Raw genomic sequence first — 72,089 nt, 5'->3', positions numbered from 1 at the left:
CAGAATCTCGCCTTGTCACATCATACTGTTGTATAGATAATAAAAAAATCTATTTAAATGTCCGGTTACACAGCAGGCCTTTGGGACCCAAGCATGACTGTTTCTCAACACCTCGCAGGCATGAGTCATGTTTTTGTCTACGGTCCAGTTGGTAAATATATCGAGTGTTATCCAATCCGGCACCTTTCTATTCTGAATCTACTCTATGTCATGTTGCAGTCCATTGAGCAACCATGCTCCATATTCTGTACATACTAGTTTTGTCGGTATGGTTTTACTTAAGTTCCACTCTGCTCTATTCATTTATAGTTCTGGCGTGGTCTCGCAATGTGTGGGCCATGTAATAATTCCCTTTCGGCGCCACAACCCAGTTGCGCCTATAACTTTTCATTATCCTCATCCCTTTCCAGCAATCCCTGTAAGATTTGTGTTCGGGCATTAACTCACTCATCTATTGGGTGCAGGTCTATATTGTCGCAACACCCGCCAAGTATCCCGCCGCGTATCCCGCCGCGTATCCTGCAGTGTATCCCGCCGCGTATCCTGTGTACCATGTACCTTTTCTAGTATCCCTCTTTTTCCCCAGTCCCGTTTTTTACCTGACCCTCTTTCCACAATAAACTTCATGGCTTTTGATTCAAGGCCTTTAAGTGCTCGCAGGGTCAGGTTTCTATACAGGATTTTACTGTTTAACCCCCAGATGTTGGGGTAGCTTTATTGTTTAAATTTAGGAATACAGTAATTATTCGCTGAAGTACCCTGAAGTGTATCTTATCCTTGGTCTGCCTTATCAATTTCTCTTTTGCCCCAGTGTTCACAGTTGGACACGTTTATGTCGCTGGGGGTGTGATGGTCGAGGCCCTGGTAGTGCTCACTGTTGCTAAACTAGTGGATGGGACCGTGTTGGTGGGTCTATCTCTGGAGATATCCCCCCACCACCATTCATAGATGTTGAGTGAAATCTGCACCCCCTTCCCCTGGTGCAGTATGTTTGTCCCTCCTGATTAAAAACACACCGCGGTCTTATTCCAAGTAATTATGGTTCTATATTATTGGCTCATCCCCAATGTTGTTTCGTTTCCTTGTAACGTTGTTTTATGCCCGTTATTTAACTCTACTGTTGCTCCGTCCGTCAACCATCAGTGTTTTTGATGTTTTATTAAACTAATGTCGCCCAAGTCCCTGTAATACAGGCCTTGCCATCACTCAGTCTGTTGTCACTGATATGAAGCTGCGTTACTCCACGTTATTTCCACGAGCACTCGAGTCCTGCAAAAAGCAATATTTTCCGGTCATCACTGGTTAGTTAGTGACCATGCTTTTTTAACTGGGTCCAGTGTTTCCACTTGCTGATATTCCTTATAAGTACCATAACTTACCATGATTACTTGATAGAGACCGATCCATTTGGATGTGATGCCGAACCTCTCTGGGGTAATCTCTTGACTGCCTATTTGGGGTGTTTGGAACTTCTGTTTCTTAGTGTCGTTCTCTAAATCCTTGATTTGCTGATCTCTAACCTTTGACTCTAAATCATGTAACTGCTTACAGAGTTCCATTACAGATTTCCATTTTTTTTTAGTTCAAAGAGTATCATTCCTGTCGTTCGACTAGGGGTTGCCTTGAGCTTTATTTATACTCGGGGTATCCTGTATACCCATCCCTTTCCAGTCTCTTTTATGTGAGATATTTTTGCCTAATCCCTAAGCGCAGGCATGTTTCATTATCTTCCCTGTGAAGTGTGAACCTTGATCTGAGTTCAGCTGCAGTGCAATTATTTCCTTTGCTAGGATCCTGGCCATGGTTTCTACTGAACAATTCCTAGTGGCGAAAGCTTCTACCCACTTCATAAACGTGTCTATTATAACTAAGCAGTATGTCTTCCCCTTGTAGCTGGATAATGGTCCAGTAAACTCTACCTGCAAATTTTCCCAGAGTCCCTTCGGTCTGGGCTGATGTCCCATTCTGACCTTTACTTTCCCCCCTGGGTTGTATTTTGCGCATACACGCACCTTCTGCAGAGGTCCTCTATATCTCTAGATATTCCCTTCCATCACCAGCATCTGGACATCGAGCTTATCATGTTGGTTCTACCTGTATGGACATACCCGTGGTATAAATTTAATAGGCTCCGCTGGATGCATTCTGGGGCCACCACATTCCCATCTTTTCTCCATATCCCGTTGGTCCCTTGTTTGGCCCTCTCTGCTTCCACCCCTTCTGTTCCTGCGGAGTGGCCTCTACCTGTACCTCAAGCATGTTTACTTACTCTCGTCCAATTGTACATGCTCCGCCTTGGGCTTCCTGTCTCTGCCACTCGGTTGGTTGCTTCATCTGTCCATGCATTCCCTTGTTCATACTGATCATTATTTTTTACGTGTGCTTTCATCTTTATTATCACACACTCCTGGGGTAGGAGGGAGGTTTCCACGAGATGTTTCCCATTCTCCTCATGTTTAATCGGCCCTCCTTCTGCGCTCATGTATCCCCGTCTGCTGCAGGCTATCATATAATCATGCACTACTCCGAAAGCGTATCGACTGTCTGTATAGATGTTTACTCATTGTCCCCCAGCAAGCCTCAGAGCCTCAGTGAGAACCACTAATTCAACCACTTGAGCTGATAGATTCTCTTCTAACCGTCCTTCCCCTTTGACCTGTCCGCTGCGATCTACCACGGCCCATCCCGTCTGTGGTGTCCCATTGATAAAGCACCAAAACCCATCTACACATAGATCCATGTCTGCCTCCTCAAGCGGGGTTTCACTTGCCTGACTACTTCCCTCACCTTCCTCTGTTGGGCTGCACTGATGCTCCTCTCCCTCTGCAATGATCCACCCTGCAGGCGTATTTTATTATTGTTACCGTTGGGTGGGGTGTGGGGGGCCGCAGGGGAGGAGGGGGGAGAGCGTTATTTACCACCTTGCCCTTTGTTCATTGAAAACCGTTCTTAACCTTCCAGTGTTAAGTAATTCTACTAAGGTATGCTGGGTGTGTAGAATAATGCACCCTGACATTATTATTTGTTCGTTAACTCTGATGGGCCAAGCTGCACAGTCGAGGGCAGCAACGCACCTGGACAGTCCTGCAGCTACAGGTTGCGGTTTATCTGAGTAATGTGCCACGGTCTATGCCTGTCTCCATGTAATTGAATCACCACCGCGTTATAATGATGGTTAATATGGTAGGTATAGACGTGAAAGGGCCTATTCTGGTCTGGTAGTCCCAGGGCTGGAGCACTTGTGAGAGTTTGCTTTTACCGCACACATGCAGTTTCTTGATCCAGGCCCCAGTTTACTTTGACCTGTTTCTGTATAGGTTAGGCCACCTTGGCATATTCAGGAATAACATTTCTTCAGTAGTTGAATAACCCAAGTACCTGCCTGACCCCTTTCACGGTTCCTGGTCTGGGGATTGATTGAATTGCTTACTTACTGTCCTCGGGCATCTGTCTCTTCCCTTATGATATTATGTATCCCAGATATGTTACTTCGCTCCTTCCTTCTCCTAAGTCTACTGGTTCCAAAATCCCTGACAATATTCGATGAAATATGCTCCGGCTGTTATTGAATCCCAGTGGTACTTTGGCCCATGTGTATTGTTTTCCCTTTACCATGAAGGCAAATTTTCCTTGGGACTCTTTGTCTACCGGAATGGTCCAAGTTCCATTCGCTATACCAGCACGGTGAATATCTTATGTTCTGGATCCAAGCCATTAAAAACTGTGGCCGCACTTGCCACTATTGGCTGTTTTCCGGAAGTCACCTTATTCAGGGCGGTATATTCGATAGTCAGTCGGTAAGACCTGTTGGGTATCTTTACAAGCCACACAGGTGAATTAATGGAGGCTATTACATGTTTCAATACACTTTGCTCCTCTAATTCTTGCCCTATCTGAAGACCGCTACCTCAGCTTCTGGTGTTAATTGGAACTGTCAGTGAGCTTTGTGTTCGGGTCCAGGAATTTTGATGGGTGATATCTCTGCGAATCCACAATTTTGTTTGCATTGTGCCCACAGAGTCGGGTATAATTGGCACAAGCTACCCCATACAGCCTTTGTTTCCCACTCGGGTTGGATTATGATTGTTCCGACCACTCGTTGCTGCTGGTGTCCCGGGTGTTCGAACTTAATTCAGTTTTCGTGCTTGTCCCCTAAATTATCCGGTTATGCTGAGGATCTATCAGTACCCCTATCTCCCTTAATGTATCGATGCCCAATATGTTGTCTTCTGTATTCTGACAGCACCAAAACTGGACAGGTAGCATTACCTCTGTACTTCTAACAACGCCATCTCACTTAGGGTTGCTTTCTGATATCCCGCCCCCTCTATTTGTAAATTGACGGTCCTATGGGTCAGGGGCAAATCTAAGTTGGTTATTGGGTGTTCTCGGGTTGGGGCAGTGGTGGCAGTGGTACCAGTGGTGCTGGTACCTGTCAGAGCTTGTCTATCAGATCTTCCCTGGTTAATGGTGTTCCCTTCTTTGCCTGTTGGTGGCCTCGCCTTCCTGCACCTCCCGCATTACTCCAACAATCTTTGGCCAAATGTCCAAGTTTACCACAATTTTGACATCTCCCTTTAGAATTTCTGTAACCTCTGCTTTTCAGCGGGCAATCCCTACTGAAGTTGCCTTCCTGATTGCAGTTTAAACATATCAGGTGAGCTGCGCGGGAGTGCGTCTCTTCCTCCTTTGTCTCGGCTGCTAGTGCTGTAGCTGCTATTTTTGTTTTTTTATCCCTTTGTTCTAACTTTAACTCCTCTGCATGTTCTGCCCATTCCAAAGTTTCATCATAATCATCTACAATGTTAAATACTCACTTAATTATCTTTTGATGTGCCTTTCATAGTCTATCCTTAAACATTTTCAAGAATGCTGCATCATTTCTGTTGCGGTCATCAGCCCCGGAGTGGTTTTTATATTCAATCCACGTTCGTTCCTCATACTCCCCAACCCTTTTCCCTACCTTTTGAGTCAAAATATTCTACTGCAAACTTTTGTCAGAATTCTGGGTATTTCTACTATTTTGCTTTAGCGGTTGGTAACTTATTCAATAGAATTTGTCTCCTCTGGGCTGAGGGGCACCTCCTGTTTGGTAATGTGGGCTGCTCTACATCCGCTGGAGCGAATGGTGGTGGTGCGTATTGGTGTCACTGATAAATAGCCATTATCATGTGCCGGGGCCCCTCGACTCTGCAATCATTATCCCTGTCTGATTGACTGTTAGGTTGGGGTTGTGGACTACACTTACCCACCGTGGGGTACACCATAGGGATAGTGCACTGCACTATCCGTCTGGTCCTGTCTTTATCTCTTCCAGCTTATTTATCTTAGCTTCTAACTCTTGAATTTATTTTGTTTGAGTATCTATCTGTCCTCTGTAGCAGGCAAGAATTATTGCATAGGCTTTCTTCGTTTTATTTTTATTCTAACTATCCCACCATGTCCTCTGAGTGTCGGGTGAGTCTTCTTTCTTTTATTAAGAAATCCAAACTAATAATGTCCACTATAAATACAACAGCTGTCAATGGAATGGGTTAACTCCACTACAGGTTTGTAAAAGGTCTGACGTCATTATGTGATTTTGGTTATTCATCTGAAAATATTTCCCCAAGTCTTTGTGCTTTCAAAACTTGATAAGAAATTAGGAATCCGTTAAAATAGCAGAGATTATTCGTAAAGTTGTCATAATAAAACCTTCTCAGCGGGAAAGGCAGCATTTTAGATTAAACTCCAATTTCTCTACACATCCAATTCAAATACTTGCCAACGAGATTTTCATTGATTTAAAGCGAGACCACACATATTTAATAGCTATTCTGTTTACAGAAATCCAATTTCCACGCAATCTATATACATTCCAGCAGTTTGTTTTTTTTACAATCCCGTTCACTGAGCAAATCTTATGTTTTATTTCTCTCGGCACAAAATCTAAACTTCAGTGCCGGTCCATCGTTTTTAAGAATTCTGTAACTCCCAGTTTTTTCTTTCTGTGTTGAGTTCGCCTAGCTTACTACTGTTTCCCCCTTTTGAATCCGAACTTAATCATTTTTTGATGACCTTACTCCAGTCCATAGTTAGACATCGTTGTTTCTCTTTCTCAGCACAAAGCTTTGTCGGGTTTAACTCGTAAGTTTTTAGATTTAAATCAATATCTTTTTCACAGCCAATTTAAATCTCATTTCTTCAAATTAGGTTTTGTAATTTGATGATCTTCCTCCAGTCCATTTTCCTCAACATCTTTGTTTCTCTTTCAAGCTGCCGAAGCTTTCAAGTTCGCATTTGTATCTTTTGGTAAAAACAAACTGTACTTTGTAAATTCAAGTTGCTTTTCCAACATTTTTCTTTTCTTTTATTAATTTTCCATTTATTTCAGCTAGCATTTTATCCCACTGCCCAGTTTTCCTAGGATCCTGGGGTCCCACCCCACTTTTTAGCTTGAATTCCTTCTTGCTTGAACTGTGCACGATCAATACCAGCTTCACTGTGTTATTACCATGTCACGCTTCATGTCATACGCCGTATATTTCCTCTAACGATCGCTGGGGTACACTCTCCCTTTAGTTGTATTCCTTCTTTTTCAGGCAATACACCTATCCCACCCTTGGTTTTCAGCCTTCTGTGGTTCGTTATAACTTGTCCTGCAGCTTACCCCTTCTAATTCTTTATACAGATTACCTCCTTCCCGTCAATGCTACAGCCATGTTGCTCCTTTCAGAATACAACACTGCATATCTGGCGCAATACAAGTTCCTCCCTTCTGAATCAGATATCTTGGATATTCCTCATACTGTTTATGGATCAGACCTAACTCAGTCTTCCACCCTTGCAAACAGTTCTACCCTATACACCGTCAAAGGTTTTGTTTAATTTCCATTTTTCCTCAGCAAAGGCAAGACCAATCCCAGTGGTCTAATATCTTCACTTCTTTCTCCTTCCCGAGGGGACAAAATCCCCATTCCTATTGGCTGCATCACATCAAAGCCTATGACTTGGTTCCCCAAAACCATTTTCTCAGTTGTCCTTCATGAATAAACAAAGGGATTTGATTACTCTCTCTCTTGTCTAGTCCCTTCTGTACCACATTCATCATAAATGTCACAGAGGCTACACACAATACCACCAGTAAGCCACATCGTGTTCCCATTCACTTTCTATATCTATTCTGTTTACTCCTTCTAACCTTGCTGTGGCTCCTATTCTGAGCTATCCTGTCAGCTCTCACTTTCCTTGCGATTTAAACTGATTCTCCTTGTGTTCCCCATCTTCCTCATCCCTTGGTTCCTGTTTTCTATTCTTTACTAACACATCCTTTACTCATTCTCTTCCAATTTTGTCTATTGACTTTGAATATCTCCCTTCACATAATCTAGTTGATAGATTGAAGCTCATGTTTAAATCTTTTGATTTCAATTCATAATTTAAAAACACACATTGTTATATAATACATTTCCTGATTCAGTTACTTCTAGTCCATTAAATGTGGCTTCTTTTACTGGATCTGTCAGGTCGAGTTCTTTTTGTGAGGTGGGATGTCATTTTATTTAATTCCACATATGATGATCACTATCAGCATTTGCACTTGGCAAACCTATAGTTAACATTACTGATCAACATTCGACATTTCTTACTTTAAAATAACCTACCGTCATTATCTTTTAAATTTATATTGAAGTATTTTATAATGTTCTTGAATTACTTATTGTCCTGGAGTGATACTAAATCTTTAAGTGAACACTATTAATTTAGTGTTTGGGGTCAGGATGTGTCCCAACCCACTTGGTTCAGGGGAGTCTTCCTGGTCTTCCAAACTTGCCAAGGAGCACGCTTTAGGGTTCTTTCTCTTTTACCACTAAAAGTATGCTTTTGAGGGTCTCTGCCTCGGTTTATCACGGATTCCAAAACTAAACCTTTTGAGGGCCTCTGCTTCCTCCTGGAAATGGCCTCTCACTTGGATCCATGTTTTGTTATGGAGCCTGTGAGTTCTGTCCTCCTTATCTCCCACCTTCAGCTTGTAGCTGATCTGTACACAGCCATGGCCACCTTGTCCAGACAGAGACAGGCTGACTTTTTTGTTTTTAGCCTCTCTACAAGCTTTCTTTGTTCAGTACTTAGTGGAGGCCTTGAAACTGATGACCATTCTAGCTGTAAGGAAATCCTAATTTGATCAGCATTCTCGCCACTGTTAATTCTAATGCCTCTGACAGGTAGCAGTGTGTTTAACTCTATCCTGCTTATTTCAAAGTCGGTTTCTCGATGGAGAATGTGTCACGACCTTGATGGTTTAAAAAGTTCTCTCACTCTCCTGTGCCACATTAGCCATTTCATGTTGTGCTGTTGTCGATAACTGAGCATGCCTGAGACTCGATCACACACACACACAGCGGTATCCCAATATCATGCCACATGTGACATCTGATCCAAGCCATTTGAGGTGATCTTATAAAAAGATCGTGGGGTGTAGAAGATCTTTGCTCATCTCCCTCTGCACGGTCCCGATGTCTCGGGTAGTGGCCAGGCGATCAAATTCAGTTTTCTTATTGTTCAGTGTCGGCAATGACACAAACATCTCAGAGAAATCTTAGCAATTTCCTACACTTCCCTGACTTTAACAAGAATTTACATTAACACCAGATTGTACCCATTAATTTATGACAATTCTCCCAGGAACAATGAGTTAAGAAAAATTTCCATTTGGAGGTGTAACTTTTCTGTTTTCCTCTTATATCCACACTAATTTCCTCTCATTACATTTTATACAGTGTTCACCATTTCTATCATGAGCCCGGAGGAACTTTCCTGTCGAATATAATATTATCATACTGTCTTTAAACATCAATCAAACATTCCCACTTGGCCCAAGTTTTGACCCAGTTTCTTTGTTTAATTTTATTTAACCGAACCTCTTCTTGGACCTATTATTCTCCAAAATATGCCAGAGAGCAATTCAATCTCCAAGTGGAAGGATGTTAGTTACCTTTAGCATAACAGTCACCCCCAAAAACTTATTTCTGAATACATAGTTTGGACAGAACCACAGAGACGGGACTTTTTCAAAAATAAAACTTAATGATCTCAATTTTCAGCTAAATTTTCCTTCCCATGTGTTTGACCAGCGACGCTTAGCAATATATATATATATATAAAATCAGTTTTAATTTCACAAACAAATTATGCCCAGACTTTGTCATTTTACAAAGAAGACAAAAGTAACAATTGCGTTTGGATGCAAGTCATTTATCTTCCCCTTCGAGCAGTGTGACTTGGACAACAGGATTATATCGGATATACGACCCAGAAACAGGCCATTCGGCCCAACCAGTCCATGCCGTCGTTTATGCTCCACTCGAGCCTCCTCCCTTCATTCCTCATCTAACTATATCCACTTAACCCTCGATTCCCTTCTCCCTCAGATACTTGTCTACCCTCCCCTTAAATGCATCGATACTATTCGCTTTAACCACTCCCTGTGGCAGTGAGTTCCACATTCTCACCACTCTCTGGGTAGAGGTTTCTTCTGAATTCCCTATTTGATTTCTTGGTGACTATCTTATGTTGATGGACTCTAATTTTGCTAGTCCCCACAAGTGGAAACACTGTGTCCACTCTATCAAAACCTTTCATCATTTTAAAAATACTAGGTCACCCCTCAGCCTTTTTTTTCCAAGAGAAAAGAGACCTGGCCTGTCCATCCTTTCCCGATAGGTATACGCTCGCCTTTCTGGTATCATCCTTGTAAATTTTCTCTGCACCCTCTCAAGTGCCTCCATATCCTTTTTGTAATATGGTGACCAGAATTGCACACACAAAGTCTAACCAAGGTTCGATACAAGTTTAGAATAACTTCACCACTTCTCCATTCTATAACAATTCAATTCTATAACAATCGATCCCAATAATTTAACTCAATACTTTAAATTCTTAAGTCCAACTTTGTCAGCATGCTGCGACATTCGATGTCTGCAGATAACTGGAGAAAATTTTGTTTTAACTGCTGGATCTTTTCCTATGCCATCAACCTCTTATCCAACTGGAACTGGCATTGCCTAATATGGTCGTCTTTGGCTACGGCATAGTCCAGAGACACAAGTCTGCATTTTCGTCAACAGACATCAACAATGTTGGAAGCACTGGTCTTCCTGTGACAAGCACAAACCACTAGTATTTGAACTCTTCTTATTCTAACATAATATTTCTAATCTAAATATTCTATGATGAAAATATCCTTGGCCAGTTGGTTGCAAACACCAACTGCTGCTCAGTGAAATCTCTCTCTAATGATAACAACCACATTTTCCCCAATATGGAATGAACTAAACATGAACACCTTTCAGAAGCTGAATTAGCCGAGTTCCCTATGTCAACACCCCTCTCATCTTCCATTCACTTCAACTGAAAGGAAAACGCCAGATTGTATCAGTCGGGATTTGAAAGATATTTACAACAGATGCTAGATATTCTTAGAGTTAGCATTGTTCTCTATTCTGTCTACTCGAGGAGTTTGATAACAGAATTTCTCCTGTGAATGTAGAGCTGGAATATTGGGCCGGGATGTATTTACTTGTTCATCTTTTTGACTCGAAACCGTTGGCAATTACTTGATGTGATCTTTATTTTCTTAAATACATTTCCTGAGTGGATTCAAATTTAAATTAAACCCAGGTTTGCAGGCGTGATGCTCCATTCACACATCGAAGGTGAGAGAGATGCTGTGGGACACACGCTAAGTCCAGTATCTGAAAGTGATTCACAGACTGGGTTTTGTGTTCAGTGATCCCAGGCATGTTACCGGCACCTTCCCACAATACCAAGGCTAGGCGAGGCACTCTGGAAGGTAAGGGGAACTGGCATTTGTCCACGAGAGTAACCAAAGGTATGAGAACTGAAATAATCCAGAGTTAGAAAGGAGAAAAGGCCCCACAATGGTGCAGTCAGTAACAGGACATCAATTAGTCTCCTCTTATCTTGGAACATTAAATGTCGACACACTCTGTTGTTGAAATATCAAAATATTATATTCCAGCCCAGTTATAGGGTTATTATCATCAGAAACAAACTTCAACTGTCAGAATGGACACGATTCAGTCGGGATGTGATTAACAGCTGCAATTATAGCAGAATCCAACCCCTGAAGTCACTTGTGAACTCGCTGGTGTCTCAGCAGGTGGGATGAAAGAGTGAATCGCTTCCCACACTCAGAGCAGGAGAACGCCGTCTCCCCAGTGTGAACTCGCTGGTGTGTCAGCAGGCGGAATGACTGAGTGAATCGCTTCCCACACTCCGAGCAGATGAACGGCCTCTCCCCAGTGTGAACTCGCTGGTGTATCACCAGGCTGGATGAATAAGTGAATCGCTTCCCACACTCTGAGCAGGTGAATGGCCTCGCCCCAGTGTGAACTCGCTGGTGTATCAGCAGGCGGGATGACACACTGAATCCCTTCCCACACTGAGAGCAGATAAATGGCCTCTCCCCAGTCTGAACTCGCTGGTGTGTCAGTGGGTCGGATGACCGAGTGAATCGCTTCCCACACACGGGGCAGGTGAACGGCCTCTCCCCAGTGTGACTGTGTTGATGAATTTGCAGTGCAGACGGGTAGCTGAATCCCTTCCCACAGTCCCCACATTTCCACGGTTTCTCCGTGGTGCGGGTGTGCTTCCGTCTCTCCAGGTCGGATGATCAGTTGAAGCCTCCTCCACACACAACACGTTTACAGTTTCTCCCCGCTGTGAATGGTACGATGGTTTTTCAGGCTGTGTAACTGGTTAAAGCTCTTTCCACAATCAGTGCACTGATACACTCTCACTCGGGTGTGTGTCTCAGTGCTTTTTCAGTCACATTGATGTTTGTAATCTTTCCCCACAGACAAAACAAAAAAACATTTCTCCTTCCACATTCAAAGGCCGATGATATTCAAGTCCTGATGAATCGAGTGACTCTATCTGATCACGACGTGACGTTAAGTTTGAGTTTCCCTTCTTCAAATCCTCCCCTTCTAACACCCTGCAAAAGGAGTTTACCAAAGTCATCACTGTAAGTACAGGATCGAATTTCAGAAGAGACAATTCTAGTTTCTATGGAACATTCTTTCCTTCTGCTGTGTGGTTTTAAGTATTGACTTAATAAAAATAATAAAGAGAGAGAAGTTAGATTGAGAGTAAACTGGAAAAAATATAAATACAGTCAGAGCTTCTACAGATATATAAAAAGGAAGAGATAGCTAAAGCAAACGTTGGTCCCTTCGAGGATGAGACGGGGAATTAAAAATGAGAAACAGGGAAATGGCAGAGACTTTAAACAAATATTTTGTGTGGTCTTCACGGTGGAAGACACGAAAAGCATCCCAATAATAATAATAGATAATCAAGGGGTCACAGGGAGCGAGGAACTTAAAACAATCACTATCACTGGAGAAAAAGTACTCGACAAACTATTGGGACTAAAGGTGGACGTCCCCTGGACCTGATGGCCTGCATCCTGGGGTCTTAAAAGAAGTGGCTGCAGAGAAAGTGGATGGATTGGTTGTAATCTCCCAAAATTCCCTGGATTCTGGCAAGGTCCCAGTGGATTGGAAAAACTCAAATGCAATACCCCTATTCAATAAAGGAGGGAGGGAGAGAGAAAGCAGGAAACTATAGAGCAGTTAGCCTAACATCTATCGTTGGGAAAATGCTGGAGTCCATTATTAAGGAAATGGTAGCAGGACATTTAGAAAATCATAATAGTCAAGCAGAGAAGACATGGTTTTATGAAAGGGAAATCACGTTTGACAAATTTGACGAGTTCTTTGAGGAAGTAACGAGCAGAGTGGATGAAGAGGATCCAGTAGCAGATGTGTATTTGCATTTCCAGAAGTCATTCGATAAGGTGCCAGATAAAAGGTTACTGCACAATATAAGAGCTCACAGGGTTGGCGGTAATATATTAGCATAAATGTAGGATTGGCGAACGAACAGAAAACACAGATAACTGGGTCATTTTCAGGTTGGCAAACTGTAACTAGTGGGGTGCCACAGGGATCAGTGCTGGGGCCTCAACTACTTACAATCTATATTAATGACTTGGATGAAGGGACGGAGTGCACTGCAGCCAAATATGCTGCTGATACAAAGATAGGTGGGAAAGCAAGTTGTGAGGAGGACAAAAAGAATCTGTAAAGGATTATAGGCAAAAATTTGGCAGATAATGTGGGAAAATGTGACGTTATGCAATTTGGTAGGAAGAATAAAAAAGCAAATTAATATTTAAATGGAGACTACAAAATGCTGCGGTAAAGAGGGATCTGGGGGTCCTTGTGCATGAAACACAAAAAGTTAGCATGCAGGTACAGCAAGTAATCAGGAAGGCAAATGCAATGTTGGCCTTTATTGCAAGGGGAATGGAGTATAAAAGTAAAGAAGTCTGGCTACAATTGTACAGGGTGTTCGTGAGACCACTTCTGGAGTACTGTGTACAGTTTTAGTCTCCTTATTTAAGGAGGGATATACTTGCATTGGAAGCAGTTCAGAGAAGGTTCACGAGCTTGATTCCTGAGATGAAGCGGTTGTCTTATGAAGTAAGCTTGAGCAGGTTGGGCCTGTACTCATTGCAGTTTTGAAGAATGAGAGGTGAACTTATTGAAACGTGTAAGATTCTGAGGGGGCTTGACAGGGTAGATGCAGAGAGGATGTTTCCCCTCGTGGGGGAATCTAGAACTAGGGTGCATAGTTTCAGAATAAGGGGTCACCCATTTAAAACAGAGATGCGGAGGAATTTCTTCTCTGAGGGTCGTGAATCTTTGGAATTCTCTACCCCAGAGAGCTGTGGAGGCTGAGTCAGTCAATATTTTTAAAGGGGAGATAGACAGATTTTTGAATTAAAGGGGAGTCAAGAGTTATGGGGAGCAGGCAGGAAAGTGGAGTTGAGGTCAAGATCAGATCAGCCATGATTTTATTGAATGGCAGAGCAGGCTCGAGAGATCCAATGGCCTACTCCTGCTCCTATTTCTTATTGTTATTCTGTGAACCTTGACCTGAACGTTCCAAAATATTACTGATTTTGTGCAATAGAAAAAATATCTAAGCATTGATAAATGCATCGTCTAATATCTCCAACTGAGCTAACCTGCTGTAACTATGTCAGTATTTGTGTCAGCTGTGACTCAGTGGGTAATACACTTGCCTCTGGGTCACAAGGTTGTGGGTTGATGTCGCACTCCAGAGACATGAACACAAAAATCTCGGCTGATGCTCCAGTGCAGTGCTGAGGGACTGCTGTACTGTCGGAGGTGTTGTCTATTGGATAAGATGTTAAACCGAGGCCCTGTCTGCTCCCTCAGGTGGATGTAAAAGGTCCCATTGCACGATTTCAAGCAGAACAGGGGAGTTATCCCCGATGTCCTGGCCAATATTTTCCCTTAACATCAGTAAAGCAGATTATCTGGTCATTATCACATTGTAAATTGGTTGCTGCGTTTCCTACATTACGATAGTGACTACACATCAAAAAGAACTTAATTGACTGTAAAGCACTTTGGGGCATCTGCTGGTGGTGAAAGGTGCGAAATAAATGCAAGTATTTTTATTTTCTATCTCTTTTATCACTCTCCCTTCTCCCATTGTGCCTACTTTTGTCTGCTGTCACTTCCCCACCTCCTCTTCCCCACCCAACTTTACAGTTCATTTCTTGTGTACATGGTCTCTCTCTCTCTCCTTTCCCTCACTCTATCGCTCCCTATAAGCTGTCCATCTGCCATATCTCCGAGTCCTGATCAAATGCTCTCCCTGACCCATCACCATTTCTCCTTCCTTTACAGACAACAACTTTCATTTATATAGCGCCTTTAAGAACATAAGAGTTATGAGCAGGAGTAGGCCATACGGCCATCGAGCCTGCTCCATCATTCAATAACATCATGGCTGATCATCAACCTCAACTCCACTTTCCCGCCCGATCCCATATCCCTTGATGCCACAAAACGCCAAAAATGTATCTATCTCAGCCGTGAAATAACTCTGTAAAATGGCCCCTGGTGCTTCACAGGAGCATTATCAGATAGAATTTGACAACGAGGGTCAAAGAGGCACATTTTAAAGAGGGTTAAAAAGGAAAAGAGTGGCTCAAGTAAATGTTGGTCACCTGGAAGATGAGATTGGGGAATTAATAATGGAGAACAGGGAAATGGCAGAGACGTTGAACAAATATTTCGTATCGGTCTTCATGGTAGAAAACACTAAAAACATCCCAATAGTGGATAATCAAGGGCGATAGGTAGGGAGGAACTTAATACAATCACTATCAGTAATGAAGTGGTACTCGGTAAAATAATGGGACTAAAGGCGAACAAGTCCCCTGGACCTGATGCCTTACACCCCAGGGTGTTAAGAGAAATGGCTGCAGAGATAGTGGATGCATTGGTTGTAATCTACCAAAATTCCCTGGATTCTGGGGCGGTCCCAACAGATTGAAAAACCACAAATGTAACGCCCCTATTTAAAAAAGGAGGCAGTCAAAAAGCAGTAAACTACAGACCAGTTTGCCGAACATCTGTCGTTGGGAAAATGTTGGAGTCCATAATTAAGGAAGCAGTAATGGGACATTTGGAAAAGCATGATTCAATCAAGCAGAGTCAGCATGGTTTTATGAAAGGGAAATCAGGTTTGACAAATTCACTGGAGTACTTTGAGGATGTAACGAGCAGGGTGGATAAGGGGGAACCAGTGGATGTGGTGTATTTGGATTTCCAGAAGGCATTCGATAAGGTGCCACATAAGAGGTTACTGCACAAGATAAAAGCTCACTGGGTTGGGGGCAATATATTAGCATGGATAGAGGATTGGTGAGCTGACAAAAAACAGAGAGTCGGGATAAATGGTTCATTTTCCAGTTGGCAAACTCTGACTAGTGGGGTGCCTCAGGGATCGGTGCTGGGTCCTCAACTATTTACAATTTATATTATTGACTTGGATGAAGGGACAGAGTATAATGTTGCCAAGTTTACTGATGATACAAAGATGGGTGGGAAAGCAAATTGTGAGGAGGACACAAAAAATCTGCACAGGCTCAATGAGTGGGTAAAATTTGGCAGATGGGGTATAATGTGGGAAACTGTGAGATTATCCACTTTGGCAAAAATAATAGAAAAACAAATTATAATTTAAATGGAGAAAAATTGCAAAGTGCTGCAGTAGAGAGAGACCTGGGGGTCCTTGTGCATGAAACACAAAAATTTAGTATGTAGGTTCAGCAAGTAATCAGGAAGGCAAATGGAATGTTGGCCTTTATTGCAAGGGGGATAGAGTATAAAAGCAGAGAAGTCCTGCTACAACTGTACAGGGTATTGGTGAGGCCACACCTGGAGTACTGCGTACAGTTTTAGTCTCCTTATTTAAGGAGGGATATACTTGCATTGGAGGCTGTCAGAGAAGGTTCACTCGGTTGATTCCGGATATGAGGAGGTTGTCTTCTGAAGATAGGTTGAATAGGTTGGGCCGATACTCTTTGGAGTTCAGAACAATAAGAGGTGATCTTATTGAAACATACAAGATAATGAGAGGGCTCTATAAGGTGGATGCAGAGAGGATATTTGCACTCATAGGGGAAACTAAAACTAAAGGACATCGTCTTAGAATAAGGGACCGCCCATTTAGAACTGAGATGAGGAGAACTTTCTTCTCTCAGAGGGTTGTAAATCTGTGAAATACTCTGTCCCAGCGAGCTGTAGAGGCTGGGTCATTGAATATATTTAAGGTGGAGGTCGACAGATTTTTGAACGATAAGGGAGTAAAGGGTTATGGGGAGCGGGCAGGGAATTGGAGCTGAGTCCATGATCAGATCAGCCATAATCTTATGGAATGGCAGAGCAGGCTCGAGTGCCCAAATGGCCTATTCCTGCTCCTATTTCTTACGTTCTGAGGGTGTTAAAGGAGGAGGGAGGGAATTCTGGAGCTTAGGGCCTAGGCAGCTGAAGGTATGGCCAGCAATGGTGGTGTGATTAAAACCAGGAATGTGCAGGAGGCCAGAAATCATGGAGGGTTGTAGGGCTGGAGGAGGTTACAGAGATAGGGAGGGGCGAGGCCATGGAGGGATTTGAAAACAATTATGAGAATATTAAAATTGAAGCTTCGTGCCCAGTCACCATATCTCCTTCATTTACAGACGCTCCCTCACCACTCTCCATTTCTACTTCCTTTACAGATGCTCCCTGACCACTCTCCATTTCTCCTTCCTTTACAGACGCTCCCTGACCACTCCACATTTCTGCTACATTTTTTTAAATATTTAAAAATTTTAATAAATCTTTGAAGGTCGCAGGACAGGTTAACAAAGCTGTTAATAAAGCTTAAAGGATCCTGGGCTTTAAAAATCGAGGCACAGAGTAATAAAGCCGGGAGGTTATGCTAAAGCTATATAAAACACTAGCTCGACCCCAGCTGGAGGATTGGGTACAATTCTGGGCACACTTCAGGAAGGACACAAAGGCTTTGGAGAGGGGACAGAAGAGATTTACTGGAATGGTGCCAGGGATGAGGAACTTCATTTATGTGGAGACTGGAGAAGCTGGGATTGTACTCCTTGGGGCAGAGAAGGCTAAGACGAGATTTGATAGAGGTGTTAAAAATCATGAAGATGAGATAGAATGAATAGAGAAACTGTTTCTAACGCTGATAACCAGAGGGCACAGATTTGAGGCGATTGGCAAAAACAGAGGTCATATGAGGAAAACCATTTTCACACAAGGAGTGGTTAGGGTTTGGAATGCACTGCCTGACGGAGCGGTGGAGACAGAGTCAATAGTGGCCTTCAAAAGTGAATTGGACAAAGACTTGAAGCAGAATGATATTGCAGGGATTTGGGGAAAGAGCGGGGGAAGCGGGATAACCGGATTGCACCCCAAAAGTATCGACGCAGACTCGATGGGCCGAATGGCCCCGTTCTGTGCTGTAATATTCTGTGATTCTAGAATTCTTTACAGACGCTCCCTGCTCAGTCAGCATTGCTCCTTCATTAAGAGACGCTCCCTGGTCCATTACTATTTCTCGTTGATTTACAGACGCTCCCTGAGAGTTTGACGCAGACACAGCGCATGCACTGACCATTCCTTCGGGCTGGAGCGGACCCAGGACCCGGCAGGCAGGGAGAGAATGTTCCCCGGTTTTTATCCCACCCCGCCCCGGTGTGGGGAGAATGTTCCCTGGTTTATATCCCACTCCCCCCCCGGTGTGGGGAGAATGTTCCCCGGTTTATATCCCCCCCTCCCCCCGGTGTGGGGAGAATGTTCCCCAGTTTATATCCCCCTCCAGTGTGGGGAGAATGTTCCCCGATTTATATCCGGCCCGGTGTGGGGAGAATGTTCCCCGGTTTATATCGCCCCCCCCCCCCGGTGTGGGGAGAATGTTCCCCGGTTTATATCCCCCGGTGTGGGGAGAGTGTTCCCCGGTTTATATCCCTCCCCCCGGTGTGGGGAGAATGTTCCCCGGTTTATATCCTGACCCGGGGCTGCACTCGGTGTTGTTGCCCCCAGCGTTTCTTTAACCCGCTCCCAGGATCTCGCTCACCTCCTGCGTCAGCGTCTGCCACCGCCGCCTGCACATGCTCAGCTCACACTGTCCGGGTGATTGACGGCAGCTCCCCACCAATAGGAAGAGCGGGGCGGTGCTGGAGGACCGAATGGGCGGTTGGTCCTCCAACCAATTGGAGTGTGTGAGGGGCGGGGCTTCCGGCAGGCTGTAACTAGTGGGGTGCAGCAAGGATCAGTGCTGGGGCCTCAGCTATTTACAATCTATATTAATGACCTAGATAATGGGACCGAGTGTAATATTTGCTGACGATACAAAGCTCGGTGAGACAGTAAGCTGTGAGCAGAACACAAGTGTGCAAAGATATATAGATAGACGATGTGACTGGGCAGTAAGGTGGCAGATTGAGTATAATGTCGGGAAATGTGAGTTTATTCACTTTGACAGGAAGAATAGAAAAACAGAATATCTTTCAAATGGTGAGAAACTTTAAATGTTGGTGTTGAGAGAGATTTGGGTGTCCTTGTGCAAGAAACACAAAAAGCGAGATGCAGGTACAGCAAGCAGTAAGGGGGTGGAGTATAAGAGTAAGGATCTATTGCTACAATTGTACAGGGCCTTGGTGAGACCACACCTGGAATATTGGGCAGTTTCGGTCTCCTTATCTAAGGAAAGATATACTTGCCTTGGAGATGGTGCAACGGAGGTTCACAAGATTGATTCCTGGGATGAGCGAGCTGTCTTACGATGAGAAATTGTGTAGAATGGACCGATACTCTCTGGAGTTTAGAAGAATGAGAGGGGATCTCATTGAAACATACAAGATTCTGAAGGGTATTGACAGGGTAGATGCAGAGAGCTCGATTCCCCCGGGCTGGAGTGACTAGAACTCGGTCGCTCAAGATAAGGGGTAGGCCATTTAAGTCAGATGAGAAATTTCTTCACTCAGAGGGTTGTGAATCTTTGCAATTCTCTGCCCCAGAGGGCTGTGGATGCTCAATCTATTCAAGGCTGAGATTGAGAGAGTTTTGGACTCTCGGGGAATCAAGGGATATGGAGATCAGGTGGGAAAGTGGAGTTGAGGGTGATGATCTTACTGAATGGCGGAGCAGTCTCGAGAGGCCGTGTGACCTACTCCTGCTCCTATCTCTGATATTCTAATATTGACATCTCAGGGCTCTAGATTTATTAGTCCCACCCTTTATCTTAAGGGAACACACTTGCTCTGAACCCTCGCTATCTCCTCCTTGAATGCCTCCCACTGCTCTGACACTAATTTTCCTTCAAGTAGCTGTTTCCAGTCCACTTTGGTTAAATCACATCTCCGCTTAGTAAAATTAGCTTTACCCCAATTGAGAACTTTTATTCCTGGTCCATCTTTGTCCTTTTCCATAACTACCCTAAATCTAACTGAATTATGATCACCAGCACCAAAATGCTCTCCCACTGATATCCCTTCCACCTGCCCAAGCTTCATTCATTAAACCTACGTCCAGAACCACCCTCTCTTGTTGGGCTTGCTACGTCATGGCTAAAAAAGTTCTCCTGAATGCATTTTAAGAATTCTGCTCCTTCTATATCTTTCATACTAATTCTATCCCAGTTAATATTTGGGTAGTTGAAATCCACGACTATTACTGCCCTATTATTTTGGCACGTATCAGAAATGTGCCGACATATTTGCTCTTCTGTCTCCCTCTGACTGTTTGGGGGTCTATAGTACATCCCCAGCAGTGTGATTGCCCCTTTTTTGTTCCTCACTTCTCCCATGTGGCCTCATTTGATGATCCTTCGAACATATCATCCCTCCCCACAGCTGGAATTATTTCTTGAATCAACACTGCGATACGTCCTCCTTTTTTTTTATCCTTGTCTCTGTCTTGTCTTAAAACCCTGTAACCAGGAATGTTGAGCTGCCTTTCCTGCAGTTATTTTAGCCGTGTTTCACTAATAGTTACAATATCATACCCCCACATGTCTGTCTGTGCCCTCAGCTTATCTGCCTCAATCCCTAGACTCCTTGTATTGGCATTGAAGTATTTCTAGATTGATTCCTGTGATGAGAGGACTTGTCTTATGATGAGAGTTTGTGTAGAATGGGCCTATACACTCGGGAGTTTAGACGAATGAGAGGTGATCTCATTGAAACACACTGGCACTGGCATTTAGCGCTGCCAAACTCCCTTATTGTCTATTTTCTAGCCCTTGTTTCGTCTGCCTTCCAAACACTATCAAAACCCCCAGTGAGGATATTGTCCGGTCCTGTTGAGGTGCAATCCGTCCGGCTTGTACTGGTCCCCACTCCGCCAGAAACGCTCCCAATGCCTCAGGAATCTAAAGCTTTCCCTCCTGCACCAAACTCCAGCCATGCATTCATCTGCTCTATCCTCTTATTTCTGTACTCACCAGCACGGAGCAGCGGGAGTAATCCCGACATTACTACCTTTGAGGTCCTGTTTTTTAATCTCTTTCCTAGATCCCTAAAATCTGCGTGCAGGATCTCATCCCTCTTACTACCTATGTCATTGGTCCCGATATGGTCCACAACCTCTGGATGTTCATCCTCCCCCCTCAAAAATGTCCTGCAGCCACTCAGTGACATCCTTGACCCGTGCACCAGGGAGGCAAAACACCATCCTGGAATCATGTCTGTGCCTGCAGAAGCAATTGTTTGTTCCCCTATCAAATCCACTCCCACTATTGCTCTTCCACTCTTCTTCCTCCCCGCCCTGTGCAGCTGAGCCACCCACGGTGTCGTGGACATGGCTCTGGCTGCTTCTCCAGAGAAATCATCGCCCTCATCAGTATCCAGATCTGAAAACCGGTTAGCGAGCGAGATGCACTCAGAGGACTCCTGTCCTACTATTGTCCCATAACGCTGAAAATTTGTTTAGCTCTTTCGAAAGTTACAAGTGAATTTGCTTCCACCACCCTAACAGGCAGTGCGTTCGAGGCCAGAACATCTCGCTGCTTCATTAGTCCCCTCATGTAGCATCTGCTTCATTTGCCAATCACATTCAATCTGTGCCTCTGGTCACTGAACTTTCTGACACTGAAAATTGTTTCTCCTTATTCAGAGGATTGGAGGGCTGGAAGAGGTTACAGAGATAGGGAGAGGTGAGGCCTTGGAGGGATTTGAACAAGAGGATGAGAATTTTAAAGCCTGAAGCCACCAGCCGTCTCCCCCAGTGCAGAATGTGACTCACTGCTAACAGAAAGGATTTTTGTTTACTTACAAAAGATGCATAATGAACGGAAATCAATCTCTGTATTTTAACTAACAGCGACATGAGGGAAATTAATGAACTTTAAACACCTGGTTCACTTGGCACTGAAGTGTCTGAAACTCAGAATAGGAACTCCAGGGAAACAAAATACTGACAAATGTTAAACTGTTTTGCTGACAAAGGAAATCTCGATTTAACTTTAAAAGATGAATAGTTTAACAGGGGTTCACACAGATTCACCTGACAGGCCGACTCAGGATCCACCCCTCAAGCACCGCGAATGATTGCAGAACACGCTGCTCCCTGGGCCCTCCGGCCTCTGACCTCTCTTTCTGTTGGTTCCCAGGGCAATCAATCACCACTCGCCAACATTACAGTGACAGATTAAGTTGAGGGGCTCAGTGGGAGAAATATAATGGGGTCGTGAATCTGAGTTCAGAAATAAAATTACAGAAGCAAAATTAAATTTATAAACAAAACTATTTAAAGTCAAATCGAATGAATTGTTGCATTTAATCCATCCTTCTGGGTCAAGTGGGAAACAAGTCATGTGTGGGCTGTGCAGAATATCTGTGCCCAGTTACAGAGCGTGTCCCTGGCTCCCTGCTCCAAGTGCACATGTTTCAGCTCACATCCAACTGACTGGATAAACCTCGCCCGTCTAAACCCCATCACACAAATAGCAGCATTTGATGTTTAGTTATGCTCAACCTTTATAAAACACTGGTTAGGCCTCAGCTGACACATTGTGCTCAATTCTGGGCACCACACTTTCAGAAGGGTATCTACACCTTCGAGAGGGACCAGAAGAGATTTACTAGACTGGTACGAATGCGGAGGGACTTCAGTTATGTGGAGATACTGGAGAAGCTGCGGTAATTCTCCTTGGATCAGAAAAGGTTAAGAGGAGATTTGATCGAGTGTTCAAAATCATGAACGGTTTTCATAGAAAAATAAGAAGAAACACATTCCAGTGGCAGAAGGGTCGGTAACCAGAGGACACAGAGTTCAGGTGATTGGCAAAATAAACAGAGGCGACATGAGGAACCATTGAATAAACAGCGAGTTGTTGCAATCTGGAATACACTGCCTGATAGGGTGGTCTAAGCAGATTCAATAGTGGCTTTCAAAAGTCAATTGGATATATACTAAAGGGGCAATATTTGCAGAGCCATGGGGAAGGAGCAGGGGAGTGGAACTAACTGGATAGCTCGACCATAGAGCCAGCACAGGCGATGGGCCGAATCGCCTCCTGCGCATTCATTCTATGAAAATGGCGGATGATCTTATCCAGAATGCTGCGACCACATATCCTCAGAAAACCAAGACCACCTATTTTCACCTCCGTAATATCGGCCATCTCCATCCCTGCCTCAGCTCACCCTCTGCTGAAACCCTCGTCCATTCCTCGGTTACCTCTAAACTTGACTATTCCAACACACTCCTGGCTGGCTTCCCACATTCTACCCCACGTAATCTTCACCTCATCCAAAACTCGGCTCCCCTTGTCCTAACTCGCACCAAGTTACTCGTTCACCCATCACCCCCTGTGCTTACTGACCTACATTGGCTCCCGGTTAAGCAACGCTTCGATTTCAAAATTCTCATCCTTGTTCACAAATACATCCATGGTCTCGCCCCTCCCTATCTCTGTAATCTCCTTCAGCCCCACAACCCCCAGAGATGTCTGCGCTCCTCTAATACAGCCCTCCTGAGCATCCCTGATTAAAATCACTCAACCATTGGTGGCCTTGTCTTCTGTTGCCGAGGCCCCAAGCTCCGGAACTCCCTCCCTAAACCTCCGTGCCTCCTCCCTGAAAGCACTGACTCTGCCTTTGTTCAGTTCTACACTCACTGGTTCCTCTCCCCTGAAGGTGCGGACTCTGGCTGAGTTCAGTTCTACACTCACTGGTTCCTCTCCCCTGAAGGTACTGACTCTGGCTGGGTTCAGTTCTACACTCACTGGTTCCTCTCCCTTGAAGGTACTGACTCTGGCTGGGTTCAGTTCTACACTCACTGGTTCCTCTCCCCTGAGGGTGCTGACTCTGGCTGGGTGCAGTTCCACACACACTGGTTCCCCTCCCCTGAAGTTACTGTCTCTGGGTGTCTGTGCTCTCGTCACCTCTTTGTACACTCTGACCCTCCCTGTATATCTGTAATATCTCCCTGTTTTGGTGATGGGCTCTCCCTGATCACTCTCTCCCTGACTCTCACCATTTCAGGGAATCATACGGCACAGAATGAGGCCATTCGGCCCATCGAGCCTGTCCGACTCACTGAAAGACTCACTCCTGGCACCTGCCCCAAAACACCAGAAAATGTTCCCTTTGAACATTGCTGGTTTTGAAAGTTATTATTGATGTCCCAGAATTGAGGCCAACGCTCAATATCTGAGTCTAACTAGTGAGTGATAAAGGTTGACCATAACTTGCTTGTTGTACTCTGTACTGCTATTAATGCTGGAACAGATTGATCAGCGGACCCTGCCTCTTCACAGCTTTGTGTTCACCTGCAAATTGCACCATTTGCTTCAGAATGCCTCCCATTTTTCCTCCTTCCCAAATCCCAGCTAGTGGCCGGTGACCCCGCTGACCCCGGGCCTGTCACCGCGGGTCAAGCCCGCGGTCAGCCTCTGGTCTGTGATTGGCCCTGGGCCCTACACCAGGTGTTTATGACGCTCACCAGCTCCACGCGCGGCTCCAATTCCTGACCCGTGCCGACAACAGACATCATCCGGGCTCCACCAACTGTCGCCGCCGCCGCTCGCACATGCTCAGTGCGGGAGATCCGGGCTCAGCCCCGCTCCTAGCACGCTCCGAGTGGTTGGAGGACCCACCGCCCGCTCGGTCCACCAGCCCTGCCCCTGCTCTTCCCGAGAGACAACACTCTGCATTATCCGCTTCACACACACCCGCTGTGGGCCTCAGGCCCTGAACAACAACCTGCGGCTCCGGCCTTTCCCCGAGCGTGGCCCCCGGGGAGGTGGGCTCTGGGCCCGTGCGGGTCCCCCGGGGAGGTGGGCTCTGAGCCCGTGCGGGGCCCCCGGGGAGGTGGGCTCTGGGCCCCCGGGGAGGTGGGCTCTGGGGGAGATTAGATTGTTAAACACACCCTGTCCACACAATGGAAAAGTGTTTGAGGAACAAGTATTTCTGGAGAGACTTTTAATCCATTGAACATATACAGTTTTTTCAATTTGTTCCGGGCTGTGGCCGTCGCTGCCAAGGCCGGCATTTATTGGCCATCGCTAATTACACTGGAGAAGGTGGTGGGGAGTCACCTACTTGAACCGCTGCAGTCCGTGTGGTGAAGGTACTCCCACAGTGCTGTTAGGGAGCCAGTTCCAGGATTTTGACCCAGTGACGATGAAGGAACGGCGATATATGACCAAGTCCGGATGGTGTGTGTCTTGGAGGGGAACTTGCAGATGATGCTGTTCCCATTCACCTGCTGCGCCTTTCCTTCTGGGTGGTAAAAGCCGTGCTACAGGTTTGTTGGCAGGTTCCCTTCCATCAGAACATAAGAATTAGGAGCAGGAGTCAGCCATATGGTCCTTCGAGCCTTCTCCGCCGGTCAATACGACCATGGCTGATCTTCGACCTCAACTTGACTCTCCCGCTCGATCCCCAGATCGCTGAAGGACATTAGTGCACCAGTTGGGATTTTAGTGACAATCCGACAGCTTTCATGGTGACTGTTTTTCTAGAGCCTGCCCCACAAATTGCCCGATTTATTAAACTCAATTTTACAATCAGCCTTTGTGTTTTTCTGGGTTCTCTCTCACTCCCTTTTATTTGTTTTATATTCATTGTACAGGTTATTAGAAGGGGAGGACTTGTAGACGGGAAATTTAACTCCAACATCATATCAAGTTCGATCAGTCTGTTCATCGGGACCTGAATATCATCAAACATAACATGGAAGCAAAAAGCAGAGTTGACAGCGGGGAGAAACCGTACACGTGTTGTGTGTGTGGACGAGGATTCAGCCGATCCTGTGGCCTGGCGAAACACAAACGCAGTCACACTGGGGAGAAACCGTGAAAATGCGGGGACTGTGGGAAAGGATTCAATTACCCGTCTGAGCTGGAAACTCATCAACACAATCACACTGGGGCGGAGGCTGTTCAGCTGCTCCGTGTGTGGGAAGAGATTCACTCGGTCATGTGAGCTGCTAACACACCAGCGAGTTCACACTGGGGAGAGACCTTCACCTGCTCTGTGTGTGGGTCAGGATTCATTTCTTCAACCCATCGACTGACACACCAACTTGTTCACACCAATGTGAGACCTTTTAAATGTTCTGCCTGTGAGAAGAGCTTTAAAAGCAAAAAGGAACTGCTGGCACACCAGCGCACTCACACTGGGGAGTGGCTGTACACCTGCTCCATGTGTGGAAACACATTCAACAGTAATTACTGTCGTGTTTGCCAGCACTCTAGTAATGACTCCACGAGGTAAGGTATTGCACTTGCACTGTTGTGACCTTCGTCCTTTTATTGCAGCTCCTGAATGAGGTGACAGTAAGGTGGGCTCCCTTTTATACCTGCGGTGTGCAGGTGACATCTAGGTCTCCACCTGTTGCACCCTCTGGTGGTACAGGCATATTGTATTCAGTGTAAAGATACATTCATAGGTCTTACGTAACTGTACATTTAGTGTACAATGTGTATACACGCACAACAATTCTCACCTGCTGAGACACCAGCGAGATCATACCGGGGAGAGGCCGTTCACTTGCTCCATGTGTGGGAAGGGATTCACTCGATCATTCAGCCTGCTGAGACACCAGCGAGTTCACAAGTGACTGCAGGGTTTGGATTCTGTTGTTATTGCTGCTGTTAATCACATCCAGGACTAAACCATGTTCATTCCACTGTGGAACTCCGCTGACCCCGCTGAAGGTTGTGAGCTCAGGGAGTGGGACCTCCAGGAGTGCAGTGTAAGAAAGCTGGGTTTCGGTATCCTGACAAATATATGGCGCGGTACCAGTGGAATCCTTACTGGTTAGGATCTGATATGCACTGCCTGAGAGGGTGGTGGAGGCAGACTTAATCGCGGTTTTCAAAAGGGAATTGTGTAAGTACCTGAAAGAAAAAGATTTGCAGAGCTACGGGGAAAGGGCGGGGGAGTGGGACTCGCTGAAGGGCTTTTGCAAAGAACCAGCACAGACTTGATGGGCCAAATGGCCTCCTTCTGTGCTGTAACCACTCTGATTCTCTACTAAGGAACCGTCCAGCGTAGGCCTAGGGGTGAATGATGCCCGATTCCCTGAACTATTTCACATTGAACCCAGTTCAGATCCAGATCAATTCAGTTTACAGAAGAATAGAGAGAAATATCACCCCCAAATGAGGAAGACAAAAGCAGCCATTAGAGAAGCTCAGAGATCTTTGGAAAAGAAGAGAGTGCTCAATTATGGTAATCATTACAAAAGATTTTCCAGCTACGTCAGGAGGCAGAAGAAGGTTAAAGATGGTTTAGTGCAGGGGTGGGGCATTATTTGGGCTGGAGGGCCACTGAACAAGTTTTGCTGAGCTGTTGAGGGCCGCCCACCAATGTTCCCCCGAAGGTGGGCGGCCGCACGGTCACGCATCAATCGCGGGGTCCCGCACAGGCTGCTCACCAGCTCCCACCGCTGGAAGAGACACTGTGCAGCAGATTTAAAGGGACCGCTCACCAGCTCCCACCACTGGAAGAGACACCGTGCAGCAGATTCAAAGGGACCGCTCACCAGCTCCCACCGCTGGAAGAGACACCGTGCAGCAGATTTAAAGGGACCGCTAACCAGCTCCCACCGCGAGAAGAGACACCGTGCAGCAGATTTAAAGGGACCGCTCACCAGCTCCCACCGCTGGAAGGGACACGGTGCAGCAGATTTAAAGGGACCGCGCACATTGGTGAGAACAAAGTGCTAAATTGGTAAATTTGAAACAGTCCCACTCTTGGGGCTCAAATTTGACCAGTAGAGATTTCTGTCGAAATGACCAGAGGTGAGCCGCTTTTCTACACCGATTAGGGCGCCAAAAATCTTCAGGCCGAGTTTGGCCGCTCCCCAGCCTCGCCTCGATGGAAACGCAGCCAGGTCCCGGTGCTGAAAACAGTGCCGGGACCTCTGCACATGCGCGCTAGAGTGTGCATGCATGTGCAGTAGCTTCTCGACCCCAGAATCTCTGCGTGTGCTCTGCAGGCTGTGTGGGACGGGCCCGAAGCGTGCCGCCCCTATCCCTGGCCTAATGGGCTCCCTCATCGGCGGCCCGCTGAAGGTGGGACTTCTATTTTTTGTGTGTCTATTCATTTATTGATTGATTGTGGTCCATTTTTTATTTCGCACTCTGGGTTGTAAGAGATCTCTTGAGACCCCAGTTTAAGTTCGCTAAAGAGATTCTGAGCTTTCTCTGAGTTTTGACTGCACATACATGCAAGTTGAGTTGCAGTCAGTAGGGGGTTGAGGGTATATCACCAGGAGCAGATCAACACTGAGAAAGAACCGATTCGCCGACCTTTGTATTTGTTATTGATTGATTGCTTATTACATAGAAACATGGAAAATAGATGCAGGAGTCAGCCATTCGAGCCTGCACCACCATTCAATAAGATCATGGCTGATCATTCACCTCAGTACCCCTTTCCTGCTTTCTCTCCATACCCTTTGATCCCTTTAGCCGTAAGGGCCATATCTAACTCCCTCTTGAATGTATCCAATGAACTGTCATCAACAACTCTCTGCGGTAGAGAATTCTACAGGTTAACAACTCTCTGAGTGAAGAAGTTTCTCCTCATCTCAGTCCTAAATGGCTTACCCCTTATGTCCCCTGGTTCGAGACTTCCCCAACATCGGGAACATTCTTCCTGCATCTAACCTGTCCAGTCCCGAAAAAGATTTATGTGTTTCTATGAGATCCTCTCTCATCCTTCTAAACTCCAGTGAATACAGTCCCAGTCGATCCAGTCTCTCCTCATATGTCAGTCCTGCCATCCCAGGAATCAGTCTGGTGAACCTTTGCTTCAATCCCTCAATAGCAAGAATGTCCTTCCTCAGATTAGGAGACCAAAACTGAACAAATATTCCAGGTGAGGCCTCACTCAGGCCCTGTACAACTGCAGTAAGACCTCCCTGCTCCAATACTCAAATTCCTGAGCTTTGAAGGGCAACATACCATTTGCCTTCTTCACCGCCTGCTGTGCCTGCATGCTAACTTTCAATGACTGATGTACCTTGACACCCAGGTCTCGTTGCACCTCCCTTTTTCCTAATCTGCTGCCATTCAGATAATATTCTGCCTTTGTGGTTTTTCCACTAAAGTGGATAACCTCACATTTATCCACGTTATACTGCATCTGGCATGCGTTTGCCCACTCACCTAACCTGTCCAAGTCAGCTTGCAGCCTCTTAGCCCTCCTCACAGCTCACACCGCCACTTAGCTTAGTGTCATCTGCAAACTTGGAGATATTACACTCAATTCCTTCATCTAAATCATTAATGTATATTGTAAATAGCTGGGGTCCCAGCACTGAGCCCTGCAGCACTCCACTAGTCACTGCCTGCCATTCTGAAAAGGACCCGTTTATCCCGACTCTCTCCTTCCTGTCTGCCAACCAGTTCTCTATCCATGTCAGTACATTACCCCCCAAACAATGTGCTTTAATTTTGCACAACAATTTCTTGTGTGGGACATTGTAAAAAGCCTTTTGAAAGTCTGGATACACCACATCCACTGGTTCTCCCTTGTCCACGCTATCAGTTACATCCTCAAAAAATTCTAGGTTTGTCAAGCATGATTTCCATTTCATAAATCCATGCTGACTTGGACCGATCCTGTCACTGCTTTCCAAATGCATCTTTAATAATTGATTACAACATTTTCCCCACTACTGATATCAGGCTAACCGGTCTATAATTACCCGTTTTCTCTCTTCCTCCTTTTTTAAAAAGTGCTGTTACATTGGCTACCCTCCAGTCCATAGGAACTGATCCAGAGTCGATAGACTGTTGGAAAATGATCACCAATGCATCCACTATTTCTCGGGCCACTTCCTTAAATACTCTGGAATTCAGACTATCAGTCCCCGGGGATTTATTGGCCTTCAGTCCCATCAATTATTTTGGTCTCGGTGCTTTAGATGCAGGATTCCTTCTATTTTTTATTTGTTAATTAATTGCTCATTACTTTTTGTGCTTTGTTTCGTGCTTTGTAAATCTTGGTGCTAGGTGCAGGTCATCTCAGCTTCCTTGTATTTTTTATTTGTTATTGAATGTTTATTTTTGTGCTTTGTTTAGTGCTTGGTGCTTTAAATGTACTGCTTTGTTTAGTGCTTGATGCTTTCTCAACTCCCCACAAGGTTTTTCTGTGTGGCCAGATACGCTGGCCTAAGTTAGTTTGGAATAACTATTAGCTGTTCAAACTAGCTTAATGACATCACTGCAGTACCTAGCAACCAACCTCCCTGAGCCCTGCTCATTATGGGCAAGGTTTAGCGTTTGATGGGACATTGTAGAGGGAGCTTTACTCTATATCTAACCCTTGCTGTACCTGCCCTGGAAGTGTCTGATGAGACAGTGTCGAACATAAGAACAAATGAACATAAGAAATAGGAGCAGGAGTAGGCCATACTGGAGCCTGCTTCATAACCCAACACGATCATGGCTGATCCGATCATGAACTCAGGACCACTTCGCTGCCCTCTCCCCATAAACCCTTATTCCCTTATTGGTTAATAAACTGTCTATCTCTGTCTTAAATTTATTCAATGACCCAGCTTCCACAGCTCTCTGAGGCAGCGAATTCCACAGATTTACAACCCTCCGAGAAGAAACTGCCACCAAAGCAAGAATATCCTTTCGTAAATATGGAAACCAAAACCGTACGCAATATTTCAGGTGTGCCCACACCAATATCCTGTATAACTGTAGCAAGACTTCCCTGCTTTTATACTCCAACCTCTTTGCAATGAAGGCCAAGATTTAATTGGCCTTCCTGAGCACTTGCTGTACCTGCATACACACCTTTTGTGTTTCATGCACAAGTACCTCCAGGTCCCGCTGTACTGCAGAACTTTGCAATTTTTCTCCATTTAGTTAATAACTTGCTCTTTGAATTTTTCTGCCAAAGCACATGACCTCACACTTTCCAACATTATACTCCATCTACCAAATGTTTGCACGCTAATTTAGTCTGTATGTCCTTTTGAAGATTTTTTGTGTCCTCCTCACAGGGGTATTCAACATTCAGGAAAATAGAATAAAAGGAAAAGGAGGCGGAGTAGCATTGCTGGTTACGGAGCAAATTAAGGCAATAGTTCGGAAGGACATCAGCTTGGATGATGTGGAATCTATATGGGTAGAGCTGCAGAATACCAAAGGGCAAAAAACGTTAGTGCGAGTTGTGTACAGACCTCCAAACAGTAGTAGTGATGTTGGGGAGGGCATCAAACATGAAATTAGGGGTGCGTGCAATAAAGGTGCAGCAGTTATAATGGGTGACTTTAATTAGCACATCGATTGGGTTAACCAAACTGGAAGCAATACGGTGGAGGAGGATTTCCTGGAGTGCATAAGGGATGGTTTTTTAGACTATAATGTCGAGGAACCAACTAGCGGGGAGGCCATCTTAGACTGGGTGTTGTGTAATGAGAGAGGATTAATTAGCAATCTCGTTGTGCGAGGCCCCTTGGGGAAGAGTGACCATAATATGGTGCAATTCTGCATTAGGATGGAGAATGAAACAGTTAATTCAGAGACCTTGGTCCAGAACTTAAAGAAGGGTAATTTTGAAGGTATGAGGAGTGAATTGGCTAGGATAGATTGACGAATGATACTAAAGGGGTTGACTGTGGATGGGCAATGGCAGACATTTAGAGACCACATGGATGAACTACAATAATTGTACATTCCTGTCTGGCGTAAAAATTAAAAAGGGAAGGTGTCTCAACCGTGGCTATCAAGCGAAATCAGGGATAGCATTAAAGCCAAGGAAGTGGCTTACAAATTGTCCAGAAATAGCAGCGAACCCGGGGACTGGGAGAAATTTAGAACTCAGCAGAGGAGGACAAAGGGTTTGATTAGGGCAGGGAAAATGGAATACGAGAAGAAGCTTGCAGGGAACATTAAACGGATTGCAAAAGTTTCTATAGATATGTAAAGAGAAAAAGGTTAGTAAAGACAAATGTAGGTCCCCTGCAGTCAGAATCAGGGGAAGACATAACGGGGAACAAAGAAATGGCAGGCCAATTGAACAAGTACTTTGGTTCGGTATTCACTGAGGAGGACACAAACAACCTTCCGGATATAGAAGCGTTCGGAGGGTCTTGTAAGGATGAGGAACTGAGGGAAATCCTTATTAGTCGGGAAATTGTGTTGGGAAAATTGATGGGATTGAAGGCCGATAAATCCCCAGGGCCTGATGGACTGCATTCCAGAGTACTTAAGGAGGTGGCCTTGGAAATAGCGGAGGCATTGACAGTCATTTTCCAACATTCCATTGACTCTGGATCAGTTCCTATGGAGTGGAGGGTATCCAATGTAACCCCACTTTTTAAAAAAGGAGGGAGAGAGAAAACAGGGAATTATAGACCGGTCAGCCTGACATCGGTAGTGGGTAAAATGATGGAATCAATTATTAAGGATATCATAGCAGTGCATTTGGAAAGAGGTAATATGATAGGTCCAAGTCAGCATGGATTTGTAAAAGGGAAATCATGCTTGGCAAATCATCTGGAATTTTTTGAGGATGTTTCCAGTGGAGTGGACAAGGGAGAACCAGTTGATGTGGTATATTTGGACTTTCAGAAGGCTTTCGACAAGGTCCCACACAAGAGATTAATGTGCAAAGTTAAAGCACATGGGATTGGGTGTAGTGTGCTGACATTGATTTAGAACTGGATGTCAGACAGGAAGCAAAGAGTAGGAGTAAATGGGCACTTTTCAGAAAGGCAGGCACTGACTAATGGGGTTCCGCAAGGTTCTGTGCTGGGGCCCCAGCTGTTTACACTGTACATTAATGATTTAGTTGAGGGGATTAAATGTAGTATCTCAAAATTTGCGGATGACACTAAGTTGGGTGGCAGTGTGAGCTGCGAGGAGGATGCTATGAGGCTGCAGAGCGACTTGGATAGGTTAGGTGCCTGGGCAAATGCATGGCAGATGAAGTATAATGTGGATAAATGTGAGGTTATCCACTTTGGTGGTAAAAACAGAGAGACAGACTATTACCTGAATGGTGACAGATTAGGAAAAGGGGAGGTGCAAAGAGACCTGGGTGTCATGGTACATCAGGCATTGAAGGTTGGCATGCAGTTACAGCAGGCGGTTAAGAAAGCTAATGATACGTTGGCCTTCGTAGCGAGGGGATTTGAGTACAGGGGCAGGGAGGTGTTGCTACAATTGTACAGGGCCTTGATGAGCCCACACCTGGAGTATTGTGTACAGTTTTGGTCTCCTAACCTCAGGAAGGACATTCTTGCTATTGAGGGAGTGCAGCGAAGGTTCACCAGACTGATTCCCGGAATGGCGGGACTGACCTATCAAGAAAGATTGGATCAACTGGGCTTGTATTCACTGGAGTTCAGAAGAATGAAAGGGACTCATAGAAATGTTTAAAATTCTGACGGGGTTAGACAGGTTAGATGCAGGAAGAATGTTCCCAATGTTGGGGAAGTCCAGAACCAGGGGACACAGTCTCAGGATAAGGGGGAAGCCATTTAGGACCGAGATGAGGTGGAATTTCTTCACCCAGAGAGTGGTGAACCTGTGGAATTCTCTACCACAGAAAGTTGTTGAGGCCAATTCACTAAATATATTCAAAAAGGAGTTAGATGAAGTCCTTACTACTAGGGGAATCAAGGGGTATATTCAGAAAGCAGGAATGGGGTACTGAAGTTGCATGTTCAGGCATGAACTCATTGCATGGGGTGCAGTCTAGAAGGGCCGAATTGCCTACTCCTCCATCTATTTTCTATGTTTCTATGTTTCTATGTTTCTATATTGCTTTTCCTCCCATCTTTGTATCGTCAGCAAATGTGGCCATGTTACACTCGATCCTTGCTTCCACATCGTTAAAATAGATTGTAAATAGTAGGGGTCCCAGCACTGATCCCTGCGACACCCCACTAGTTACAGATTGCCAACCCGAGAATGAACTATTTATCCTGACTCTGTTTTCTGTTAGTTAGCCAATCCTCTATCCATGCTAATATATTACCCCCAACCCCGTGATACTTTATCTTGTGCGTAACCTTTTATGTGGCATCTTGTCAAATGCCTTCTGGAAGACCAAATACATCACATCCACTGGTTCCCCTTTATCCACCCTGTTTGTTACATCCTCCAAGAATTCCAACAAATTTGTCAAACATGACTTCCCCTTCATAAATCCATGGTGACTGCCTGACTGAATTGTGCTTTTCCAAATGTCCTGCGACTACTTCTTTAATGATAGACTCCAACATTTTCCCAAACAGAAATGTTAGGCTAACTGGTCTATAGTTTCCGGCTTTTTGTCTGCCTCCTTTTTTGAATAGAAGGGTTACATTTGCAGTTTTCCAATCTGCTGCGACCTCCCCAGAATCCAGGGAATGTTGGTAAATTACAACCAATGCATCCACTATCCCTACCATTACTTCTCTTAAGACCCTAGGATGCAAGCCATCAGGTCAGGGGATTTATCCGCCTTTAGTCCCATTATCATAATGAACACCACCTTCTTAGTGATTGTGATTGTGTTAAGTTCCTCCCCCGCTATAGCCCCTTGACTATCCGCTGTTGGAATATTGTTTGTGTCCTCTACCGTAAAGACCGATACAAAATATCTGTTCAGAGTTTCTGCCATCTCCATGTTCCCCATTACTAATTACACGGTCTCGTCCTCCAAGGGACCAACATTTACTTTAGCCACTCTTTTCCTTTTTATGTACCTTTCGAAACTCTTGCTATCTGTTTTTATATTTCGTGCTAGTTTACTTTCATAGTCTATCTTCCCTTTCTTAAATTTGTTATACATTCTTTGCTGGCTTTTAAAAGGTTCCCAATCTTCTGTCCTCCCACTAGTTTTGGCCACTTTGTATGCCCTTTTAATTGGATACCGTCCTTTATTTCTTTAGTTAGCCGCGGATGGATATCTTTTCTTTTACACTTTTTTCTCCTCACTGGAATGTATTTTTCTTGAGAGTTGTGCAATATCTCCTTAAATGTACGCCACTGTTCATCAAACATCCGACACTTTAATCTATTTTCCCAGCCCACTTTAGCCAACTCTGCCCTCATACCTACATAGTCTCCTTTATTTAAGATTAGTACGCTGGTTATAGATCCAACTTTCTCACCCACCATCTGAATTTGAAATTCAGATCATGCTCTGATCACTCATTCCAAGGGATCCTTTACGAGGAGATTGTTTATTAATCCTGTCTCATTAAACAGGACCAGATCTAAGATAGCCTGCCCCCTGGTTGGTTCCATTACACACTGCTGAAATAACCCATCTCTTATGCACTCTATGAACTCTTCCTCAAGGCTACCCTGACCAATTTGATTTGTCCAATCAATATGGAAGTTAAAATCACCCATGCTTATTGCTGTTCCCTTTTTACAAGCCCCCACTATTTCCTGGTTTATACTCCAACCAACACAGTTGCTACTGTTAAGCGACCTATAGACTACGCCCACCAGTGACTTTTTCCCTTTATTATTCCTTATCTCCACCCAAACTGTTTCAACATCCTTATCATTTGAGCCAATATTGTTTCTCATTATTCCATCCTTTATCAATAGAGCTGCCCCACCTCCTTTTCCTTTCTGTCTGTCCTTCTGGATTGTCAAGTACCCCTGAATATTTAATTCCCAGACCTGGTCACCTTGCAACCATGTCTCTGTAATAGATATTAGATCATACCCATTTGTATTTATTTGTGCCGTCAACCCATCTATTTTGTTGCAAATGCTCCGTGCATTTAGACAAAGTGCCTTTAAGATTGTTTTTTCCCCCTTTTTTCCCCACTTGTTTCCTCTCTCCTTCAAACTCACTTTCTTTAATTTTGCTTTCTAATTCCAGCTTTACTCCCCTCCCTACTGAATCTATTCTCAGGTTCCCATCCCCCTGGCAGGCTAGTTTTAACTCTCCCCAACAGCACTAGCAACCCCTGCCCCCGCAAGGATATTGGTCCCGGCTCTGTTGAGATGCAACCCGTCCAGCTTGTACCGGTCCCACCTCCCCCAGAAGCTGTCCCAATGCCTCAGGAAACTAACGCCCTCCCGCCTGCACCATCTCTCCAGCCACGTATTCATCTGCTCTATCCTGCCATTTCTGTACTCACTCGCTCGTGACATCGGGAGTAATCCAGAGATTACTAGCTTTGAGGTCCTGCTTTTTAATCTCTCCCCTGGCTCTGTAAACTCTGCCTGCAGGACCTCACCCCTCTTTCAACCTGTGTCATTGGTCCCAGCGGAAGGAGCACACGACAACCCAAGCACTTCAACAAACCGGCACTTCAACCAACGTACTTTCAACCACCGTCTGTCCAACCTGCGACAGAGACTGTAGCTCCCACATTGGACTTAACAGATATCTGAGACCTCATTTGTAATGTGGAAGCAAGTCATCCTCGACTCCAAGGGACTGCCTTTGATGATGATGGTTTATATCAGACAGGAGGGGATTGGTGTCAGTTACTGTGGGGTGGGTTTATTTCAGACAGGAGGGGATTGGTGTCAGTGACTGTGGATTTGGTTTATTTCAGACAGGAGGGGATTGGTGTCAGTGACTGTGTGGTGGGTTTATATCAGACAGGAGGGGATTGGTGTCAGTAACTGTGGGGTGGGTTCATATCAGACAGCAGGGGATTGGTGTCAGTTACTGTGGGGTGGTTTTATTATCAGACAGGATGAAATTGGTGTCAGTGACTGTGTAGGAGGAGTCTCCAGCTTCAACTACTCGAGCTCCATGTTTCGGAGCATGAGCGGCGGCTGGACTCAATACGGTGCATCCGCGAGGCTGAGAGCTCCGTGGATAGCACCTTTTAGGAGATGGTCACCCCACAGATTAAAAGCGTGCAGGCAGCGGGGAAGTGGGTGACCACCAGACAGAGTAAGAACGCTTGGCAGGTAGTGCAGGAGTGCCCCCGTGAGTCCACCTCTCTTTCAAACCGATATTCACTTCTGAGCATCGGTGAGGGCAATGGTGCCTCTGGGGTGTGCAGCTCGAGCCAATTCCAAGGCACCATGGGTGGCTCAGCTGCACAGGGGAGAAACACGAAGAATAAAAGAGCTGTCGTGATTGGGGATTCTATAGTTAGGGGAGCAGAGAGGCGTTTCTGTGGCCGCAGACGTGACTCCAGAATGGTATGGTGCCTCCGTGGTGCCAGGGTCAGGGATGTGACAGAGCAGACGCAGGGAATTCTGGGGGAGGGAAAGAGGGTAAACAGCTAGAGGTCATGGTCCATATCAGCACCAGCACCATAAGTAGAAACAGGGATGAGGTCCTACAGGCAGAATTTGGGGAGCTAGGAAGAAAATTAATGAGTAGGACCTCAAAGGTAGTAATCTCTGGATTACTACCAGTGCCACGTGCTAATGAGCACAAGAATAGAAGGAGCGAGAGAATGAACGCGTGGCTGAAGGATTGGTGTCGGAGGGAGGACTTTAAATTACTGAGGGATTGGGACCTTTTCTGGGGGAGATGGGACCTGTACAAACAGGACGGGTTGCACCTCAACAGTGCCGGGACCAATATCCTCGCAGGGAGCTTTGCTAGTGCTGTTGGGGAGAGTTTAAACTAGCTTGGCAGGGGGATTGGAACCTGAGAAAACATTCAATAGGGAAGGAAGTAAAGCAGAAATTGGATAGCAAGAATTTAGAAATCGAATCTGTAAAACAGAGGAAACAAGGGTTAGTAAGTAGCAATCAAGGAGGGCTTCCTGTGCTAAATGGTATATACTTTAATGCAAGGAGTATAGCGAGTAAGGCAGATGAGCAAAGAGTACAGGTAGATACTTGGGAGGATTATATTATAGCCATTACAGAGGCATGGCTGAAAGAGGGGCAGATTTGGCAGATCAATACTCCTGGTTACAGGATTTTTAGACAAGAGAGAGAGGGGGGTAAAAAGAATTTCGCGGTATCGATTAAAGAATTTATTACAGCGGTGAGGAGGGATAGTTAAGAGAGATCATCAAATGAGGCCACATGGATCGAATTTAAAAATAAAAAATGGGTGATCACACTGCTGGCCGTGTATTATAGACCCTCAAACAGTGGGAGGGAGATAGAGGGAGATAGAGGAACAAATATATCGGCAAATTGCTGTGAAGTCCAAAAACCTTAGGGCACTAATAGTAGGGGATTTTAACTATCCTAATATTAATTGGGACAAATATAGTGCGAAGGGTATAGAGGGTACGGAATTCTTCAACTGCATTCAAGAGAACGTTTTTAGTCAGTATGTAACAAGCCCAACACGAGAGGGGCGGTTTTGGATTTAGTTTTGGGGAATGAAGCTGGGCAGGTTGAAGGTGTATTCGTGGGAGAGCACTTGGGTGCCAGTGACCATAATTCAGTCAGATTCAAGTTAGTTATGGATAAGGACAAGGATAGGCCTCGAATAAATGTCCCAAATTGGGGAAAAGCTAAGTTGAGGAGTGATTTGGCCACAGTGGACTGGAAACTGCTACTTGTAGGTAAATCAGTGTCGGAACAGTTGGAAACATTCAAGGAGGAGGTCTGGAAGACTCAGGCCAAACATGTGACTTTAAAGAAAAAGGGTGGAATAACAATTCTAGAACCCGCTGGATGTCTAGGGACTTACAGGCGAGGGTAAAGAAAAAACGGGAAGCTTATGTCATACACCAATGGCTAAATACTGTCGAATCTTTGGCGGAATATAGAAAATTAAGAGGTAAAATTAAAAAGGATATTAGGAATGTTAAGACAGAGCATGAAAAATACTTGGTTAGTGTCATGTATCTCACATTACTGTATATAGCTGTATCTTACCATGCTATACATGACAGTAATTGGATATGACCGGTAACAAAAAGCATACCTTACAACCAGGAGTGCACTTGCAGGAGACACTCCATACCTGTCCCACTGTGGTATATAAAGGGAGGTCTCAGGCAAGTGCAGCACTGGAGAGCTGGAATTAAAGGTGCAGGTCCTGAGTGACCTTGACTTCAGCCTGTGTCTCGTGTAAGTCAGTACATTAGAGTCAGGACTTAACAGTGGCGATGAGTTACAGGATCACAGAATCCACAGAATGGCTACCAACAGCTCAAATGAGAAATACAATGCTGGAGACAATTGGGATGACTTTATAGAAAGGCTCCAGCAAAGCTTTGTGACCAAAGACTGGTTGGGCGACGATAAGGCATACAAGAGAAGAGCCCATCTCTTGACCAGCTGTGGCTCGAAAACATGCGCTTTAATAAAAGACCTGCACCCGAGAAACCGGCAAGCAAGTCGTTTGAGGAGTTGAGCACACTGGTGAGAGACCATCTGAAGCCAGCGAGCAGCCTACACATGGCCAGACATAGGTTCTACAAATACAGACGCTGTGTGCGCCAAAGAATACCCGACTTTGTGGCGGAACTTCAGAGGCTGGCTAATTCATGTGAGTTCCCCGATAAACTAAGGAGAGAAGTACTGAGAGACTTATTTATTGAAGGAATAGGCCACGCAGGCATATTCCAAAAGTTTATAGAGACTAATAACTTGACTCTAGAGGCAGCAGCACTGGTCGCACAGACGTTCTTGGCAGGCGAAGAAGAAAGGAGGCTGATCTATAATTCAGGTACGACAACCAATGAGGCATCAGAACAAGGGGTTCAAATTGTGAAACAAATCGCTACCCCCACATACAGACAAAGGCAGGAGAGCAGGCTTTCAACAGCAGACAGTGGCGCCAGAAGCCATCAAAATCAAGGGCCACATGAACGGCCAATCACACCTCATCAACCCACAATGCGAGCAATCAACAACAGATTGAGAGAAGCTCAAGGGAGATCAGCCAGATGCAGCTCATCCTTCAGAAACAATGGAAACGGTCTGTGTTGGAGATGTGGGGGCAGGCACTCAACCAGGGGGTGTCGATTTCAGCATGCCGTTTGCAGAAACTGCAACTACACAGGGCATCTGTCTCGCATGTGCAGAAAAACAGCAGCTCGGCTTGTATACGAATCGGAAACGTCGGAAAGCGGACCAGAAAACGGTTGGAACAGTGCACGGGACGCCGAGGTACAGGGGGTTAACATGATCAACGTCCACTGTTCTTACACCAAGACGCCTCCAATTATGATGAGGGTTCTACTCAACGGGATACCCATCAACATGGAACTGGACACGGGGGCCAGTCAATCCCTCATAAGCGTTCAACAATTTGAACAGCTGTGGCTGCACAAAAGTAACAGACCAAAACTCACAAAGATCGACACCAAACTAAGGACCTATACTAAAGAAATCGTCCCAGTCCTTGGCAGCGCCAGGCTCTCAGTCACACACAAAGGGATGGTGCACCAACTTTCCCTGTGGATTGTCCCCGGGGATCTCCCAGACCTGTTGGGGAGAAGTTGGCTAGCAGAACTTAATTGAAAATGGGATGATGTTCACGCCATGTCGTCAGAGGAATGGACCTCCTGCTCAACAGTTCTAAGCCGTTTTGAACATCTCTTTCAGCCAGGTGTGGGCACCTTCAAAGGGGCTAAAGTTAGATTCTACATCACACAGAATGCCAGACCGGTCCATCACAAGGCTAGAGCTGTGCCTTATGTGATGAGGGAAAAGATTGAAAAAGAACTGGACCGGCTTCTGCGGGAAGGCATAATTTCCCCCGTGGAATTCAGTGACTGGGCAAGCCCCATCATCCCCATCATGAAGCCTGATGGATCCGTGCGAATCTGTGGGGATTACAAGTCTGCCATAAACAGAGTCTCCCTACAGGACCAATACCCGCTGCCCAGAGCGGAGGACCTATTTGCCACGTTGGCTGGAGGAAAACTTTTTTCGAAACTTGACCTCACATCTGCTTATATGACGCAAGAACTGACGGAAGAGTCTAAGCTACTCACCACCATCAACACACATCGAGGCCTTTTTGTGTGCAATCGATGCTCCTTCGACATCAGGTCGGCAGCTGCTATATTCCAGTGCAACATGGAAAGTCTGCTCAAGTCCATCCCGGGGATGGTTGTGTTTCAAGATTACATACTCATCACGACCAGGGACACCTACCCTCACCTCCGCAATTTTGAGGAAGTACTAACTCGATTGGATCGGGTAGGCCTAAGAGTTAAGAAATCCAAGTGTCTGTTTTTCACGCCTGAGGTTGAATTTTTGGGCAGAAGGATTGCCGCTGATGGAATCTGCCCAACCGAATCCAAAACCGAAGCGATTCGCCTGGCACCCAGGCCCCGGAATGTCTCGAAACTGCGTGCCTTTCTCGGGCTACTCAATTACTTTGGGAACTTTATGCAGAAATTGAGCACGCTGCTGGAGCCTCTCCATGTGCAACTCAGAAAGGGGTGCAATTGGTTTTGCGGAGACGCCCAAGACGCTTCAATAAGGCACGCAACTGTCTATGTTCCAAGAGTGTTTTAGCCTTTTTTGACACATGTAAAAAGTTAGTCCTTACGTGTGATGCATCAGCACACGGGGTCGGGTGCGTTTTACAGCATGTCAATGATGTGGGTAAATTGCAGCGCGCTGCTTATGCCTCCAGGTCATTTTCGCGGGCGGAGTGCACGTACGGTATGGTTGAGAAGGAGGCGCCCGCGTACATGTACGGTGTCAAAAAGATGCACCAATACCTTTCCGAGGCAAAGTTTGCATTAGAAACTGACCACAAACCTCTCACGTCCCTACTATCCGAGTGCAAGGCGATCAACGGCAACACCTCGGGGCGCATTCAGTGGCTTACGACTACACGATAAGGCACAGACCAGGCACAGACAACTGTGCCGACATGGTTAGCAGGCTACCCCGGCGACCACAGAAGGGTACGACAAACAGGACTGTGAGATGGTCATGTCAATCAATGCCTTTGAATCCACAGGTTCGCCCATTACGGCTCGCCAAATCAGAGCCTGCACGACCAGCGACCCCACGTTATCTCTAGTTAAAAGATGCATTTTAACCGATGACTGGGCAGAGGCTCACGATGCCTGCCCCGAGGTGGTCAAACACTTCCGTAGGCGCATGCATGAACTCTCACTAGAGGCAGACTGCCTGATGTGGAGCAGCCGAGTAGTTATGCCTTTATGAGGCAGGGAGGCGTTTGTCCAGGAGCTCCATCGCGAGCACCCGGGGATCGTCCTTATGAAGGCCAAAGCCAGATCTCATGTCTGGTGGCCTGGCATTGATGCGGACTTGGAGCTCTGCGTCCGTCGGTGCTCCATTTGTGCCCAACTTAGTAATGCTCCCAGGAAGGCCCCCCTAAGCCCCTGGCCCACCAAACTGTGGTCGCGGGTACATGTAGAGTATACAGGCCCATTCATGGGCAAAATGTTCCTTGCAGTCGTTGATACATTTTCAAAATGGATCGAGTGCACCATTTTAAAATCGAGCACCACCTCCACCACTGTGGAGAGCCTTAGAACCATGTTTGCAACGCACGGCATTCCTGATATATTGGTCAGTGATAATGGTTCGTGCTTCACTAGCGCAGAATTTCACAATTTTATAGTTGACCACGGTATAAATCACGTTACGACGGCACCTTTCACGACGGCACCTTTCAAGCCGGCCTCCAATGGCCAGGCAGAGCGTGCAGTGCAGATCATTAAACAAGGCATGCTCATAATCCAAGTTCCCACGCTGTAGAGCCGCCTGTCACAACTGCTGCTGGCATACAGATCTTGTCCGCATTCGTTGACTGGGGTTCCCCCCATGCAACTATTGATGAAACGAACCTTAAAGAGCTCCCAGACATGCATGAAATTATTGAGGCTATGCGGCAAAAGGTAACTGAGTACCATGACCGAAATTCGAAGGGGAGGTGGAATGAAATAGGGGACAAAGTGTTTGTGCTAAACTATGGCCGGGGTCCCAAATGGCTTGCAGGGACATAGAAACATAGAAAATAGGTGCAGGAGTGGGCCATTCGGCCCTTCTAGCCTGCACCGCCATTCAATGAGTTCATGGCTGAACATGCAACTTCAGTACCCCATTCCTGCTTGCTCACCATACCCCTTGATTCCCCTAGTAGTAAGGACTTCGTCCAACTCCTTTTTGAATATATTTAGTGAATTGGCCTCAACAACTTTCTGTGGTAGAGAATTCCACTGGTTCACCACTATCTGGGTGAAGAAATTCCTCCTCATCTCGGTCCTAAATGGCTTCCCCCTTATCCTTAGACTGTGTCCCCTGGTTATGGATTTCCCCAACATTAGAAACATTCTTCCTGCATCTAACCTGTCTAACCCCGTCAGAATTTTAAACGTTTCTATGATGTCCCCTATCATTCTTCTGAACTCCAGTGAATACAAGCCCAGTTGATCCAGTCTTTCTTGATAGGTCAGTCCCTCCATCCCGGGAATCAGTCTGGTGAACCTTCGCTGCACTCCCTCTATAGCAAGAATGTCCTTCCTCAGGTTAGGAGACCAAAACTGTACACAATGCTCCAGGTGTGGCCTCACCAAGACCCTGTACAATTGTAGCAACACCTCCCTGCCCCTGTACTCAAATCCCCTCGCTATAAAGGCCAACATGCCATTTGCTTTCTTAACCGCCTGCTGTACCTGCATGCCAACCTTCAATGACTGATGTACCATGACACTCAGGTCTCTTTGCACCTCCCCTTTTCCTAATCTGTCACTATTCAGATAATAGTCTGTCTCTCTGTTTTTACCACCAAAGTGGATAACCTCACATTTATCCACATTATACTTCATCTGCCATGCATTTGCCCACTCACCTAACCTATCCAAGTCCCTCTGCAGCCTCATAGCATCCTCCTCGCAGCTCACACTGCCACCCAACTTAGTGTCATCCGCAAATTTGGAGATACGACATTTAATCCCCTCGTCTAAATCATTAATGTACAGTGTAAACAGCTGGGACCCCAGCACAGAACCTTGCGGTACCCCACTAGTCACTGCCTGCCATTCTGAAAAGTCCCCATTTACCCCTACTCTTTGCTTCCTGTCTGACAACCAGATCTCAATCCATGTCAGCACCTTAACAGTAACAGACAAAGAGGGAAACAGGCTACTGGTTGTACAAATGGACAATGGCCAAACCTGGTGGAGGCATGTAGACCAAGTAAAAAGTAGATTCACTGATAACACTGAAGAACCAGAGGCAGACTATCAAATGGAACTCACACCACACCTGGTGGACAGACAGGTGGAACAACCTGAAGAAAGGGCAGTCTCAACAGACAGCCCAGGCGAGATACCAGGAATCACACCGAACGAAAAACAGGCACCAAGGCAAACAACTGAACCACAACAAAGCCGCTCCACGAGAGAGCGCAGACCACCCGAGAGACTGAATCTATAAAGGCAATAAGACCTTGGGGGAGGGTGATGCATGTATCTCACATTACTGTGTATAACTATATCTTACCATGCTATACATGACTGTAACTGGATATGACCTGTAACAATAAGCATACCTTACCACCAGGGGTGCACTTGCAGGAGACATTCCATACCTGTCCCACTGAGGTATATAAAGGGAGATCTCAGGCAAGTGCAGCACTGGAGACCTGGAATTAAAGGTGCAGGTCCTGAGTGACCTTGACTTCAGCATGTGTCTTGTGTAAATCAGTACATTAGAGTCAGGACTTAACAGTTAGTAAACTTAAGGAAAGCCCAAAGAAATTCGATAAATATATTAAGAGCAAGAGGATAACTAAAGAAAGGGTAGGGCCTATTAGAGACCATGAAGGTAATCTTTGTGTGGAGGCGGAAGATGTTGTTATGATTCTTAATGAATACTTTGCATCTTGTTTTCACAAAGGAAAGGGGCAATGCAGATACTGTTATCGAGGAGGAGTTTGAAATTCTGGATGAAATAAACAGTGAGAGAGGATTATTAAGGGGTTTAGCAGCTTTGGAAGTAGAAAATTCCCCAGGCCCAGATGAAATGCATCCCAGGCTGTTGAGTGAAGTAAAAGAGGAAATAGCAGATCCCTTGACCATCATTTTCCAGTCCTATTTGGATTTGGGCATGGTGCCAGAGGACTGCTAATGTGGTACCCTTGTTTAAGAAGGGAGAAAGGAATCGGCCGAGTAATTACAAGCCTGTCAGCCTAACCTCAGTGGTGGAAAATTATTTGAAAATTATTGGAGGATAAATCTACATTTAGAAAGGCAAGGACTAATTAGGGACAGTCAGCAGAGATTTGTAAAGGGAAGATTGTGTTTGACGAACCTGATTACCTCCTCACAAAATTCAACCAAGAGGGTCGATGAGGGTACTGCATACAATATAGTGTATTTGGCCTTTAGCAAAGCTTTTGATAAGATCCCACATGGTAGACCGGTCACGAAGGTTAAAGCCCATGGGATCCAGAGCAAAGTAGCAAGTTGGATCCAAAATTGCCTTTGAGGTAGGAAGCAAAGGCTAATGAATGATGGATGTTTTTTGACTGGAAGGATGTTTCCAGTGGGGTTCTGCAGGGCTCAGTCATGGGTCCCTTGATTTTTGTGGTATATATCAATGATCTAGATTTGAATCGAGGGAGTAAGATTAAGACATTTATAGACATATAGAGAGAGAAAGACATAAAAGAGGTGCAAAATTCCCTAAGTACTGCATTTGAGTGTCAGCCAAGATGATGCGCTCAAGTCTCAGGAGAGGGATTTACACACACGACCTTTTGAATGGAGCCACTGAAACAAAGCCGATACCAAAGATCACAACCGTATTATTTTCCACAAGTTTTTTAAAAAGTTCCAGGACATACCAAATTCTTGGTGATGATTTCCATCGACAGTTGCACATACACAGAGACATACAAAAAGATAGACATACACAGACACACACACACATAAAATAACCAAAAATATACACGCATCAACATAGAAACATAGAAACATAGAAATTAGTTGCAGGAGTAGGCCGTTGGCCCTTCGAGCCTGCACCACCATTCAATAAGATCATGGCTGATCATTCAACCTCAGTACCTATATCCTCCTTTCTCTCCATATCCCTTGATCCCTTGAGCCGTAAGGGCCATATCTGACTCCCTCTTCAATATATCTAACGAACTGGCTTCAACAACTTACTGCGGTAGAGAATTCCACAGGTTAACCACTCTCTGAATGAAGCTGTTTCTCCTCATCTTGGTCCTAAATGGCTTACCCCTTATTCTTAGACTGTGACCCCTGGTTCTCGAACTCCCCAGCAACAGAAACATTCTTCCTGCCTCTCACTTGTCCAATCTCGTCAGAATTTTATATGTTTCTATGAGATCCCCTCTCATTCTTCTAAACTCCAGTGGATACCAGCAGAGTTGATCCAGTCTAGCCTCATATGTTAGTCCTGCCCTCCCTGGAATCAAGCTGGTGAACCATCCCTGTGCTCCATCCATAGCAAGGACGTCCTTCCTCAGATTTGGAGACCAAAACTAACAGAATATTTAACGTGTGGCTTCACCAAGGCCCTGTACAACTGCAGGAAGACTTCCCTGCTCCTATATTCAAAGCACCTAGCTATGAAGGCGAACATGCCATTTGCCTTCTTCACCGCCTGTTGCACTTGCATGCCCACTTTCAATGACAGATGTAGCATGACACCCAGATCAAGATATACACAGAGTGCCTTAGACAAATAGACGGATAGACAGGCAGGGTCACTGTCGCTACTTTGGCTGGCCTTTGCGTTTTTCCTTCGAGAATGCTGCCACTGAACCAAAGCCAATGCAAAAGTTCACAAACGTATTATTTTGTCCAAGTCTTTTGAAAAAGTTCCAGGACATACCAAATTCATGGTGATGATTTCCACAGACAGTTGCACATACACAGAGACATATATACAGATAGACAGACACAGAGACACACACACACACATAACCAAAAATATACATGCACCAACGGACAGACACAGATGCCTTAGACATATCGAGGGATAGACAGGCTGAATCACGACTTTGGCTGATTTTTGCATTTTTCTATCCGTATGTATCGTGAATATTGCAGACTAATAGAAATGTGAAAAAAATGTCAGTGTTGAAAGGTGTGGGACGTTATTCCATCTATCTCAGGATCAGTTTTGCCAAAACCTGGTTAAATTGTAAAATGGAATGAAAAATGTTGACAATCGTAGTCGGCAGGATTCTAACCTACGCGCAGAAAACCCAAAGTGTTTCTAGTCCATCGCTTTAACCACTCTGCCACAATTACTGCGTCTCTGGCACATTAAATGTTACTCAGAAAAAACTCAGTCGTCCATCTCTGTGCAGCAGACGGCCACAGAATCCTGAAAAAGTCTCCGTTTGCAAAAAATCTGGAAGAGGCAATCTCCTCTTGCTGTATTTTTACTGTTCTATATTGCTCTGGAACATTTTAATAAAATCTATACCAAGAAACTGAAGTAAAATTCGACATTTTGAAAAAACTACTGCGCCGTCGGGAAATTGAACCCTGTTCTCCCGCATAACTAGCGGGGATAATCACCACTATACGGACGAGGGTATGGGTTGCGTTAGTGCAGTAATCCAGCTGTGAACAGAAGTCGACAGAAACATTGATCGACAGAGACAAACCGACAAACAGGGATAGACAGACATCGAGAGAGAGAGACAACGCGAGACAGAAAGGGTGAGACTGAAAAGTGAGGCAGACTCAGTGAGAAAAAGACTCAAACACCTACATATACAGAGATAGGTGTGTGTGATCTATATATAGAGAGAGGGAAAGAGTGAGAGAAAGACAGTGACAAGTAGAGAGACAGATAGAGAGAGAGCGACAGATAGAGAGAGAGACAGATATAAACAGAAAATGATGGAAATACTCAGCAGGTTAGAGGTAGAAACTACCAGCGACAGGCAAAGAGAGACAGACAGGCAGAAACATAGAGTGACAGAGATGATGGAAAAGAGTGAGACAGTCAGACAGAGAGACTGAGTGAATCCCTTTCGATCAGAACTGGGCACCGTGAGAAAGAGACAGACACATTCAGAACCAGAGACAAACAGGGAAACATGGAGAGACAGACAGTGAGATAGAGACAAAGAGAGACAGAAAGTTTGAGACTGAAAGGGAGGATCAGACTGAATGAGAAAAAGACTCAAACACATACATACACAGAGATGTATTTGCGTGCTCCAAAAAGAGAGGGAGGCAATTAGCGATGGAATGACAGAGAAAAGGACAGGGACAAAGATAGAGAAAAAGAGGGAGACAGATAGAGAGAAAGACAGAAAGACAGAGAGAGACATAGAGACAAAAACAGAAAATACTCAGTCATCCATCTCTGTGCAACAGACGGCCACAGAATCCAGAAAAAGTCTCCGTTTGCAAAAGATCTGTAAGAGGCAATCTCCTCTTGCTGTATTTTTACTGTTCTATATTGCTGTGGAACTTTTTAATATGAATCCAAACCAAGAAACAGAAGTAAAATTCGACATTTTGAAAAAGCTGCTTTTCCATCGGGGAATTGAACCTGATTCTCCCGCGTAAAAGGGGGGCATAATCGGCACGAGATGGACGAGGGAACGGGTTGCGTCAGAGCAGTAATCGAGCTGTGAACAGAAGTCGACAGAAACATTGATCGACAGAGACAAACCGATAAACAGGGATAGGCAGACAACGAGAGAGAGACAACGAGAGACAGAAAGGGTGAGACTGAAAAGACAGTCAGAGTCAGCGAGAAAAAGACTCAAACACCTACAGATGCGTGTGTGAAACAGGGAAACAGGGATAGACAGACAGTGAGATAGAGACAAAGAGAGACATAAACTTTGAGTCTGAAAGGGAGGATCAGACTGAATGTGAAAAATACTCAAACACATACATACACAGAGATGTATTTGCGTGCTCCATAAAGAGAGGGTGGCAAATAGCGATGGAATGACAGAGAAAAGGACAGGGACAAAGAGAGAGACAAAGAGGGAGACAAATAGAGAGAAAGACAGAGAGAGAGAGAGGGAGAAGAGTCATAGAGACAAAAACAGAAAATAATGGAAATACTTATCAGGTTAGAGTCAGGGACTAACAGCGACAGGCAAAGACATGGACAGACAGAAATAATGGGACAGAGAGAGACAGTCAGACAGAGAGTCTGAGAAAATCCCTTTGCAACAGAACTAGACACCGTGAGAAAGAGACAGATTGAGAGACAGAGACAAACAGAGAAACAGGGACAGACAGAGTGTGTCAGAGAGAGGCAGACTGAGAGAGACAAAGACTCAAACACACAAACACAAACACAGCTCTCTAAAGAGAGAGAGCGGCAGAGACCGAGCGACACAGATACATTTCACAATTTCATTTCATTATCGGCTCAGAGTGTCATATCGTTACAGAAAATTGGAGATTCAGCATTTGAGAATCGTGTATCACTGAGCAGGATTGGAAAAATCTATGTTTAATTAAGGAATTACCAGGACTGGGGTTCAAACCCACGCGGGTATAAACCCATTAGATCTTAAGTCCAACACATTTACCACTCGGCCATCCTGGGTCCTGATCCTGTCAGTAGTTGGACTCTGCCTCTGTGAGAATCTGAGCTTCAGCTCCACGCCCACAGCGACACATAGACACATAGGATTTCAGGGAGCATTTATGAACATTTTTCGTCATATTGACACGGGCGCAACTTTCCTATTCTTTTTCGACTAAGGCTCTGGGAACTTTCACATCCACCCGATGGTGCAGATGGAGCTTCAATTTAAAATTTCAGCCGATGGTCAACAGCTTCAACAATGCAACATTCCCCAAGTACTGCATTTGAGTGTCAGCCAAGTCTCAGAAGTGGGACTTACACACACAACCTCCTGATTCAGTCGAGAATGGAGCCACTGAACCAAAACCGATATCAGAGATCACAACCGTATTATTTTCCGCAAGTTTTTTTAAAAGTTCCAGGACGTACTAAATTCATGGTGATGATTTCCACAAAGAGTTGCACGTACACAGAGACATACATACAGATAGACATACACAGACACATACAAACACAATAACCAAAGATATACACGCATCAACATAGAAACATAGAAATTAGGTGCAGGAATATGCCATTCGGCCCTTCGAGCCTGCACCACCATTCAATAAGATCATGGCTCATCATTCAACCTCAGTACCCCATTCCTACTTTCTCTCCATACCCCTTGATCCCTTTAGCCGTAAGGGCCCTTTTGAATATATCTAACGAACTGGCCTCAACGTCATTCTGCGGTGGAAAATTTCACAGGTTAACCACGCTCTGAATGAAAAAGTTTCTCCTCATCTCGGTCCTAAATTGCTTACACCTTATTCTTAGACTGTCATCCTTGGTCTTGAACACCCCAGCAACGAGAACATTCTTCCAGCCTCGAAGCTGTCCAATCTCGTCAGAATTTTATATGTTTCTATGAGATCCCCACTCATTCTTCTAAACTCCAGTGGATACCAGCCCAGTTGATCCAGTCTCTCCTCATATGTCAGCCCTGCCATTCCGGGAATCATGCTGGTGAACCTTCGCTGTGTTCCCTCAATAGCAAGGACGTCCTTCCTCAGATTTGGAGACCAAAACTGAACGCAGTATTTAACGTGTGGCCTCACCAAGGCCCTGTACAATTGCAGTAAGACCTCCCTGCAACTATACTCAAATCCCCTCGCTATGAAGGCGAACATGCCATTTGGCTTCTTTACCGCCTTCTGCACCTGCATACCAACAATCAATGACTGATGTACCATGACACCCAGATCAAGATATACATAGGTTGCCTTAGACAAATAGATGGATAGACAGGCAGCGTCACTGTCGCTACTTTGGCTGGCTTTTGCGTTTTTCAGTCAAGGATGCTGCCACTGAACGAAAGCCAATACCAAAGTTCACAACCGTATTATTTTCCCCAAGTCTTTTTTAAAAGTTCCAGAACATACCAAATTCATGGTGATGATTTCCACAGACAGTTGCACATACACAGAGACATAGATACAGATAGACAGACACAGAGACACACACACACACACATAAACAAAAATATACATGCACCAACGGACATGCACAGATGCCTTATACATATAGAGGGATAGACAGGCTGAATCACTTTCGCTACTTTGGCTGATTTTTGCGTTTTTCTATCTGTATGCATCCTGAATATTGCAGATATTGAGATATTGCATAACAATGAGAAATAGATTTCAGTGTTGAAAGGTGTGGGACGTTCTTCCGCCTATCTTAGGAACGGTTTTGCAAAAACCTGGTTAAATTATAAAATGGAATGAAAAATGCTGAGAATCAGAGCCGGCAGGATTCGTTCCTGCGCGGGGTAAACCCAAAGGATTTCTAGAAAATCGCGTTAACCACTCAGCCACAACTACTGCGTCTCTGGCACTTTAAACGTTACTCAGAAAAAACTCAGTCATCCATCTCTGTGCAGCAGACGGCCACAAAATCCTGAAAAAGTCTCCGTTTGCAAAAAATCTGGAAGAGTCAATCTCCTCTTGCTATATCTTTACTGTTCCATATTGCTCTGAAACTTTTTAATACGAATCTTTTCCAAGAAACAGAAGTAAAATTCGACATTTTGAAAAAGCTGCTTTTTCATTGGGGAATTGAACCCGGTTCTTCAACGTAACAGGCGGGGATACTCACCACTATGCGGACGAGAATACGGGTTGTGGCAAAGCAGTTATCGAGCTGTGAACAGAAGTCGACAGACACTTTGAGAGACAGAGACAAACCGACAAACAGGGAGAGACAGATAGCGAGAGAGAGACAACGAGAGACAGAAAGGGTGAGACTGAAAAGTCAAGCAGACTCTGAGAAAAAGACTCAAACACCTACATATAAAGAGATGTGTGTGTGTGATCAATAAAGAGAGAGAGGGAAAAAGTGAAAGAAAGACAATGATAAAGAGAGTGACAAGGAGAGAGACAGATAGAGAGACAGCGACAGATTGGGAGAGAGGCAAAGATATAAACAGAAAATGATGGAAATACTCAGCAGGTTAGAGACAGGAACTACCAGCGACAGGCAAAGAGAGACAGATAGGCAGAAAAGATAGACAGACAGAGATGATGGGAAAGAGTGAGACAGTCAGACAGAGAGACTGAGAGAATCTCATTCGAACAGAACTGGACACCGTGAGAAAGTGACAGACACATTGAGAACCAGAGACAAACAGGGAAACGAGGAGAGACAGATAGCGAGGTAGAGACAAAGAGAGAAATAAAGTTTGAGACTGAAAGGGAGGATCAGACTGAATGAGAAAAAGACTCAAACACAGACGTGCACAGAGATGTATTTGCATGCTCCATAAAGAGAGGGAGGCAGATAGTTATGGAATGACAGAGAAAAAGAGGGACAAAAAGAGAGACAAAGAGGGCGACAGATCGAGGGAAAGACAGATAGAGAGAGAGAGACATAGAGATAAAAACAGAAAATAATGGAAATACTTATCAGGTTAGAGACAGGGACTAACAGAGACAGGCAAAGACATGGACAGACAGAGATAACGGGACAGAAAGAGACAGTCAGACAGAGAGTCTGAGAGAATCCCATGGCAACAGAACTAGACACCGTGAGAAAGAGACAGATTGAGAGACAGAGACAAACAGAGAAACAGGGACAAACAGAGTGGGTCAGAGAGAGGTAGACAGAGAGAGAGACAAAGACTCAAACACGAAAACACAAACACAGCTCTCTAAAGAGAGAGAGTGACACAGATACATTTCAAAATTTCATTTCTTTTTCGGCTCAGAGTGTCACATAGTTACAGAAAATTGGTGATTCAGCAGATGAAAATCGGGTATCACTGAGCAGGATGGGAAAAATCTCTGTTTAATTAAGGAATTACCAGAAGGCGGGGTTGAACCCACGTGGGTATAAACCCATTACATCTTAAGTCTAACGCCTTTACCCCTCGGCCATCCTGGTCGTGATCATGTCAGTGGTTGGTCTCTACCTCGGTGAGAATCTGGGCTTCAGCTGCACCCCCACAGTGACACACAGACACATTGGATTTCAGGGAGCATTTACGAACATTTTTCGTAATATTGACACGGGTGCAGCTCTCCGATTCTTTTTCGACTAAGGCTCTGGGAACTTTCACATACACCCGAGGGGGCAGATGGAGCTTCAATTTAAAATTTCAGCCGATGGTCAACAGCTTCAACAATGCAACATTCCCCAAATAATGCATTTGACTGTCATCCAAGATGATGTTTTCAAGTCTCAGGAGTGGGACTTACACACACAACCTCCTGCTTCAGTCGAGAATGGAGCCACTGAACCAAAGTTCACAACCGTATTATTTCCCCAAGTTTTTTTAAAAGTTCCAGGACGTACCAAATTCATGGTGATGATTTCCACAGACATTTGCACATACACAGATACATACATACAGATAGACATACACAGATACACGCACACACAATAAGCAAAAATATACACGCATCAACATAGAAACATAGAAATTAGGTGCAGGAATATGACATTCGGCCCTTCGAACCTGCACCACCATTCAATAAGATCATGGCTCATCATTCAACCTCTGTACCCATTTCCTGCTTTCTCTCCATGCCCCTTGATCTCTTTAGCCATAAGGGCCATATCTAACTCCCTTTTGATTATATCTAACGAACTGGCCTCAACGACTTTCTGCGGTAGAAAATTTCACAGGTTAACCACTCTCTGAGTGAAGAAGTTTCTCCTCATCTCGGTCATAAATGGCTTACCCCTTATTTTTAGAATTTAATCCTTGGTCTCAAACACCCCAGCAACGAGAACATTCTTCCAGTCTCTAAGTTGTCCAATCTCGTCAGAATTTTATATGTTTCTGTGTGATCCCCTCTCATTCTTCTAAACTCCAGTGGATACCAGTCCAGTTGATCCAGTCTCTCCTCAGATGTCAATCCTGCCATCCCGGGAATCATGCTGGTGAACCTTCGCTGTAATCCCTCAATAGCAAGTACGTCCTTTCTCAGATTCGGGGACCAAAACTGAACACAACATTCCAGGTATGGCCTCACCAAGGCCCTGTACAACTGCAGTAAGACATCCCTGCTCCTATACTCAAATCACCCAGCTATGAAGGCGAACATGCCATATATAGAGATAGAGAGACACAGAGACACACACACACATAACCAAAGATTTGCACGCACCAACGGGCATGCACAGATGCCTTAGACATCTCGAGGGATATACAGGTTGAATCACTGTCGCAACTTTGACTGATGTTTGCGATTTTTGAAACGGATGTATCGTGAATATTGCAGATTAATAAAAATGAGAATAAACTGTCAGTGTTGAAAGGTGTGGGACGTTATTCCATTTATCTCAGGATCAGTTTGCCAGAGAACCGGTTAAATTGTGAAATGGAATGAAAAATGCTGAGAATCGTTGTTGGCAGGATTCGAACCTGGCGGGATAACCCAATGGATTTCTCTTCCGTCGCGTGAACCACTCGGCCACGAGTACTGTGTCTTTCATGGACAGACAGAGTGAGTCAGACTGAGAGAGACAAAGACTCAAACATCCCAACGCATGCACAGTTCTCTGAAGAGAGAGAGGCAGAGACCGAGCGACACAAATGCATTTCATAATTTAATTTTATTATCGGTTCAGAGTGTCACATTGTTACAGAAAATTGCTGATTCAACCGATGAAAATTCGGTTTTATTGATCAGAATGGGAGGAAATCCGTGTCAAATTGAAGAGATACCAGGAGTAGGGCACGAACCCACGCGGGAAAAGCCCCATTCAATTTTAAGGACAACGCCTTAACCACTCGGCTACCCTAGTCCTGTGAAAACCTTGTGAGTACAAGGTAGAGATTCATAGAAACATAGAAACATAGAAACAAAGAAAATAGGTGCAGGAGCAGGCCATTCAGCCCTTCTAGCCTGCACCGCCATTCAATGAGTTCATGGCTGAACATGAAACTTCAGTACCCCCTTCCTGCATTCTCATCATAACCCTTGATCCCCCGAGTAGTAAGGACTTCATCTAACTCCCTTTTGTATATATTTAGTGAATTGGCCTCAACTACTTTCTGTGGTTGAGAATTCCACAGGTTCACCACTCTCTGGGTGAAGAAGTTTCTCCTCATCTCGATCCTAAATGGCTTACCCCTTATCCTCAGACTGTGACCCCTGGTTCTGGACTTCCCCAACATTTGGAACATTCTTTCTGCATCTAACCTGTCTAAACCCGTCAGAATTTTAAACGTTTCCATGAGGTCCCCTCTCATTCTTCTGAACTCCAGTGAATACAAGCCCAGTTGATCCAGTCTTTCTTGATAGGTCAATCCCGCCATCCCGGGAATCAGTCTGGTGAATCTTCGCTGCACTCCCTCAATAGCAAGAATGTCCTTGCTCAAGTTAGGAGACCAAAACTGTACACAATACTCCAGGTGTGGCCTCACCAAGGCCCTGTACAACTGTAGCAACACCTCCCTGCCCCTGTATTAAAATCCCCTCGCTACAAAGGCCAACATGCCATTTGCTTTCTTAACCGCCTGCTGTACCTGCATGCTAACCTTCAATGACTGATGTACCATGACACCCAGGTCTCGTTGCACCTTCCTTTTCCTAATCTGTCACCATTCAGATAATAGTCTGTCTCTCTGTTTTTACCACCAAAGTGGATAACCTCACATTTACCCACATTATACTTCATCTGCCATGCATTTGCCCACTCACCTAACCTATCCAAGTCACTCTGCAGCCTCATAGCATCCTCCTCGCAGCTCACACTGCCACCCAACTTAGTGTCATCCACAAATTTGGAGATACTGCATTTAATCCCTTCGTCTAAATCATTAATGTACAATGTAAACAACACTCAGAAAAAACTCAGTCATCCATCTCTGTGCAGCAGACGGCCAAAGAATCGTGAAAAAGTCTCCGTTTGCTAAAAATCTGGAAGAGGCTCTATCTTCTACATGTACCTTTACAGTTCTTTCTTGCTCTGGAACTTTTTAATATGAATCTCTACCAAGAAACAGAAGTAAAATTCTATATTTTGAAACAACTGCCTCTCCGTCGGGGAATTGAACGCCGGTCTCTCGCGTGACAGGCGGGGTTACTCACCACTATACTAACGAGGAACTGTCGAGTGCCAGTTTTGTCAGAGCAGGAATCGAGCCAGTGTGAACAGAATTGGACACCATGAGAAGTCGACAGACACATTGAGAGACAGAGACAAACCGACAAACAGGGAGAGACGGACAGCGAGATAGAGACAACGAGAGACAGAAAGTGTGAGACTGAGAAGGAGAGGCAGACTGAGTGAGAAAAAGACTCAAACATATACATATACAGAGATGTGTGTGTGTGATCTATTAAGAGAGAGAGGGAAAGAATGAGAGAAAGACAATGATAAAGACAGTGACAAGGAGAGAGACAGATTGAGAGAGAGCGATAGAGACTAAAACAGAAAATGATGGAAATACTTCTCAGCTTACAGGCAGGGACTAACAGAGACAGGCAAAGACATGGACAGACCGAAATGATGGGAAAGAGAGAGCCAGTCAGGCAAAGAGTCTGAGAGAATCCCATTGGAACAGACGTGGCACCGTGAGAAAGAGACAGATTGAGAGACAGAGATAAACAGAGAAACAGGGACAGACAGAGAGAGACAAAGACTCAAACATATGCACAACACTCTGAAGAGAGAGAGAGAGGCAGAGACCGAGCGACACAGATACATTTCACAATTTCATTTCATTATCGGTTCAGAGTGTCACATTGTTACAGAAATTTGCTGATTCAACCGATGAAAATCCGGTCTCACTGATCAGAATGGGAGGAAATCCGTGTTAAATTAAAGAGATACCAGGAGTTGGGTACGAACCCACGCGGGAAAAACCCATTGAATTTTAAGGCCAACGCCTCAACCACTCGGCTATCCTGGTCCTGTGAGAGTCTGGATTCTGTCTCGTTGAGAATCTGGGCTTCAACCCCAACCCCACATACAAACGCATACAATTCGGCTTTCAGTGAGCATTTCCGAACATTTTTAGTAATATTGACACGGGTGCAATATCCAGATATTTTTGTTTTTGTATCCCCTCAAAACAATACTATTTAGATGATACTGCCTCTCCATGTTCCACCCAAAGTGCACCGCTTCTCAATTATCCGCATTAAATTGCACCTGCCATGTCCCTGCCCATTTCACTCGTCTCTCTGATTCCTCTTCAAGTCTGTTACTATCATGCTCACTATTGGCTACGTAGCCATGTTTTGCTTCATCTTCGGACTTCAAGATGGAATCTCTATAACCAAGTCCAGGTCATTGTTATATAACAAGTACTACAATGGGAATTGAAATGGGCCGTTTTAAGGAGAAACTTCCAATTAACCGGATTTTGGAATGGTATTTAATTCGAATTATTTATTGAGTGGGAGGAAGGAGGAAACTCAAGAAACGTCCATTCAATAGAATGGAATAGAGCCCAGATCACAGTGCGCTGAGTAGGGAGAAACTGCTTCCGCTGTTTGGCGATGGACTACTAACCAAAAATCACCAGCTTTTCCTGAAAGAAAGATAAAATCATCAGCCTTTCCTGGAAGAACGAAAAAGAGCCGGTTAACCATCACCGAGTCAGAGGTGTGCAGCAGCACAATCTACTGCGAGGTTTGACGTGGTGTGTCGTTCTAGGCCATCACAATGCTAGGTTAGTGATGTGGGATACAGGGCAAACTGTGATAAGATGAGAAGGTATGTTCAACTTGGACAGAAATTTGGTTAGACGACACTTAGAGTGCTGTGTACAGTTCTGGTCTCCATATTACACTTGGAATGCTGTGTACAGTTCTGTTCTCCATATCACACTTAGAGTACTGTGTATAGTTCTGGTCTCCCTATCGCACTTATAATACTGTGCACCGTTCTGGTCTCCCATATCACAATTAAAATACTGTGTATAGTTCTGGTCTCCCTATCATACTTAAAATATTATGCACAGTTATGGTTTCCATATCACATTTAGAATACTGTCCACAGTTCAGGTCTCCATATCACACTAAGAATATTGTTTACAGTTTTGGTCTCCTAATCACTCTTGGAATACCGTGTAACGTTCTGGTCTCCAGATCATACTAAGAATATTATGCACAGTTCCGGTCTTCAGATCACACTGAGAAGACTATGCACAGTTCTGCTCTCTGTAAATGCCAGGTTAGTGTTAGTCTGACAGCGAAGAACCTGTTAAAATATAAGGACACTATGCATTTCTTAATGATTGATTTTGCAAGCATTGTCAATAATTTGTCTTCTCTTGAAGATCCTGAACGCGACATCATCCCTCCAACTGTTCTCCTCACGCTGAGTTCTACTGAACAAATCACCAGCAGCAGATATGCAAGCGCCGTGTGTTCAATCATCGATTTCCGGCCAAAGTCACTGACCGTGAATTGGCTGGAGAGTGGACAACTCCTAGATTCGGGCTCCGTCACCTCTCCCGTATTTGAGGTGAACGGGAACTTCTCGGCGGCCAGTCGGCTGACAGTCCCCGCCGAGGAATGGTTCACCGGCTCGGTCTACACCTGCCAGGTCACTCATGAAGGGGTCACGCAAAGCCGTAACTTCATCAGATCTCCGGGTAAGAGGTACAATCCCAGGAGGTTACAGACCATTCTGAGCGTTGATCTCAGTCAGGACTTTTATTGAAATTAGTAAAAAGCACCGAACTGTTCCTAATTTCCAATCATGCAGTTTGTGTATTATTGTGATTACAAACTTGCCTAGAAACAGCGCCTTCAGCTACCTTAGTCTGAACCAAATCGCTTGCCAGCCAATGAATTAATTTGTGAAATGTGATCACAGTTGTAATGTACAACGTGCAGCAATCATTTAGTGCACAGCAATCTCCCACAAACAGCAGTGTGATAATGACCAGATTATATTTTGCTTAGTGGTGTTTTTTGAGCTATAAATATTCCCAGGCCACCAGGGAGAACTCCTCGGCTTTTCATTGAAATAATTCCAGGGGAACGTTTACGTCCACCTGAGGCCAGACGGATCCTCGGTTTAACACGTGATCCGAAAGACGGCACCTCCGATAGTGCACCACGCCCCCAGTACTGCACTGGGAATCTCAGCTTACATTTTGTGATCAAGTATCTGGAGTGGGACTTCAACCCACGATCTTCTGGTTCAGGATTCCTCATTGTTCAGGATTTAATAAACTCGCCAACGAAGCTTTCCCCCTGCTCTGATTTCAGGCAGTGAGTAACGTGCCCTTATTCTCAGGTTTATCCTGAGTTGGCTGATCATATACGGAGTGGCAGTCGGAGTCTGGAACCCTTTACTGCTAACTGTCCAGGAACCCACTGTTGGAATGGGCATCTACCCTATTCAGAGCGCTGAGTCCAATTCTGGGCTCCGCACCTCAGGAAGGATATAATGGTCATGGAGGCGATAAAGTTCAGGTTTACCCGAATTATACCGGGACTAATAAAATAAAATGATGAGGAGACGAGTAGAGAATATTAAGAGGTGATACAATTGAGGTGTTCAAGTAGATAAATACAATTAATCAAGTAGATGTAGAACAATTATTTCCTTTGTTGGAAAAGTCCAGTACAAATAGCAGAATCTTAAAGTTAGAGCTGGATCGTGCAGAAGTGATGTCAGGAAGGATTTCTTCACAGAAAGTCTGGATTTCCCTCCCCAAAAGCTGCTGAAGCTTGGTTTCAATTGAAAAGTTGAAAAGTGAGATTGATAGATTTTTGTTAGGCAAGATTATCAAGGGTTACAGAACCAAGGCGTGAAGATGGTGTTGAGTGTAGATCAGCCCTGATATAACTGGATTGCGGGAGAGGATAGATGGGATGAATGGCCTCCTCCTGTTCCTATGTTGCTATTAATGCCCTGAGGTCATATTTAACTCTGACTCTCTCTCACCAGACATGATAAATGTTCAGTAATGACAGAAATTAACAAACTACCTCACATCATTAAAAATGATGCCCCACCACAAAAGACCCTTTGGAACTCCATTCTCCGGACCTTGCACTTCTCCTCTGACGGGGGCTGTGACTGGTTCCTGCACATTTTCACCGCAATAAAGATCACAGCAAGTGACCAGAAACTTAGCTTTGTTTCCTGTTGTCCCATAAATCCTGAAATTAAATTGACACTTGTTTCGAACGAGAGTAATGCTGGTGTAGACCTCTTGACCTTCGGGCTATTTGGGCTTCACTATTACAACCAGCGGAGATGCGTTTGGATGCAAGGATCTATAGATGGGTATAAAGGAGCAAGGGATTTCAGGAAGAGCGCTATTCAGTGCCTAACACAATTGCACCACAATGTATTCCCGTTTTACGCTGGTTATTTGCTTCACAGCCAATTACAGGTGACTCTGGCAGCAAATACACAGGAAATGTTACAGATCTCCCCGAATCGTTGCCAATTCATTGTCCTTCAAATAACGTCGGTGTTAAAGCAACAGCGAGAGGTTGCTATCTCAAAAGTGATTTAGCCCCCTTGAACGAGTTAAGGCTAAATATTGTGTCCTGATTCTGAAGATGCAGCTTTTCCTGACTTTCATTCCTGTTTTGCAGTGGATGTCCCATGCAGCGATTCAAAAATCACAGTCACTGGCACAGGACTTACGGGAGGCGACGGTGACCTTAACCTGCGTCGTGTCTGACGCTCCTTATGGGCTCACCGTTACCTGGACCAGAGAAAAGGAGGCTTTGAAATCAGAGATTGCCGTCCAACCCGGTGAGGATCCCAACATAGTGATCAGCAACTTAAACATCTCGACACAAGACTCGCTGAGTGGGGATAAGTTCTACTGCGTGGTGAGCCAGCAGGATATGCCGACTCCTATCAGAGATTCTATCCACAAGGAAAAGGGTGAGCGGGGAGACTGTTGCAATAAGTCAGACACTGTGAATATTTCCGGTGCATGTTCAAGGGCCAATTCATTACATAAAGTGCTTAATGGATACTCTGATCATTCAGTTTGGTAATCCCACTCTTTGACCTGAGGTTATGTATTTTAGGGGAAACTGGATAAGTCCATGAGCGATAAAGGAATAGAAGGGTATGTTATTAGCGTTAGATGAACTGAGTCAGGTTGAGGCTTGTATGGAGCATAAACACAGGCATAGACCGGTTGGCCAAATCGCCTTGATCTGTGCAGTAAATTCAAGTCTAACCCTTCAAGATTTCAGAGAGAAAGATTATGTTCACTCTGCTGCGGGATGGTAAACCAGAGAGGCCCCAGAGGGGAAATAATAAAGCGTTAAATGTCAACGAAGAGCATATTTCTCTGACGTGTAACTACGGGACATTGGCGAATTTAAACGGAGAAGGCGAGTTGGTGGTGGTGGTCTCACAGGCCACCCGGGAGAAGAGGAGGATTGAAATCCGAGTGAGGAGCTCTCGGATCGCGGGGGGTGGGTTAGGCAGGGACCCTGGATCCAGGAGGGAGGTGTAAGGGCAATAACCACCTGGGTGCAGCTGTAACTGCTGGGATTTACACAGTATGTCAAGCCGGACCAGCTACAGTTAAAAACCGAATAGAGGTTAAAATAGAGGATTCCAGCCTCCTATAAATATATTATTCAAATAAAATATTGCAACCAGGAGTGGTCGGGTTGATGTCGGGATTCCGATTTTTACCAATTTAATCACCCTCACAACCTCAACACGCCTGTTTTATTAGATTAAAACTCCCACCATTTTCTCTGGAACTGTCCAGTTCATTGGCCTTTATTGTAACTGTTCTACAGCGAAAGATCCATGGGAAGCAGCCGTGTCTGTCCTCCTGCCCTCGGCAGAAGAAGTCTCTGCTCAGAGGTTGGTCAGCCTCACCTGCTTAGTGAGAGGTTTCTCCCCCCGAGAGATCTTCGTCAAATGGACTGTCAAGGACAAGCCGGTCAACTACAAGAACACTGAGGTGATGGCGGAGAATGGCAGCAGATCATTCTTTGTGTACAGCCTGCTATCCATTGCAGCCAACGAGTGGGCCAGCGGCGCCTCTTACTCCTGTGTGTTTGGACATGAAGCGATCTCCTTGAAGATCACCAACAGAACCGTCAATAAATCCAGAGGTAAACCCAGTTTTGTGAATATTTCCCTTGTTCTGATGGACAACATCAATTCTTATCAATGAGAATCTCTCGATTGCCTTTCAGTTCTTAAATAAAAAACAATAAAGGCCTTTTCTTCCAATCGTGAGTTACACACACAGCCGCTCAATTAATATTGTTTCCTATTTTAGCCAAGCGGCGGGCTGTTAATCTGAAGCAGAATATTTGTCGGACTTGTGGCCAAAGCTGGTACATTCAGCGCTCTCAGCTCATATATAGGTTGGAGACAAAGAGAAGCTCTTTAATGACAGGATACCTCAAAGTCATTTCAGCAACTTTCGTCCCACTGGGAGAATCTGCATAGTTCTATTTCCCGATAAACAAATGCTGTACATTTATATCTCGGTGCCCTTGTTTCTCGTGTTGTCCATCCCTTCAGATTTGGGGCCAGTTTTATTTGGCAGCATCGCACACTCTGGGATCTGAAATGAGGTCCACACACGAACACGAACTGTATCTCCCATCGCCCCACCAGAGAGAGGTGAAATCGCAATTGTTATACCCCTGTACCTCCCACTACCCCACCAGAGAGGTGAAAGGGCAATTCTGAACCAACTGTACCTCCCACTGCACTACCAGAGAGAGATGAAAGGGCAATTATTCACCCACTGTAACGCCATTGCCGTACCAAAGAGTGGTGAAATGGCAATTCTGAACCCACTGTACTTCCCACTGCCCCACCAGAGTGAGGGGAAACGGCAATTGTTAATCCACTGTAACCTCACTCCGTCTCTGCAAGATTCTACAAGTTCCCTGGCAGGACAGACGCGCCAACATTAGCGTCCTTGTCCAGGATAACATCCCAGCAGCGAAGCACTGACCACACTTGATCAGCTGCTCTGGGCCGGCCACATTGTCTGCACACCAGACACTAGACTCCCAAAGCAAGCGCTCTACTCGGAACTCGTCCATGGCAAATGAGCCAAAGGTGGGCAGGGGAAACGTTACAAGCGACCTCAAAGCCTCCTGATAAAGTGCGACATACCCACTGACACTTGAGAGTCCCTGGCCAAAGACCGCCCTAAATGGAGGAAGTACATCCGGGAGGGCGCTGAGCCCCTCGTCTCTCGTTACCAAGAGCATTCAGACATCAAGCGCAGGCAGTGGAAGGAACGTGCGGCAAACCTGTAAAATCTTCCCCTTCCCGCAACCACGGTCTTTCCCACCTGTGACAGAGACTGTGGTTCCCTATTGGACTGAACAGCCACCTAAGAAATCATGCTAAGAGTGGAAGTAGTCTTCCTTGATTGCGAGGGACTGCCTATGATGATGTAAACCCTCTTCCCCACCAGAGAGAGGGGAAAGGGCAATTGTTAACTTACTGTCCCGCCCACTACCCCAGCATAGTGAGGGGAATCTGCAATTGTTAACCCAATGTATCCGACTTCCGCACAAGCGAGAGGGCAAAGGGCAATTGTTAACTCATTGTACCCCTCAATGCCACCAGAGAGAGATGCTCATCGATTGAGTTGTTGTATTCCGTCGGCTGATGTCACATTGTGTCTCACACTGAACACATTTACACAGAGCGAGGAAGAATGCGTGTAAACGTTAGTAGTGTATGTTTTTGTGGAAGTTCACACTTACACATAAACACAACACGGACTTACACATAAACACACAGCGACTTACACATAAACACATACATTGACACACTGACACAAGATATTACGCATACCCAGAATATAATACACACTGTCATTGTCAGAACCACAGCACCATTAATATGACAGCAAAAATAAACACACCCTTTAATAAAACAGAAGCACGAACACACACACACACACACACAAACACACACACTTAAACTCGCATAAACACATATTCAACACAAACTAACTAACGGATAACACACACACACATTTACATGCGAACATACACAGTTACACATAAATGCACACATTCTTACCCATAAACATACACAACACTTACACATATCCATACACAAACACATTAAAACACATACATGAACGTACTTACAAAGAACACACATATTTAAGCATAACCACAAAAAATTGCATATATACACACAAAGGCTTACATGTAAACATACACAAACTTACAAAAAATCACAAACACTTACACATAAATATACATATATGGAATGACACATTAAAACATTCAAACTTACATATCAATACACATCAACACACAAACACAGACAACACCAAAAGAAGAGATCGTCATACACACATACACAAACACTAAAGTGCAAAAAATACGTCAGGTAACAGACGAACATAGAATTAAAATAAATTCTTTGAACAGACAGTCTGCAACGATTGTATTAAATAAATCATTTCTGATACCATAATATCTTACATTCCTATATTCTGGTCCTGCACACAAACTGAATCAAAGTTCTTAGTTGGAAACTCATGCAAATTAATTATGTTCAGAACCTTGACTACCACAAATTAATCCAGATTATAACTCACATCTGATGTCTTACCCTGTCCCTTTGACAGCCTCCGAATAATTAGCTATCTGAAGCTATTGTTAAATTAATCGATATCATTCAGTATATTTCCCTCGATATTACATCATACTATTCCCGAATGGTAAATCCTATGGAATTGATGCAAAATCAATTAGCCTGTAACATTGAAGGAAAACTGTCATATTTTCCAAAACCGACTATAGAAGGATCATAAAGAAGGAACGACTGTGGAATTAGGAACACAGATAGATTAGTGAGCGTGATTAACTTAACACAGGGCATACATTGAACATTAAAATAGAGAACAAACTAACACCTTAAAGAAAGAAAATAGAATACGTAATAATAAGATGAGATCTTGGATTAACAAACGATCTGAATATATTTCCTTCCCTACATCCCGTAGATTCCTCAGACCACATCTGGAGTGAAGAGTGTGAGGACGAGAGCAGCAACATCTGGACAACCGCTTCCACATTCATCATCTTGTTCTTCCTGAGCATTTCTTACAGCGCTGCCATCACTCTGGTGAAGGTGAGAAGATTCAATGCACTCAGTTCGAGTTGATTGAAGAGGTTTGACAAATCTCTAAATGTTTCATTGATAACAACCCTGAAATTAATGCGCCAAATCACTAAAACGCTGCTTCAAACTTTTATCCCTCTTTAACAGGTCAAGTGATTGACTGAATTTCGGCCGCTGTGGATTTTTCTCCTCTGGTTGTTAACTGTGTCTTGAAAATAAATTATGTCCTCTTGGTGATTCCCGGAGTCAATTGCCTTCAACTTTTTCATTTCTCTGTTTGAAATGTGTGAGATAACCGTGGCTATAATGTAAATGTATCTCGGAGTTAAACAATTGTTTGAATATCTCATGTGTACATAAGTCATTTTATCATTCATGATTCACAATTATTCCCTTCCCTTGGTGTTGAACATCTGTTTCTCTCCCTGATGTCTGTTAGAGTTGTACAGATAGCTGGCAGCTCAGACCGACTGTGTTCTGGTATTAATGTGACGCTCATTTGTTATATTCAATTTGTGTGAACTTTTGAAAACCTTCTCTGTAAATTGTTCTCTGTGAAATTGTTAATAAAACTGCAATGGCAAATGGAATAAATTGGACTTTGCTGAACTCCTTACTCCAAGGCTCCTTCACATGTTCTATTTCCCTATCACATGTTGTTTTATTTCCATGAAATTTATTCTTCCCGCGTCCTATCCTGTTTGTGTTTGAATCCAAGTCCCTTCGGTTAAGGAGCCACTGCGCCACCTAGTGTCCCATCAGAGTGAAGGCACATTTTCCCCTGTCTTGTTGCATCATGCACCAGAGGCGGAATGACTGCACAGCGACCAGGCGGTCTCCTCTAATATTATGGTCTTTCACGTGCCAGGTTATATTAAAGAGCAGGCCTCTGATGCACCAAAGTCCGATACAGTATAGTATGCGTCAGAGCAAATCTCCCTCTACTGTCCGAACAAACACTCTCAGGGCAGGTACAACACGGGTTAGATACAGAGTAAAGCTCCCTCTGCACTGTCCCATCAGAACTCCCAGGGCAGGTGCAGTACGGGTTAGATACAGAGAACAGCTCCATCTACACTTGCACTCCATACCCTCCCAGGGCAGGTACAGCACGGGTTTAATATAGAATAAATCTCCCTCTACACCGTCCCATCAAACACACCCAGGGCAGGAGCAGCACGGGTTAAATACAGATTAAAGCTCACTCGATACTGTCCCATCAAACACTTCCAGACACACTAGGGAGCACAAACTCTTGGAATGATTCCCAAAGACTGGGGCCTAACTGACACACAGACAGGCGCTCCAATGTTTCTGTTATATACATACAGAAAGCCAAGAAAGAGACGACAGGTGGAGAGACTATTTTTGACAGAGAGGAGATGAGGGTTCACGCTGCATCTGCAGGTACATTTGGAGCTTTGTGCCCGTTGGGCACCTACATACAGAATGTGTGATGCACGGGCAATATCAATTTCTGATGTAAAATCATTGTCGTTTTGTTCTGCCCAAATATACGATTGACATCCTCCTCTCTGGGAGGGCATTCGTAGAATGTAAGTTTTGTTTTCGATTCAACTCTTTAAAGGTGACCTGAATGCATATTGTCCACACAGACAGAAATGAGTACGGTAATCACTGCCAGCCGTTCTCCTTTATGAGGAACATACATAAAAACATAAGAATATAAGAAATTGGAACAGGAGTAGGCCATACTGCATCTCGAGCCTGCTCCGCCATTCAATAATATCATGGCTGATATGATAATGTCCTGAGCTCCACTTCCCTGCATGCTCCCCATAGCCCCTTATCGTTTAAAAAACTGTCTATTTCTATCATATGGTTATTCAATGTCCCAGCTTCCACGGCTCTCTGAGGCAGCGAAGTCCACAGATTTACAACCCTCTTAGAGAGGAAATTTCTCCTCATCTCTTTTTTAATTGGGCGGCCCCATATTTTAAGATCATGCCCTCTAATTCTAATCTCCCCCATCAGTGCAAACATCCTCTCTGCATCCACCTTGTCAAGCCCCCTCATAATCTGATACATTTCGATAAGATCACATCTCATTGATCTGAATTCCAATGAGTCGAGGCCCAAACTACTCAACCTTTCCTCATAAGTCAACCCCCTCATCTCCGGAATCATCCGAGTGAACCTTCTCTGAACTGCCTCCAAAGCAAGTATATCCTTTCATAAATATGTAAACCAAAACCGCACACAGTTCCAGCTGTGGCCTCCCCAATATCCTGTATAACTGTAGCAAGACTTCCCTGCTTTTATACTCCATCCCCTTCACAATAATGGCCAAGATACCAATGGCCTTCCTGATCACTCGCTGTACCTGCATATCATCCTTTTGTGTTTCATGCACAAGTACCCCCAGGTCCCGCTGAACTGTGGCACTTTGCAATCTTTTTCCATTTAAATAATAACTGGCTCTTTGATTTTTTTCTGCCAAAGTGCATGATCTCAAATTAAACACGACCCGCTGTCACTTCTTCCCCGGACTGCCTTTCTGTCTGCTCTGCACTATTCCCTCTGATACCATCTCGCTTAACTCACTGAACATCAACCACGGATTTGTTCTCACTGCTCTGCTCCATTCCTTCTGATACCATCTCCCTGAACTCACTGAACATCTTCCTAGGGATCCTGCCTCCCTGCTCTGCTTCATTCCCTTTGATACCATTCGCTGAACTCACTGAACATCACCCTGGAGATCCTGTCTTCCTGCTCTGCGCCATTCCTTCTGATACTATCAACGTGAAATCAGTGAACAAATCCTACGGATACGGCAGTAACCTTCGAAGAAACAGCCAATCACTGTGCTATGATGTATGCGAGGAATTATGGCGTCATCCACGGAATCCAGGTACGCAACTCAGTTGAAGTTAGTACCAGGGACACATATATTTCCTGATGTTTGATTTCTGATTTAAGCAAATTGGAAAAGGAGCCTGAGGTGAAAAGGGCCGAATTTATTGATGCAGTTATGATCAGGAATATACTACGTGAAAGAGTGGGGGGAAAGACTTAATATTAACTTTCAAAAGGGAATTAGTTAAATATCTAAAGGGAGAAAATTGCAGGGCTTTCAGAAAAGATTGGGACTAATACAATAGCTCTTTCAAAGTGCCAGCACAGGCTTAATATTCTGATTCTAGATCCGAGGTGATGCCAGCGAATGTTGTCATGCTGTTCTCACAATTAACTTTAGCTGCAACCAGTTGGCATCTGCTTCGTGTATGTCGCTAAGATACTCAACCTGCCCAATTGATTGGCTCTGCAGGACATTTCCCCGAGTATCAAGAAATCAGTTTATTGTGAGCCCTTCATACAGGAGACTGTCCTTTGGGTCCATCTCAGTATGTGTCGGCTCACAGGAACCAATGTGGCAGGATCTGCCCGCCGTTATATACGACTTCAGCAGTCGGAGCCAAGATCTACAAAGTGGCGGGAGGTTCTGTACGAGGGTTGAACTGAGTTCCATCACTGTGAGCCCCAGGGCACGTTAAAAAAAATTGCAGGTTCGGTCATCTGCAGCCCAGAGATGGTTAAACTGGTAAACTTTGTCACAATTTAGAGATCTGCAGAGAAACGTCTCTGGCAAAATATATTACCTTCATAATAGCCGATGTATTTCACCAGAATAATCTCGGTAGCAGGTAGGTTGTGGTAAGTGTTCCCTGCGCTGGTTTAAATTATGCTAATTAAGAAGGACATTAAATGATGATTTAAATAAGGTTTACAGGTAAAATCCAATGGAGTTCGGTAATGCAGCCTCAATATGAGATTACGGTATATGAAGGAGATAAAGCTGAAATAAATGTACTTACAACACCAGTTCCGAAGATCCAGATCGTTACTAGTACGCCTGCACCTGATCCCGGCAACGCAGTTTACCTTATACCGCTATAACACCAGGGAAATTGGTGCCGATTTTGCAAGAGGAAAATTCGATGCTCGTCATTTAAATGAATATTAATTTTTCCTTTGTCAATTTTTGTAGCAGAAAATGAATACAGCGCCGTCTATTTCTGTTGACTGAGAATCACGGTGCTTCAAACTGATCGACTATGTAAAAAATTCCAGGGAAACCACAGACCAAACCAAGAAGATATCTGTCATCGAGCGATTCGATAAAGCAATATCTGTAATTGAGGGAACTTTTAAAACAACATGTTGAATTTTTTTTCATAACAGGGATGAGGGGATTCTGTGCAGGGACTGGAGAAGCTGGCATTGATCTCATTAAAACAGAGAAGGTTAAGAAGAGATTTAATAGAGTTGTTCAAAATTATGAAGAGTTTTGAGAGATTAAATTAGGGAAACTGTTTCCACTAGCAGAAGGGTCGGTAACCAAAGCACAAAGATTTAAAGTAATTGGGAAAGGAACCACAGATGACACGAGGAAACATTATTTTACCAGGCGAGTTGCTTTGATCCGCAATGCAGAGCCTGAAAGGGTGGAGGAAGCAGAGTCAGTAGCAACGTTCAAAATTGAATTGTGTAAACACTTGAACGAATAAACGAACAGTTCTATGGCGGAATGCAAAGGTGTGGGACTAATTGAACAGCTCTTGCAAAGAGGAGGCACAAAGGATCGTAACGGCGTCCTTAGGTGTTGTATCATTCTACGTACGGGACCGTTGTCCCGCAGCAATGCTCCAATTCCCCTTGAATCATGCTGCAAGTCTCTTTACAGCAAATTATAAGAAGAAGCGTATTCGTGTCGACCAAAACACAGCGGGGTTAATGGAAGGAGTAGTTTGGAGAAGGTTCTTTCACAGAGCGAGCACAGACAAGATTGGTCAGACGACCTCCTTCAATGCTGTATTATTGTGTGATTCTATATGTCAAGCACCATCCGGAATTTTCATTTATCGTTGTTACTTTATTGTCCATGGGTTGAAATACTGGAACTTCCTACGTGACATCACATTCACCACATGGACTGCAGCGGTGCAAGGAGAAAGCCCACCAACACTTTTTCAAGGGCAGCCAGTAATGCACAATAAATTCCGGCCTTGCCATCTACGCCCATATCTCGAGAATAGATACAAACATCTAAGAGAAACAGCGGGTATAGAAGGACAATCACCAAGTTAAACATTTCTTGGTTTCTGTCATTTTTGCTTTCTTTTACTATTACCTTATTTTGTTCTCTTACGCTTCTTGTTCTTTCTCCATTTCAATCTTTCTCTCCTCTCTCACACTTTCTCTCGTTCACTCTATTTACTGATTCCAATTTCTTCTTTTGCAATATTCATAACGTTGAATGGTTAAATTGCATCCCCGAATATTTTCTTAATTTGAACAAGTGAGGTGCAGTTGGGAGGGAGGCTTGAATTACCATTCAGAAATACTACCCAGAGCAATGCTCCTCCAAAATGTGTGTAACTCCTCCTTTATTGTTACTGAGTGGCATTCTGAGTGATGCGCCAAATTCACATGAGAGGGAGGAGAGTAACTACATCGTGGCGATTCGTCAATCCTATTCAAATGCTGTTACCCAATTAAAGAATTTGGTGCCTTTTACCAGGAAAGGAATTGCATGCAATGCTTCTTTACTTTCTGTTATACCTCCCTGCCAAACAGTTGCTCACTTTACTGAGTATAGCAGCTTGCAATGGGAAATAGAATTTCAATTTTAAGGTGTTGTTGGTGACGTTGTAAGTGCGCCCATATCGTACCATCATATCATTATATTGTGGCTGGTGCAGGATCATAGAATCATAGATTGGGTTACAGCATAAATGGATACATTTCGGCCTGTGGAGCCCCTGTCCGCACTCTGCAAGAGCACCTCAGCTATTCCCACTCCCCACCTTTTCCCCATAGCCCTGCATTTTTCCGCTTTAGGTAGCTATCCAACATCCTTTTGAAAACCACCATTGAACTTGCCACCACCATCCTTTCAGGCAGTGCTTTCCAGATCATAACCACTCGCTGCATATAAAAGTTATTCCTCAAGTCGCCTTTGGTTCTTTTGCCAGTCCACTTAAATCTGTGTCCTCTTGTTCTCGAACCTTCCGCCAATGAGAAGAGTTTCACCCTGTCTTTTCTGTCCAGAACCCTCATGATTTTGAATACCTCTATCAAATGTCCTCTCAAGGTTCACTGCTCCAGAGAACAATTCCAGCTTCTCCAGTCTATGCACGTAGATGAAATCCCTCATCCCTGGAACCATTCTTCTAATTTTTCTGCACTCTCTCGAAGGCCTTCACATCCTTCCTAAAGTGTGATGCACAGCATTGGATACAACACTCCAGTTGAGCACGAACGAGCGTTTTATAGAGGATTATCTTAACTTCCATGCTTTGGTACGCTATGCCTCTATTTATGAAGCCCAGGATGGCGATTGTTATTTTAACTGCTTTCTCAACCTGCCACTCTCAACGATTTGTGAACGTGTATCCCAGGTCTCTCTGTTCATGCACGCCCTTTAGGATTGTACCCTTTAATTTATACTGCTTCTCCTCGTTCTTCCTACCAAAATGTTACACTTCACACTTTTCTGCATTGGATTTCATCTGCCACGGGTCCGCTAATTCCGCCAGCCTGCGGTCCCCTTTTGAAGTCTATCACTGTCCGCGTCAATGTTCAGCATACTTCTAAGTTTTGTGTCGTCTGTAAATTTTGCAATTGAGACATGTACACCCAAGTCCAATTCGTCAATATATATCAAGAAAAGCAACGTTCCTGATAAAGACCCCTGGGTAACACTGATACCTGAAAAACAGCTTCCAGCCAGAAACACATACCATTCATCACTAATCCCTCTTTCCTGTAATTCAGCATATTTGGTACCCATGCTGTCACTTTCCCTTTTACTCTATGGGCTTCTACTTTGCAGGCAAACGTACTAGCTGGCACTTCGACAAATGCCTTTTGTAAGTCCATGTATACCACATCAACCGCATTGTCCTCATCTACCCTCTCTGTTACCAATGTAAAAATACTCAATCAAGTTATTTAAACACCATTTACCTTTAACAACTGCATACTGGCTTCCTTTAATTAATCCATACTTGTCCAAGTGACTGTTAATTTTGTCTCTATTTTTCGCAGGATCACAGAGACTGCTGCCATGATCCACCACTCGCAATATTCCTGAGAGTTATGAATCAAGGTTATTCAGAGCGGTCTCTACAGGATAACAACTGGTTGTCACATAGTCGCATAATCCTGACTCTAACAAGGAAATA

The 72,089-nt window shown here is 44.7% G+C and overlaps 1 gene segment (V, D, J or C); it reads left to right on the top strand.

The window, feature by feature from the left end:
• The first annotated feature begins 39,120 nt into the window (after positions 1–39,120).
• LOC139251207 (Ig heavy chain C region-like) lies at positions 39,121–68,359 on the top strand. The segment is given in 7 exon segments: positions 39,121–39,316; positions 58,091–58,415; positions 60,157–60,283; positions 60,375–60,672; positions 61,554–61,874; positions 64,760–64,887; positions 68,171–68,359. Coding segments are annotated over 7 exon segments (1,584 nt in total).
• Positions 68,360–72,089: the final 3,730 nt, after the last annotated feature.

Source organism: Pristiophorus japonicus, unplaced genomic scaffold, assembly GCF_044704955.1.
Source record: "Pristiophorus japonicus isolate sPriJap1 unplaced genomic scaffold, sPriJap1.hap1 HAP1_SCAFFOLD_422, whole genome shotgun sequence".
NCBI classification, from domain to species: Eukaryota; Metazoa; Chordata; class Chondrichthyes; family Pristiophoridae; genus Pristiophorus; species Pristiophorus japonicus.
This window is presented reverse-complemented; position numbering and strand designations above follow the sequence as displayed.